This window comes from Pelobates fuscus, chromosome 1 (genome assembly GCF_036172605.1).
Source record: "Pelobates fuscus isolate aPelFus1 chromosome 1, aPelFus1.pri, whole genome shotgun sequence".
In the NCBI taxonomy this organism is placed as follows: Eukaryota; Metazoa; Chordata; class Amphibia; order Anura; family Pelobatidae; genus Pelobates; species Pelobates fuscus.
Window position 1 is genome coordinate 142,145,873 of NC_086317.1, and position 72,089 is coordinate 142,217,961.

General features: G+C 41.6%; 1 protein-coding gene across 1 annotated transcript; it reads right to left on the bottom strand.

Annotated features, from left to right (window-relative positions):
* Window positions 1–29,491: 29,491 nt before the first annotated feature.
* SLC16A1 (solute carrier family 16 member 1) lies at window positions 29,492–48,913 on the bottom strand. Its single transcript, XM_063444328.1, has 5 exons — window positions 48,800–48,913; window positions 36,508–36,755; window positions 32,205–32,348; window positions 30,752–31,609; window positions 29,492–30,374 (listed from the first exon to the last, which is right to left on the bottom strand). The coding sequence occupies exons 2-5, from the start codon at window positions 36,722–36,724 to the stop codon at window positions 30,127–30,129; spliced, it is 1,467 nt and encodes a 488-aa protein (XP_063300398.1). The 5' UTR covers window positions 36,725–36,755; window positions 48,800–48,913; the 3' UTR covers window positions 29,492–30,126.
* Window positions 48,914–72,089: the final 23,176 nt, after the last annotated feature.

Genomic DNA, 72,089 nt, shown 5'->3' on the forward strand with positions numbered 1-72,089 from the left:
TGCTGGCTTAGAGCGCACACATGCACTTTGAGCTGGCTAAACAGTCCATCCAAAGGCTTTTCTATGAGAACCTTTGATTGGCCATGTGACAGCAGGCATGACGGCAAGTGGGGAGAGTGTAAAGCTGGCTTTCAGGTGAGTAGCCTATAATTATTATTATTCTTTTTTTTAAACAAAACATTATAAGGCTTGGAGTACCCTTTAACTTTACCATATTGTACAACAAATTGTTTTAAAAAAAATAATTGTAGAAGATTTTAGGTTACAATACTTAAAATATTCCCACTACTATACAAACTTCAATTGAAAAAATAATGCAATATTAATGGTCCCGGGGAAATTGTTGAAGAACTATCAATATAGGCAATAAAAGGGACACCATCCTGAATATTGTAAAACTTATGTAATATTTGAGCTGTCATTTAGGAGAATATTGCAAAGTTGCAATAGTCAGAAGAAAATTTGCTTCAGAAGACTTGACGATACTAAGAGAGCTGTACTCTAGTCTAAAAAGTATTTGGAGCAGTAGAATTGAAAAGACAAATTTAGAATTTTTCAGAAGACAGCAATGACAGATACATAGCAAAAATGTCACAGAAAACATGAATAGCGATGATGAATCATGTTCTCCAGAAGTATACCAGTATAAGAGAATGCCTTAAAGGGACACCATAGTCACCAGAACAACTACAGATTATTGAATTTGTTCTGGTGAGTAGAATCATTACCTTCAGGCTTTTTGCTGTAAACACTGTCTTTTCAGAGAAAATGCAGTGTTTACATTACAGCCTAGTGATAACTTCACTGGCCATTCCTTAAATGGCTGTTAGAGATCCTCCGTGGGTCATGGCTGCCTAAAATGCATCCAAACATTCAGTAACTCCTCCCTCTGCATGCAGACACTGAACTTTCCTCATAGAGATTCATTGATTCAATTCATCTCTATGAGGAGATGCGGATTGGCCAGGGCTGTGTTTGAATCATGCTGGCTCTGTCCCTGATCTGCCTCTTTGTCAGTCTCAGCCAATTTTATGGGGAAGCATTGTGATTGGTTTTGGCCACCACTTCTGATGATGTCAGAGGTCAGAGGAAATTCACAGGCAGAGGCAGCAGCTTCAGACTTGAATACAAGTAAGATTGTACTATCTTTAGGGAGGCAAAGGGGGCCAAATAGTGGTTTTAACAGGAATAAATGTTTATGTTCCTGACCCTATAGTGCTCCTTTAATATAGAAGCCACAGAAAGAATGCTAGGGAACCATCTACATATCAAAACTACTTTTCTGCATGGCCATTATATGTAACAGCCACCAGGATTTGAAGATCCTGAAACAGAACCTTGTGTGCAAACTTGAAAAGAGCTAAAATCTTAAACAGGGTGAAAAAGCATCAAATGAAAAGATGAATGAAGTGCTCACAAATTAATCCCATTTACAGGAGTGAAGCATGTCTCAATCTATTGCCTATACTCAAGATGACAAGTGGAAATGTTCTAGTTTATGATCTACCAATCAACTTTAACCCCTTAAGGACACATGACATGTCTGACATGTCATGATTCCCTTTTATTCCAGAAGTTTGGTCCTTAAGGGGTTAATGAAGAGAACTATGTTGAAATAGTAAATTGAATTTTTAAAGAGCATGAATAAAATTAGAAACTGCCTTAGCATGTAATGGAGAGAGAATGTATTACTAGTTATCTACTCTGTCATGAAGAATGCTTTTGTATGCACAATGCAAAAATAAATATATATATATTTTTTTTTATTTTATTTGTTTAAACGTACGAAACCCAATCCAAAAGAAAGAACCTAGTATGTATACTGCAAGAAAATAGGAAACATATTATTTAAGCTTACTATACTAGATATTGTCTCAGCAGTTGGGATCCCTTTCCAGAAAGTTGCAGCATCTACAAAGCATAATGGAATCCTGTTAAAAGAACAATCGAAACTAAATGACCAACATCCAGGGACACTCCAGACCACTAAAGCAGTTTAGCTTGCTGAAATGCATTATGTCTGAAGAGTGTGTCCTCTTTTTTTCATTTTACAAAAAGTGCAGATTTCAAATGATATTGTATCATTTTGAGTATCATTTTGAGTTTCTCAAGATTCAAAATATAGTATTGATTGAAGTAATCGGTACACACTAGTCACGCAAACTTGTACAAGACACAAAAAAAAACTTAGAATATTGCGTACTTGGGAAACAATATATTTTTGACACTCAAGTCACAGCAGAAACCCTACACACAAACACACACACACACACACTTCACCATGTCAAAACTGCAGGTAGCTACTACCTTAAATGAGTATACATCTCCCTAGATATTACAGCTAAGAATTTTTGCTCCCCTATCCTGGATACACGTTAAATACTGTTGAGGTATCTTTAGTCTCCCCTCCTGCTACTCATATATTGGGTTTCCAGTTACTTACAACCGCCTAAGGTAATCAGGAACCTCATTCCCACTATGCGATCTAGGGTTTAGAAGAACAATATTGAGAGAGGGCACCCCTGCCGAGTGCCGAGTGACATCATAGGTCAGCCTACTCTAGGGATGTTGCCTCCCAGAAAAGCATTCCACTGGCAATAATAAAATAGATGTAAAAGGGGCAGAGTTGATCCACCAAGCTGAATGGTCACATTTACCAAGCGTTCTGTACAGCAGAGGCCTAACAAACCTCAAAAGCGAGAATACACAACTGGCGATAATACAGACATACCTTGGGTGCTGGGGAACTATTATAAGTCATAAAACAAAAAAAACAAAACCTGACAAGCCATGGATCGGCATGAATATTGGCAACCTCCTGAGGCAGGAAAATAGCGCAACTGGTACCAAGATAGCCGTCTGCCCTGAGGCCTACTCTGAATTCTTGGATGAAGTAGGGGATGGAGGAGTTACCTCATGTGCACCCCGCTCCACGGGCCCCAAAGGGTCCAGATGACTCATTGGTCACCACTGCGGTTCTTAAAGAACTTCTGGCAGATCTCCTGAAGAACATACTTGCCGATATCCACACTGACCAACAAGGCTTGAAAGACGGATCAAACCTGGAGACTTGGAGACTACTTCTAATACCTGTACCCTGCAAATCGCCACGCTACAACAGGCTGTAAAGGAACTGCAAAAACAACGCAAGACAAACAAACAAGGCTTTGCACAGAAGACTTACCTACAGCAGAGCTACCACACATGTTACAACGCCTCCTGCTGGTGCTTCTACCCCCGAAGCACGCAAAAGCAGTGGGGATAGATTGCTGCTTCAAAATTCCTAAGTCACCCAGAGCTTCAGTACAGAGGGACCTAGTGGTCCATTTTCAAACCTGTAGAGATAGGGTGGCGATACAGACCGTAATAAAGGAGCAAACTCCTTACGTTTTGAAACTATGTCTCTCATATTTTATGCCGACTAGACATGTGCAATTCGTTTCGTTCTGAATGTACATTCGTATGAATTTCATGTCATTCGGACGCTTAAGAATGTCCGAAGTGCCGAAGCGATACGGATTTCTGAAAAGTGGCAAAACAAGAGAGAGGGAGGGAAAATTACGTGAATGATGACAGAAATCTTGACCAATAAGCTAATTCCTTTGTGCAATGTAATGCTTGCTTGCCCTATCTGGTTTTAATATTCCCTGTCCAATAAAGTGAGCAAATTTTTGTGATTGATGTTAGAGTACAGCCAATTAATGGTGATTTTGTCACGGACACTTGGCCAATGAAGGCACACAGAGTCATTGAGGTGGGATAGTATATAAATCAGGCTGTCAGGGAGTTGGCTTGCATTCATGTGACCAGTAGACATGTGCAATTTGATCTTTCCAAATGTACATTCGTACAAATTTCATGCCATTCAGATATTCAGATGCTTACGAATGTCAAAGTGCTGACCTTACAAAGCCCCGAAGTAACCATGTTCGGCAGTTCCAAAGTGCCGAACAGGACCAAATGCCATTGGTCCAAATTGCCGAAGCAGTCAATTTTTTTTTACTTACCCTAATTTCCGAACCAAACCAAATTTTTTGCCCATGCCCATCCCTAATGCCGACGTGCCCTCCAACCATTTACCGCTCTCCTCTGGAAACAGTATCCAATACAGATGGCGACTGGCGCACACACTTCAAGTTACTAAAGGCGAAGACAAGCACACTGTCACAGATCTAATGGGGGCAATATCTCTGCTGCCTGCCCTGGGACTTTCTCAGAACTCAATGGCACAACCCAAACAACGGCTTGGGCCGCCCTGAGATGGAACCCAGAGATGGTGACGGAGTTCATTCCAAGGCAAAATGCACAGGCCACTTATGCAATGATTACCACCTGAACAATCTATGCAGATAGTTTGTCTAGTTTGTCTTGTTTATGTTTAACCGTTATGCTTCCTTGCTATGATGACATGTATAGTGATCATTCATTACACAATGCCCTCCCAGCTTGGATGGTCCATAGACCACATTTATGCTCCTGTCCCCCACCTCCTAGATGTAAATGAGGTTAATGTTTAAGGCTCTAGTGAGGCGTTAACTCTACCACAGCTGCACAATACCTAGTTCAGTCCGGATGACAAGATTGCGTAGTTAAAGCATAGGGATTGCCAAACCAAGTTAAGAGGACTTTATTTACAACAAAAATCAATTCACTGTGTGAGATACATCAGTGATGCAATCATTCAATTTATGCTTATATGTCTTTGTACAGTCTCTTAGATATATTGTATTATCATAAACCAGTGCGTTGATCGAAAATAAAGAATATACAGGTGGAAATTTCCACGAGCATAGATTTGGGGAAATAGGGATACAGCTGCACAAATAACAACATTTAAAAAGTCACACAATGCTAAGTTGCACTCACAAAATCTGAGGTACATAATCACCTTAATGGTGCCTCCCCTGGTGATGATGTGGGCCCAAGAGACCTTTCTGCCTCCTACTGGATGCTGTCTCCAGGAACTGAAGAAGTCAGGAATCCAGGTAAATATAACACTATTTATTTTAATCAGAAAAAAAAAAAAACATATAATAAAAAAAAACAATAAAAAATGTAAAAAAATAAAAACACAATAACAGGCCTGGCCCTACTGCTTACAGGTCTATAGTATTGAAAGTCAACCCATCCGGGTCCGGTGCTTTCCTCGTCTGGGAGCGCTTCCAATTCCTCCTCCAAGAATCCGACTTCCTCAGCGGAGAGTTTGCCAGAAACATACTGTGAAGAACTGGCCTTTTGAACTTTCCAGTTTTTTTCTGAACCTAATTTGTTTCCCCTTAATTCAATACTTCTAAACTACCGAACACCTGCCTGGCTTATTAACTTCAAAGAAACCACAAACTTAAGTGTGCTCTCTGGGTGGCCACCATTCGTGTGACTGAACACACGTGCTCTATTAAATGGTGGCCATTTTGTCTACTGAACGCAGGCAGCGGTACTTGGTCGTCGAGTGTAGAAATCTATTTTGTATGCTTTGCCTCATGAATCCCTGGAAAATCATACCGTTCTCTTTTCATTTCCGAGCATTTTTCGGGGAGACCTTTCGCTCCCTACGAGCTTTGTTTATATTCATATAGGAACTACCGAAAGTTGACCAGCCGCTACCTTTTTTCCTCTGGAACTAGTTTGGGCAGCAGCCACATATGCGGTCAGTCAAAACTTTACTTGTACTGTACCTCGAGTGCCTGGGAGATAATTAGTTTAAAGGGATACTCCAGGTGATATGGATTCTTTTAAGCAAACAAATAAGTTTGAATGACTATCTGTTCCTGTCCAAATTAGAGATGATTAAATTGCGTATACGCAGAAGTAAATTCACACTGACACACGGAGTTCAGGTTAAAAGAACTTCGAGAAAATTTAATGGCATCTGGTTAAAAAGCGGGTATGCAGACCCTTTTAAAGGCAATATTACATCATCATAGAATATCAAGATAACAACAAATAAACATCATTAATTGGATTAGGTGTTAAGTGGTAAGTTAAATGCCCTCCCATCTATATTATTAATTGGCTTAGGGGTTAAGTGGTCAGTTGGGCATCCTCCCATCATGGGATGTCGTCATCTTTGACACGGGAGTGGACATAAGATTCAAGCGCCATTGTTGTTTAGCACGAGGCTTGCTCGATGGGAGGGGGGATCTGGCAGCCAGCCATTTTGAGTACTTGGCACCATTTAGCTTCAAGGTTAGTTTCTCAGGCTTAGTGAATACACATTTCATTAGTACAGTTCTCATGATCTAACTATGGCACACAATGTTTCATATTACAGGAACTTGACAATTCCGGTGTTACTCATGTCCTTCTAGAAAATACATTCTCTTTCTAATATTCTAAATGCTGTTAGGAAAATCTGTCATATAATGAAGTTAGTGGAGTTAATGGGAAATTTAATAAGGGTTTTAATAATTCTATAACAGAGGCACCCAGACCACTTCTGCCCATTGGAGTGGTCTGGGTGCCAACTCCCACTACCCTTAACCCTGCAAGTGTAATTATTGCAGTTTTCATAAACTGCAATATTTACCTTGCAGTGTTAACTCCTCCTCTAGTGGCTGTCTATCAGACAGCCACTAGAGGGACTTCCGCCTTCTTAAAACACAAAAAGTGTTTTAAGCAACGCTGGACGTCCTCACGCTACGTGAGGACCTCCAGCGTCGCCGAAATCCCCATAGGAAAGCATTGAATAATGCTTTCCTATGGTGAGATCTAATGTGCGCATGCGCATTAGGTCTCCCCCGCCTGCTGACATTGGCAGGAGAGGGGAGTAGGCGGAGCCTGACCAGCGCTGAGGGACAATTGCCCTGGACTCCGGTAAGTCACTGAAGGGGTTTTAACCACTTCAGCAACTTGGGATGGGGGGTGGGAGGGAGAAGGGCACTACAGGGTCCTGCAGTGCCAGGAAAACAAATGTTTTCCTGGCACTGGAGAATCCCTTTAAGTAAAAGCAAACTCACTTATCTCCCAGACATAGAGACACCTGGACGGGCTTACCTATATGTTTGCTGAAGACCCCATGTGGTTGGTCTGTGTATACAGTGAGGGAAAAAAGTATTTAATCGCCTGCTGATTTTGAACATTTGCCCACTGACAAAGAAACAATCAGTCTATAAGTGTACTGGTAGGTGTATTTTAACAGTGAGAGACAGAATAACAAAAAAAAAAATCCAGAAAAACGCATGTCAAAAAAGTTGTAAATTGATTTGCATGTCAGTGAAATAATTATTTGACCCCTTTGACTTCGTACTTGGTGGCAAAACCCTTGTTGGCAATCACAGAGGTCAGACATTTCTTGTAGTTGGCCACCAGGTTTGCACACATCTCAGGACATTTTTTTCCCACTTTTCTTTGCAGATGCTCTCCAAGTCATTAAGGTTTCAAGGCAGACGTTTGGCAATTCAAACCTTTAGCAACCTCCGCAGAGTTTCTATGGTATTACGGTCTGGAGACTGGCTAGGCCAGTCCAGGACCTTAATGTGCTTCTTCTTCCTACTCCTTTGTTGTCTTGGCTATGTGTTTTGTGTCAGTGTCATGCTGGAATACCCATCCACAACCCATTTTCAATGCCCTGGCTGAGGAAAGAATGTTCTCACGCAAGATTTGATGGTACATGGCCCCATCCATCATCCTTTTGACGTGGTGCAGTTGTCCTGTCCCTTAGCAGAAAAAACACCCTCAAAGCATAATGTTTCCACATCCATGTTTGACGGTGGGTATGGTGTTCTTGGGGTTATAGGCAGCATTCTTCTTCCTCCAAATACGGCGAGTTGAGTTGATGCCAAAGAGCTCGATTTTGGTCTCATCTGACCACAACACTTTCACCCAATTCTCCTCTGAATCATTCAGATGTTCATTGGCAAGCGTCAGACGGCCTGTACATGTACTTTCTTGAGCAGGGGAAGCTTGCAGGCTCTCCAGGATTTCAGTCCCTCACGGCATAGTGTGTTACCAATTTTTTTCTTGTTGACTATGGTCCCAGCTGCCTTGAGATCATTAACAAGATCCTCCCGTGTAGTTCTGAGCTGATTCCTCACCGTTCTCATGATCATTGAAACTCCACGAGGTGAGATCTTGCATGGAGCACCAGGCCAAGGGAGACTGGCAATTATTTTGTGTTTCTTCCATTTTCGAATCATCACACCAACTGTTGTCACCTTCTCACCAAGCTGCTTGGTAATGGTATTGTAGCCCATTCCAGCCTTGTGTAGGTCTACAATCTTGACATCATTGAACAGCTCTTTGGTCTTGACCATGGTGGAGAGTTTGAAATCTGATTGATTGCTTCTGTGGACAGGTGTATTTTATACATGTAACAAGCGGAGGCTAGGAGCACACCCTTTAAGAGAGTGCTGCTAATCTCAGCTCATTACCTGTATAAAAGACTGTGTGAAAACAAAAAGAGTGCACACTCTTACAGCAAGGTGATATCAGGCTCTACACTTAAGTGGAGGATTCCCTTAACCTTCACAAATAATCACATACAGAGTAATAAAATATAAGTGGAGCACTGAAATACCTGTACAAATGTATATACGATATATGTAGATGGAACCGTAATTACAATGTCCTGTAAATGATAAACAACCAAATCATAGTGCAGACATATGTAAAAATATAAAATAGAGCAAAAGCACTATAAATTTTAAACTCACAAATATAGAGCCAAGAGGTCACCTGGCTCTAGTGGTAAACGCCTTGGGATCTTTAAGAGGGGATCCACTACCCTTTCTTTATCTCTTCCTGATTTCCTCCACTCCCAATGGTTAGGTAGAGATGCAGACAGGAAGATATCCAAATAATCAGGAAGTAATTTATTAAATAAAATGAAAATAATAATGAAAATAGCTTAAAAGATTCCACTGAATCAAAATAGCATAAAGTAAGTCCTTCAAATAAATCCAAAATACGTTTCACCAATGACTGGCTTCCTCAGTTGGTGTAAATGTTCGAATGCAGCGTTCTCCTCTTTTATATGACTATAATTCTTTAATTGCCAGCATCTGTGAGGACGGACATCTAATTTGTGGAACGCATACATGACACGCACGTCCTCGCTGACATGTATATACCCGGAAGTCCGGTCCATGGAACGCACACGTGATCGTTCGTGAAGCGCACACGTGACCAGATGACGCGTGCGTCCGTATTCCATGATTGTCTTCCTGTTACATCTTCGTGGAATGCATATATGCGTGCCACTTCGTCCATACATAATAAAGTCCACATTTCTTTATTAAACCCAAATCTCGCATTGGTACATATTCGGAGGGAAAAAAGAAGACAAAGGGGAAGGAACGGAGAGATAATAAAAACGGATTGTGCATAAATAATAATATACTTAAAAATATATAATGAATCACATAATAATACAGAAAAATAAATAGAGATCTAAAACAAAATACTTAATGTGTAACACTGAAAGACTGTAAGATAAAAATCTTATGAAAAGAGAGACTAATATCACTAAAATAGTAAAATTGTACAAACAGTAATATATATAAAGTGCACATAGTGAGCATGAGAAAGAATTAATACATTACAAATTGATACACTTTAAAATATTAAATGGAGGAAATGGAAGTTCTAGTGGGGAGGTGGAGATAGAATCTATATCTATAGGAAATTTTTATAGAAAATGGCATAACTCAAAATCCGTTTGGATTAAATTTAGATTTTGAGTTATGCCATTTTCTATAAAATCCACTTTTTTTTCTATACTATCGATATTATTTTGTGATATATTTAAATATAACGCTGTAGATTTTTCATTATTTATCTTATAATTAGAGAAGTTGCTAGAATTTCTAATGGTATCAACCACTTGGTTAATGGAATCCTCAGGTTTCTGGATTGTTATCAGTACATCATCCGTATATAATTTGATTTTTTGGTAATTACGTTCTCCAAGTCCTTTTATTCCATGATTAGATCTTATATCTACTGCCAGGGGTTCAATCAATAATATATACAGTAATGGTGATAAGGGACATCCCTGGCGTGTACCATTGGAAATTCAGAACCATTTAGACTTAATTCCAGTTCTACCTTGGGGATCACTGTATAGGGCCATTATAGCCCTAAGAATCTCACCCGAGAACCCGAATGATACTAGGGACTCTCTGACAAAAGCCCAGCTGACCCTGTTGAATGCTTTTTCTGCATGGGTATACATTCCTCTCTTTTTACGTTGTTCCAGTATCCCTATCATATTTCTTATATGATTAGTAGAGAGTCGTCCCGGGACAAATCCCACCTGGTCTCTATGTATATGAGTGACTACTTGTTTGACTCTATCAGCCAGTATTCCCGCATATACCTTGATGCCTGTATTTAAGAGAGAGATCAGCCGATAGCTCTCTACAATCTCTGGGTTCTTATCAGGTTTTAATATTGGGACAATATTGCCCTTGAGCATTTCCTGTGGTATTTTAGGTTTTAATATAAATTCGTTGAAAGTAGTCTCTAAATATGGGGATATTTCTTTTTAAATAATCTATAGAAGGTCCCTGTAAATCCATCTGGACCTGGTGATTTATTTGGCTTCAAAGTCTCTATGCGATTATATATTTCATGTAAAGAGATTGGGCAATAAGTTTTTCAATTGGGAGTCTGAGATCTTTGGTAAAATCTTATCTTTAACCCCTTAAGGACACATTACATGTGTGACATGTCATGATTCCCTTTTATTCCAGAAGTTTGGTCCTTAAGGGGTTAAAGTAATCTTCTGAGTCAAATTGATTGTGTGGTAAATTATATAATGAATGGTAGTAATCATTGAAGGCCTTTCCTATTTTCTCTGGGGTAGGTCTCACCTCTGTATATAATTTTAGAGATTTTTTTTTTTCAGTGCATATGGATTAACAAGCGTGCACGGTGTACCCCAAAGGCAATCCTCATGCTGTGTAAACAGTATTAACAATGGAGTATATATTTGTCGTTGCACAATTTTTAGTTAGGAGTTGGAGTCGTATTTAACATAGATTGGTAACAGGTAATAACGGTTAGTCGCAGCTTATATCAAGGCATTCACATTCAGACATGCATAGATTCGTGTGCTGAGTGGTTGACAGCTAATTGCAGGTTCTACACAGGCTAATCCAGCTGCGAGGGGTTAATACAACTATCGTGGGTTAGAGTGCTGCAAGACTAGGTAGTGTGCGTTAAAACCACAGTAAAGATTTGTGATATGCAATACACGCTCAGTTAAGTGGTCTAATACTCTACTATGCTCCCTGCATTTTCCTGTCTCTTAATTGGTCTGAACCGGCTTCTCGTGGGCTTACATTTCACTATGGTCTGGAGCTGCAGGGAGATCGCCATAATATAGCAGTGCTGGAACATTAGAACAGTGTATGAAAATAACAGTTAAACATAGAACATATTGCTGGCCTGTCAACATTAACCCCCTAGGAGGCCTCTTTGGAGTGGTAAGGAAAGGCATTATTAATCGAGGGCCGAAAATTAGTATATCGGTTATCAGGGCTGCTGGGATCATCATATGAAAGAAAAAAATAATGTGAAAGGAAAAAATAGTAAGCAATCATAGCTCATAAGGAAATCACTATTTGGTCATTAGTCCCAGAGAGTCCCACTTGTCAGCTCAGTTTATCCTATGCCCTCAAGGGGCAGAGCACAGTCCAGCCCAAGGGAGAGATGACTTGTGTTTCCAGGCTTCAAAGTGGGTTGTAGGGCAAGGCCACTCACCGGGATTGATATCTCCACTGTTACCTCATTTGTGTCAGCAGACTTAAGTTTCGACAGTGCCCGCTCGCTCGGTGCCCGTAGCTGGTGTGATGTATGTCGCTTTACGCGCCGCCATGTTGGGGCCTTCTTCTTTGCCACGGGCTGCTGCTGCAGAGTTGTAATCCACCTGGGAGTGAGGTGTTTTGTCGGCTGTTTTGGGGCCTTTCGTTGCGGTTGTCGAGGCTGTTGTCTTTCCGCCCAGAGGGGCTGCGTGCGCGCGGTTTGGATGCTAGGTGGGCTGTTGTGCCCGATGTGACCCCACGCACCCCTTCTCCCGCTCGCCTTAGTTGGCTTCTATGTACCCCAGTCACTTCTGCTGCACATGTTTCTAACTGCTCCCAGAATCGGGCGAAGATCTCGTCGAGGTGTAGCAGCATGCGATCAAGTGCGGCGCACCCGTCTGGCGTGGCCTGCCTTGTGTCGCTCGTATAGGTTGTTTCCGCCATTTTGAGGAGGATTGCCGTGTATCAGTTTCTCGCTGTCTCCGTCACCCGCTTTCCGCAAGGTAAGTGCCTTTCCTTTATGTGGACCGGGATGACACCGGCCGGTCCGGGGGGGGGGGGGAGGGGGAGGATTTTCAGGGTGCCCACCTTCTGCTTGATATCCCAGAGAGCAGCCGCCTCTCCCGGACTCAGACCTTTGTAGGCCGCAGGCCTCGTTTGGTCGGTCCAATATCGTAGAAGTTCGGGAGAGGTACCGTCTGGTGCAGCAGCCTCTCCCGGGTTTGATTAGTAGAAGCTGCGGTCTAAAGCGGTCTATTTCTGGGTGAAATACCCCATTTTTCGTCCCCAGACGTGGGAGCTCGTGCTGAACACGTCTGGGCTGCTTGGCTGCTAGGCTCCGCCCCCTAGAGATTTTTTTTTTGTTTAATTTCTTTCTTGAGTCTGTTGGTTAATAATCTATCTGCTCTATTGCCTCTATAATAAAAAGTTGCTTTTAATCTTTCAAGTGTTTTACTAACCATTATTAATAATTCATTGATCCTATCTTGTAGAGTAGAAATTCTATTCGACAGCTGCTCATTAGGGGCTGTTTTAATATCTCTTGAGAGATTATACAATTGAATTTGTAGGTTAGTTAGATCTCTTTCCCTATAGTCTCTTTTCTCAGAGGCTTATTTAATTAAAGTGCCCCTAATCACCGCTTTATATGAGCACCATATTCCTGAAGGGGAGATTTGTTCTGATTGATTCTCTTTAACCCCTTAAGGACCAAACTTCTGGAATAAAAGGGAATCATGACATGTCACACATGTCATGTGTCCTTAAGGGGTTAAAATAATAATCTGTCGGGGGCGGGGCCTGACCTTGAAGCAGAGCAGTCGCACGATACTGAAGCTCCTGCTCCTGGCGGCGATATTTATCGATTTAACACCCACACCAAGCGACTACTGACCCGCTACCAGTTGCTGGAGGCAGGGGGAAAGCAAGCCCTACTTATGGATACCACACATGCACCCCCTCGAGCAGAAATCACCCAAGCGACCTCTGCGGCCTACAAGCATGGCCGGGGCGGGGGAGACGGCCGCTCTCCCGCCGCGAAATAGAGCGAAGCTTTCTAGCAGAGATACCCGTCCCCCCCCCAGTGGACCGGCGGGGGTTATCCCGGTCCCCATCGACAAGCAACAAGCTCTCGTCTACAATTTCACTTGGCATGAAAAATCGGGACGACACAAGACAGCCTCGTGCACAGGCCGCAACACAAACGGCGCCTACACATGCGAACCCCGGCGGAGACATGATTGAGCGCACCATCCGAAGTATAGACAAGGCCTTCCAGCGCTTCTGGGAGAGACTGGAACGGCGCATGGCAATACAGTCTCCAAAGTATATGCGGGAGGCCAAGGAGAAAGGGCCGAGCGCGCCCCGCTCGGGCGGATCCAGACCTGGAGCACAAGCCACCCAGGCTCCCTGCCATCCTGGGCCGAAGGCCAAATGGGGTATAACCCCGCAGCATCGCCCACAACGCCGGAGGACCACCCGCCGCTGGCGGCGCCTGACCACCGGGGCCCTCCGCAGCACCCGAGTCTGTGGCACACAGATGCGGACCTTCCAAAAGGCCTGGGGCTGGAGCGGGGTCCGCTACGGCCCACGCAACACTGCCACCATCAGCAGAGCCGCAGGGGCCTCTGGGCTCCCCTCCGTCCGGGACACACAGCCACAACTCTCCTCAAGTTTGAGCGGACCACAGGTTCACCAAGCGATTGCACCAGGGCTGCCAACCACGGGAATTGGATGATCCAGGAACAACTCCGGTGCCCTGGGGTCAGCTCAGCAGGCGACAGCGGACACACACCCGCACCCCACGGAACAGCCAGTTAAGAACTCGCCTCAAGTTCCCATTGGACTCTAATCGCCGGTTTCCAAATTACGGGTTTACGCTAAATCCGAGTCTACTCCATCTGCTAGCCGTAAATATAAAAAAAAACGCTGCAACCTCTATATTCTATATACCTGGCAAGCTATGCAAGCGAGGAACTCTATATTCCCACTCGACAGAAATGTATGATCTGCCTAATGTGTAAGATAAATATTAACTAGTTATGCATTGCTGGTTCACCCTAGACCGTATATCGAATTAACCTGGCTTACCACACTGCCTACTCGTATACCGTTATGCTATTATCTTACTCTAATCTCTCGTAAAATATTCTCAATTGTTTTTCCTACTGTTGAATACACAGACAGCTTGTAAGAATCTAGAATTTTCAGCCTGACACCTTAAACCTCTAATACGTGTCTATGATGTTACATAGCCTACCAACTCTCTATCTTAACAATTCACCTAGATAGGCTCTGAATTTGGCTATAATAGGTTTATGCTACCCCACAAGCCAATGGAAAAATGCTTTAACATAGAATGTGGCGTCTTATAGATGGTTAGAGATCTCTGGCATGTACCTGTACATACGTATTACTGTTGAAACGCCTTGGTGAGATATATGGGGCCGTAAAAGCAACAATGCCTGATCCTTAGTGTTACAAAGCGACTTTTAAATGAAGCGGAAATGTGTAGATGAGAAAGAGATGACTCCTGTCAACTAAAAATGTAGGGAAACCTACAGCGACTGTCACTACTCACTTACGCAATTTATTATGATAGCTGTAGTCATAGCGAGTACTTAGCCTGTAAAGTTAAACATACCGTTAGCGATGTTTAGCCTATTTAACATGATTCACGTAACCGTTGTCTTAGGACGCATCTTAACACAACTTGTTTAATATACGCTTATGTTAAAAGACCTATAAAAATAAAAAATGAGGCACGTTTTATGTCGGAAATGTAAATAGCATTGTTACAGCTGTAATAACCCTTATCTTTTGTGGAATACCCTTGCATTTCCCTATCTCTCTTCTGTACCCTCCACATATGCCTCAATAAAATAAAGATTGACCAAAAAAAAAAAAATAATAATCTGTCTGTTTCTTAATAAATTCTATGTTCTTTTTATTTGACAGAATATTATTATTGAACCTCCATTCCGGTCTTGGAATTTCGAAGGTGTCTTTAACGTCCAGAATCACTGCATTGTGGTCGGACCATGTGATCTCATTTATTATAATTGTTTCAGTTTATTGTGCTAGTTTGATATCCCCCATCAAAAAAATCTATACGGGAATATGCATAATAAGATTTTGAAAAACAAGTAAAATCTGAGTCTATTGGGTGAAAAATACGCCAAATATCTAATAATGAGTGATCTTGAATTCATTGTCTGAATTTTTCAGAGCGTTTGTAAAGTCCTCTGTCTGTTATCTGTCCTGCAAATTTTTTTTGTCTAGTAATGGATCACATACTAAATTAAAATCCCCCAGAATCATCAGGATTCCTTGCTTGACCATTTCCATTCTATAAATGGTAGTGATGAATGGTTTGGTGCATAGAAATGGACTATTGTATATATAATGCTATCAATTTCACAGACTACTATAATAAATCTCCCCTCGGTATCTTGTTCTGTATAGATACTTCTGAAATTCAAATTTCTAGATATCAATATAGCAACCCCTCATTTTTTTTATTGTGTTCTAGAGACGCAGAAAGGACCGTCATATAGATTTTAGATCTTAAATTTACATTATCCTTCTTCCTCCAGTGTGTCTCCTGGACACCACAAACATCAATTTTCTGTTTCTTCATATACTTTACTAAAATTGATCTTTTAAATGGGAAATTAAGACCCTGGGTAATCGTAACAAATCTAACCATAGTTTCTAACTATTTCCTTCTCCAAATCATTAAGACCCGAGCCCATAGTACAAACCAAAACACATATAACATAAAAAAAAAAAAAATATTGGAGTACCAAAGTGTCCCTGTGGGTACCATACCCAGAACCAGGGGCACCTTAATAATTGCCATTAACAAATGGCAACCCGAGCGGAGGGCTGCTTGAGGAGCAAATTACTCTCTTTATTCCTACATTTGTTAGATCTTTTATACAGTCCTCATCTCTCTTCCTCCACAACTACCTGATAATATTTTTCCCTTCCTCTCTCTTCTCCTCAGCGTCTCTAACTTCTACAAGTAAAGCCAGTGTATGATATTCTCTTTCTATTCTTTATTAAGTCAGGTCGCTCCACCCTCTCTGGGGCTTTGCTCTTTGGCATCGTTCAAGTCTTCCCTCAGGTGTGTTAATCAGAGTTTGAGGCAGCCTTGTTCAGGCTTGCGTTTGCATTTGCGTTTTTTGGGGGGCACTGAGGGTGGTGGAACTAGTTAGCCCCAGCAAATGGATCCCTGAGGGTATCCTGGCGGGGGATGTCATGTGCCATGGTGGGGAGGTACAAATTCTGCTGCGTACGTCCAAGACGGATATGGGTGGCATGGGTAACCTTGAAGGAGGTACCAGGTTCGGTGGTGTGTTTGTTGTCCAGTTTACTGCAGGACAGCGCCTTGCATCCACCTAGGGAGGGCCCCTTGTTGGACCATCATGACGGGGGACACTTGTCCCAATTTCAATTCATTTTTCACAAGGTACTTGAGGCTTTGGGCATCATGAGCAGTGAATTTGGGGGCCACTCATTTCGTATCGGGGGGGGGGGGGGGGGGGGGTGGCGCGGCGACTAAAGCGGCCAGATTGGTATTCTCGGAGATGGCTGTTTGGAGGATCAGTAGGTGGGAATAAGGAAAGTTTCGGCCCTACATTTGCCCCTCGGACTGATTTTCTACGTAGGTCCGGTGATGCAAGTGTGGGTGATCGGGCACATATATATGCATATATATATATATATATATATATATATATACTGGACCATGCAGCGGGTCAGTATTCGTCCCCGGGGCTTCTTCTCAGACAGTCACCTTTGGCAGTGGAAGTTTGATAGTTTGGGTCCAGGGGGATTTGCTGGGTACGTTTATGCCGTGTACTGGGAGTGCCGGATGTCCTGGTGATTCATCTTGACTGTAAAGAATTGGGGCGGACCCGGTTGGGGGACATGATGCACAGGGACCTGGTGCAACTTATGATTTTGCTCCCGGACGACTACTTGATATGATCCGAGGTGGTTTCACGGAACTACTGGAGGTGCGCAAAGGACCAGCGGGCAATGGAGCGCACTAGTGTGAAGTTCAATAACAGGGCATCGAAATTTGTGTGTGGTATTGGGGGTTGTACAGTGCGGCACATTTTCTAACAAAATGCAGCCATGTATTTTTGCAGTGATGGGGACATGGGGCTGGATCTTTTCAACCTGGTGCTGCCAGCCGCTTTGGAGGAGGCCCTAACAGTGCGGCCCCGCTGATTTTAGGGGTAAAACAGCAGGGGCTTGTGGCTGATGAAGGTCCTTGCCAGTCAGGGTTGAACCAACGATCCAGTGCTGATCCTTCCCCTAGCCTCAGGATTACGTTATGATGCACGTGCCCACTGAGCCAAAGTCAGTGGTTAGCATTAGAAGGGTAATAGTGGTGAATGGATGGGGGGTGTTAAATAACCCAGGTTATTTAAATGGTTGGCAAGGATCTGGTAATGGAAATTGTAGCAAATGAATGTCATGTTAATGTGTTGTTAATAAAGGTATGGTTTAAAATAAAACTGTGGCATGTTCTGGGTAAGTTGATATAAATAGGTTTCCTCCTACACGATCTCAACTACCTTCACACATGTTCCCAGGTGAAGTTTTAGCACTCTAGTTAAAGGTTTGCCATCACCGTCCTCAAATGCTTCTTTTGTGGACATTTAATAAAAAAAAAAAAATTTGAGAGAGAAGTTTATTTTATTCATTTTCCACAGCATCTTCACATTTTGTCTCTTCATTAATTCAGGTATGGGCTGAAATACCTTTGTTATGTGTCCCTTTCCTAAAGTAGAGCAGTTGTATAAATCCATTTTAAACAAAGAGGCAGTAGTTTTTTTGCAATATGTTCCTAAAAGTGTGGGAATGTGTGCAAGATGGGTAACATTTAGTTTACACATCAAAACATCTTCATTTTCTACAACATAAAGTTGGGAAAGGGGAGATTTTTTTTTTATGCTACTTTATAGCATTGCTGTGCTTAGACAGCCCTCTTTCCAAAGTTCTGACTTTAATTAAAAAGAAATTCACTGTCACTTTTCTTTCCGATTTTGAAGTGTGGTTTTACAACAAAATTAACCTTTTGACCAGGTCTACATTATGTAGTTTCAGCCATATGATGGCAGATTAACAATTCTCTATTAAGACTTCCAAGTGTCTAGTCTGAACTGGCAATACAGAACCCTTTCGTGAAGGCCCAATCGTTATTCAGCGTTTTCTTATTGTGAGCAATTCTTCCGCTACTGGTAGTTTAAGATAAATGCACAAGTCGTCACCTATATAAAATGCTCAAGTATTACAAACATTATAATGTTAAAATCCATATTATTATATTAGGGGGGCGTGGCCTGACCGCTGGAGGAGACGGACGTGTAGGCGATCAGCTCCCGGAGAGAGCCCGCGTAACATAGCTATTTGACGAGCAAACATCGAAATTTACCCATCAAACACATTGCTAGATATCACGGAGAGGAAGATGGCACAACGCTCAGCAAAAAGAACGAAGCTGAAACAAGCAGAACTACAAGTCACGGCCTTATCGCCGCCAACACGCCGCGCACAAGATGGCGCTGGTAGGCCCACTTCACCGGCCTCGAGTTCTGGGAGAAGTGATGAAACCACTATTTCGCTCAAGACAGCACCGGCTACAGACTCCTCAATTAAGAAAATGCTTGCAGAATTGCAAGCCTCTCTACGTTCCGATTTTGCGAATTTGGCCAAAGAGATCAGAATGGAAGTGAAAGCCCTCGGCGAACGCACAGAGTGTTTGGAATCGAAAACAGAGGAGATAATTACTGCACACAATAACGTGGCCTCCGCCTGTGAAACACTAGAAAATAAACTGACCTCGGTGCTGGTGAAATTGGCTGACCACGAAGACAGAGACCGACGGAATAATGTTCGAATTCGCGGTATCCCTGAGGAGATCGCCCCTGCGGATTTGGGGAAATACACGACAGAACTCTTTCAGGAACTTCTCCCGGAGGTCCCGATATCTGAACTATTACTGGACAGGATTCATAGACTGCCTAAGCCTAAGCATCTCCCAGTATCCATCCCACGAGACGTTATCACTAGGCTTCATTACTATACGACGAAGGAAAATCTCATGCAAACAGCGAAGAAAATGCAAACGCTACCTGGGATATATAGCAAGCTCCAAATATTCACGGATCTATCGGCGGCTACTTTGGCTACACGGAGATCCTTCAGTCGTATTACTAAGGCACTACGAGCTGCGGACATTCCGTATAAGTGGGGTTTCCCCACGAAGCTTATCATCCGACGAAACGGCACAGAACACCACTTACTCTCACCAGAAGACGGGGACAAGCTACTGTCCGGATGGGGCCTACCCGTGGAAATGAATAACAGCGATCCGACCTCCCAACGCAACTTTACCAGATCACCGATGAAACTGACCCAGAACTGGCAAACTGTCGCCACAGCTAAGTGACTGCCATACTTACCCTCTCTAGGTTTCTTTTAACCTGGCTATAGTCAGGGTATACTGGTAACCTGCCTGGAACTGATTTTCAAATTCCACCCAATACCTAATTATGCCTACTGATGACAGGGCTGTTATATTTATGGTGGACAGGCGGGTTGGCTTGCTGAGGGGGCTCCTAATATCGGGCCCCACCATCAAGTCACGAGTCTCACAACCCCCATAGTATGGACGAATGCAAATGTCTTTCTAATGCCATAAAAGCAAAGTATATGTACCTCTCGATATCACTCCCTAGAGGTTGAGCACGGGCTCTCTCCCCCCCCAAATGGGCTTTATTCTTTGCCTATTAACCAAGTCATGGTTAAGTCTCAATTTGGAGACACTTCTCTTGTATATATTTGGTTGTTTAATTTTTGTTTCCCCCTGTTACTTAACCCCCCCCTGGTGCTTTTAAAGGAACGCAACAAGAGTGCGTATTCTAGCTTTAATACTGATCTGGAGTCAAATGCTCATACTAATTACTTCGCAGTGCCGTTTTTACAAACTATTTCCTGCAAAATACAGTACCATCCATGTAAATGTCCACTTAGTTACCAACACTTAAGCAACCTCTATCCTTATGTTATGAATCTGGGTATTTTACAATTTGGTAAAAGTCTTAGGAATCTTTTGTATAAATCTGATGTCTATTAAAATTTTTTCCTTAAATACCAAAGGCCTAAACTCACCTCACAAACGTAGAATGGCACTCCTAGAAGCAAAAAAACATAACGCACATATAGCGTTTTATCAAGAAACTCACTTCCAAAGAAATAATCAACCCAAATTTTTCTCTAAACACTTCCCAGTGGGCTTCCACAGTACCTATAAATCAAAGAAGAGAGGAGTGACAATCTTGATAAACAAGGACTTATCCTTCCAATTAGTAAAGAAAATAGGTGATAGGGAAGGGAGGTTTCTCTTATTACAATGTGTCATTAATAACGCACAATTCACCCTGGTTAATATATATGGTCCTCACACAGACCAACGGGTCTTCTTAGAGAAGATTCTCACTTTATCCACTGCACATAAATTTGGAGAGCTTATCATAGGAGGGGATACAAACTTTCTCCTTGACCCAGCCTTAGACACCACTTCTACTGACAAAGTCAAAAACTCTACAGCCACACAAAGGGTACGCTCTGCAAAAATTATAGGAGGTACGCTTTTGGAACATGGGTTCCTGGACATATGGAGGGCACTCAACCCATTAGATAAGGACTTTACATACCACTCTCTTAGCCATGCCTCATACTCGCGTATAGACCGATTTTTAATCCCCAAATCACAGACTCTACAAATAACGAAAGTGGGCATAGGAGACATTACGTGGTCAGATCATGCCCCAATTTTGATGACGACCAAGATGCAACACCCGGTAACTGGCAAACGCACTTGGAGACTCAATGATACCCTTTTGACAGACCATACTCTAATACCACAACTCACGGCAGAATTGGAAACGTATTTCTCTCTCAATAATACAGGGGAGGTGGGAATAGAAACCCTATGGCAAGCTCACAAGGCAGTACTACGAGGCCAACTCATAAAACACGCTAGTTATAACAAAAAGCAACGCCTTGCCACATACACTAAGACTCTGACTGACTTAGCCACGCTCACGCACGCTAACAAGAGATCTCCCTCACATGACACCACAACGAAAATACTCCAACTCCAGTCCCGTTTGAAAGATATGGACTTGGCTAAGACTACCTATTTCCTTACCAGAATGAAACATAAATTTTTCAAAGATGGGAACAGAGCTGGCAAAATCTTGGCATCCCAACTCAAAGCTCGGACGTCAACGTCTAGGATTGCCTTTCTCCAGTCAGAAAAGGGACACAAAATTACTAACCCGCAGGAAATAGTGGAAGAGTTAGGCACATATTATAGCACACTATACAACTTAGCTGCGGATGGGGACCTCCACACACCACAACAAACTGACATTGATGACTTTTTACGAGATGTTCAGTTACCGACCCTTACGCTGACAGAAAGACAACAACTGATTGAACCTTTCACGATGCCAGAGGTTTTACAAACTATAACACAATTACCGAAGCATAAATCACCCGGTCCAGACGGGTTCACTAACCTTTATTACTACACGTTCCGACATACACTGGCCCCGTATTTGACAGACTTATTCAATCACTGCTTTAGTACAGGCAATATGCCCAAAGATATGTTGAAAGCTCACATTTCTACATTACCGAAGCCAGGCAAACCCCCCACACGCTGCCCCAATTTTAGGCCCATATCTCTCCTGAATTGCGATACCAAGCTATATGCCAAACTTATAGCGAATAGGCTAGCAAAGATAATACCTCGTATTGTGCATAATGATCAGTCAGGTTTTGTCCAAGGCCGACAGGGCTGTGATAACACTAGAAAGACCCTAAACATACTATCCCATATAGAAAAACACGGTACAGAGAGTCTGTTTTTGGCTTTAGATGCTGAAAAAGCCTTTGATCGACTCAACTGGACCTACATGTCGACAGTTCTCTCCAAGTACGGCTTTCCACCTGAATTAATACATGGCATCTTTGCGCTATATGGTAATCCAGTTGCGCAAGTCTCTAACTCAGGCTTTATCTCCCATCCTTTTAATCTTACCAATGGAACGCGGCAAGGTTGCCCGTTATCCCCGCTCTTATTCATACTCTCCTTAGAACCTCTTGCCCATAAAATAAGGCATGATCCCTTGATCACAGGTATAAAGATCCACTCAAAAGAGTACCGACTAGCGATGTTCGCAGATGACATCTTGTTATCACTTAGCAACCCAGAGAAGTCACTGCCGGCACTTTTAAACATCCTAGACTCATATGGGCGAGTATCTTATTACAGACTCAATAAAACTAAAACGCAAGCGCTTGCACTCAACATTCCGACACACAGAGTTCAAACGCTGCGAACCTCTTATCAGTTTGACTGGAGGCAACACTACATTACATATCTGGGAGTAAAGCTAGCTCTACACAAACAAAGAATGATATCTCTTAACTATGCCAACTTACCGAACGTATGCAATTCCATCTTCCAGAAATGGCGAGAGGTGCGCTTGTCTTGGTTAGGGAGATTGAATACGATCAAAATGGTAGTATTACCAAAACTGCTATATGTCTTCAGGATGCTACATTTACAAGTTCCCTTACTATTGCTCAAAACCATACAATCCAAACTAAACAAATTCGTATGGGGCGGCATGAAACCAAGATTGCCAATATCACTCCTACATTTACCCACGGCTGAAGGAGGATTAGGTTTTCCGAAAGTGCTGTCTTACTACAAAGCAGCTATCCTGGAGTCAGCCATCAGACTACATGCCCCGACAAACACCTTTCAGTGGGTGGATATGGAGCAAACCGTTACACACCCACATAGTCTAACAACTATTTTGTGGTCACCAAAAATATATAGACCAAACACAAATATATTATACCCTACTTCTGCACTTACCTTGAAAATATGGGATACCACCCGATCCAGTCGGGTATTAGAGAATACCTTTTGTGCCCAAGCCCCTCTGGACACCTTAGAAATTATATCTCCATGGCTCTCTTTAAAATCATGGACTGCTTTGGGAGTACGAAAGATTAACGACCTCTGCTCCCGATCAAAGATCCTACAATTCCCAGATGTACAACAGAAATACAACCTACCCAATTCATTTGTGTTTCCATATCTCCAATTGAAGAGCATTATACAAACCAAAGTCACGTTCCCGTCAGATGAACGTACACCAGGGAAAGACCCAGTCGTATTACTCCAAAACAGGTGCCTCTCGGCCCCGACTAAACCCAAGGCCTTATCCCTTTGTTACCAGACCCTCTTAAACAAAGCTCCACCTAGCTCGTTTAACTATGTAACACAGTGGGAGAAGGAAGGAATCCCCACGCTCACTGACGATCAATGGCTCACAGCATTAACTGCGCTAAGAGGCACTACGTCTTGCTTCTCCCATGTGGAGGCCCACAAGAAAGTAATCTTTCGATGGTATCTCACACCACACAAGTTACATAAAATGTACCCAAATGTAGACCCCAAATGCTGGAGATGTGGCACTGCGGAGGGAAATATGACCCACATCTGGTGGGAATGTGAAGGGATTAGACCCCTTTGGTTACAAGTGCAAACGTTTTTGCAAGAAGAAACTGAGACGACCCACCCTTTAACACTGATGATGGGCATCTTTCTGATATTCCCTTTCTCATGGGAAAAGGGTCTTAAGAAACTCGCTACTCTGATAATATTAGCAGCCAGAAATCTTTTAACGGTACACTGGAAGTCCACATATTGTCCGTCTAAAAAAGAACTTACTGACAAGATATACCAATACTACAGGTATGAAGCTCTCTCTTCAGACTCTCCTGACCAGTCACAAACGATAAAAACCCTTTGGACCCCATGGTTGAAGAGACACTACCCCAACAAATATCTTGGAAACGAAAGACTGACGAATAGGGGTAATGAGATTAATACGTAGTGAACTTACCTACGCTACAGTTCGATTCTAACCTCCCAGATGTCACACTCTCATCAGCATAAAAAGGGTCCATTGACAGCGCAAATTCGCTTAGAGCAATATTTTATGGGACAGATATATATGGCTTACGCACATAGATCAGACTTGATTCGATACATATACAGTTGGAAGGCACTCTTACCGTTCAGTTTAGCACAACATCCTTGTTCCCCCCTCCTCCCAGTTCTATACTCTCCCCTGCCTCGTTCCTTAAAACATAGCATTGGCTGGGCTATCTAGACCGACACCTTAGATTAAGGCGACCACCAATCACCTTACAAAGTCTGTCAACCGAACCACCACTAGTGAATTTCACAAATCAGATAACACCGATAGATGTGTGTATCCCCCTTCATATATATATATAAAACGCTAGAAAATGGTAGAAAAAGCGAAGCACAAGACATACAGGGGTTGCCACGGTTTTGTGGTGAGACACGGCTCATGACCAACTCAGACCACTCATGCTATCGGTCTAATAATTGAAGATGTTACACTTGAGAAAGGGTAGGAAGAAGCCGAATAACAATGTATAGTAAAACGTGTATTACATCGCTGATATTACGATGGTTCCATGTGTATTGATTCGTGTTTATTCATGTTGATGTATATGTACTTACATACTTCTAGATAGTCAGAACATTGCCAAACAATCTGACATGACTGTATACCCTCTCCCTTTTTCCTTTCTGTATCCCCAAGTATCTTTTGTGAAAAAAAAAATAAAAACCTTTATATTTTAAAAAAAAATCCATATTATTTTGAAGCCCTTGTAACTTGTGCTCTGAAAATGGATACAAAATTATGCATTTTTTTTTTTAAATACTAAATTTTTTTACTCAATCCAAAAAATACCATAAAACCGTAGAAACTTTGTAGTGTGCTAAATCTGAGGGTTTAAAAAATAAAAAGCCATCAACCAACCTACTACTTTTGCCCAATCCCAGCAGCCATCACAATTTACAGCTTTAGAATTCAGACAGCTCCTGGAGAATCCTCCTTTGATTTCCTTGTTTAGCACTGACCATGTTCCTAGCAGATGAAGTGAGGCACTGAAGAGGGATGCAAAGAAGGTGTAGCCATTAGGGAGAGCTTCAGTATTACTACCTTCCACTGCATCATGTAGCCAAGAGACCATCATCAGATTTGCCTTTTCAGGGGGTCTTTCCAAAAGATGCCAAAAGTGATATATCCACTCAGTATCTTACAATTGTATTAATAGTTTTTATTTTAAGCAAAAAAGATACACTATTTAAAGGAATACGTATACACCATAACCACAACACTGTTTAGTTGTATCTCAAAAGTCCCATGTAGCTCTCACTGTGTGTATGAACTACCTTGATTAAATAAATCAGAAGCTTATCCATTGACAGTGGCCAGGTAGCTCCTTGAACCATAACCAACACAAGGCACAGTGGTGCATAGTGTTGTGTTATTGCTCAAAATGATTCCTTAAAAATAGAAATCCAGCGCACTCACTTAGCATCAAAGTAGCCGTTTAGGTGTTTTAATAAAACTAGTTAAATCTGTCATCAACTAATCTAGGCAAAAAATAATGGGTTTAGTTACACTTTATGATCATACATAGCATAAGCCTGCCACAAACATCAATGTACCCCATCTTTGGCAGGTCCTACTCTCACTGCTAACAGAGTAGGACCTGCCAAAGATGGGGTACATTGACGTTTGTGGCAGGCTTATGCAATGTATGATCATAAAGTGTAACTAAACCCATTATTTTTTTGCCTAGATTAGGTGTTAATAAAAAAGTTAAATCTGTCAGCATCAAAGTAGCTGTTTAGTTGATAAGTGTGCGCTGGATTTCTATTTTTACTGTACTTATTGGCCCCCAGCAGCACCACATTTAAGCATGTTTAGGTGAGTGCAGCCAGCCCCTTGTTTTCTCAAAATGATTCCTTGCCATTATTTTGAGGTTTTAAGATGCATATTCATCGTGATGCAGGATTCCTTGCTGGTGAAGTGTATGGAGTATCCCACTATTAGTCTTTTTTCTTTATCCACCAGATGGCAAGATATGAGCAGGATGGAGTAAGGTGTGGGAGAAATAGAAAACCATAAAGATGGACATTACAGTATGTGACGGAACGCTGGCACGCCAATCGATGCTTCTAGTGCTCGCTGAGGACTCCAAATTGACATCAGCACTGCAGACCCCACTTCCAGCGATACAGCTGCGCCGGGGTCTCGCCGTCTCCACCCACCCTGGATCCACAACCAGGATCCAGCCCTCAGTGGGTGACCCTCTCCTAAATTCAGAGAGCGTAGCAGGAACAAATCAAGCTCTTGCAAGAGCTGACTCTGGGGAGTATGTGATTATAGCAATCCCCAGAGTGTAGTTATCCCATCCCCCAAGCATGAGCCAAGGCTTCAAGAAAGGTTCAAGATTATCTGACTTTAATTAACACAGACAGACTTTTATGCAAGTCCCCATGAAATGGGACATCCCACAGGGAGGGACAACATGTAACCAATCCCGTACAGTAAAACAGAAGGCACACCCAGCACAAACAAAATCCTCCCCTCTGCCTGTGATATAATTACTGAACACAATGGGTTAATGTAATTTATCACAGGCAGGAAAAATATACTTTTTACAGCATATTCATAACTTCTAAAATATACATCACATTCACGTAAAAATTATATATATTCACAATCAATCCATTCAGGGGAACAACATATAAAAAAAATATCATGAATCAGACCAGGGGTTCAGAAGTTAGTAAAGTATCTTTTGGGGCCTGGCTGGCAGCATGGCTATCTGGCCCAAACCAGTTTTACAGAGCCCTCTATCCTAGAGACAATGGGGAAAATAATCCAATTATATCCAGGGATAGAGGCAGACTCCATTGAGCACATGTTACCAGTAAAACACAAAAGGATACAAAAAAAACAAACATATCATACTGAATTGAACAGGCCAAATCTCCCAGGGTCCAGTCACAGGGCAAGAGGCGGGCAAGCAGTCCTCTCCAGGTCCAAGTGGCGAAGGCCACTTCGTCACACAGTACATTCATAAACTGATCTTTTTTTATACTTTAAGCATGCAAGCATCAACTTTACCTGAATTTTAAAGATGTTCTCATGTAGGTTTTCAGAATCAGAGTCAGAAAAGCCATTTGTAAAAAGGTTATTTTATTTGATTTCACCAAAACAAGACTAAAAAGTTTCCAACATTTCAAAATCAGCAACAGCCAGTAAAGATAAAATAAAAAAAAAAATCAAACCTTCATGTGCAAAAAGGGGTTCCTCTAAGATTCTCATATCTGACCTTTTCTCTCACCAAAAAGTAATACTTAGACGTATCTATACATGAGCACTCAAGTGTTGCTCTAGGCTTCCTCATGGAATTATATTAGGAATAGGTGGAAAAGGAGAAAAAAAAAAATTAAGCGTGATTTAATTTAAAGTACAACAGGCAGACCAACAAACAAACATTTAGACCAATTTTGCCATTCAAGGCTTGCAGCACATGGCTCAGAGCTGAAGACCTCTGACAAAGTATTAAAAATGTTTGATCAAAAGTTTCAATTTTAGCCAGCTCTCGATTTGGACACCAAATGATAAATGTGTATCAGATAACTTTTCCATCTGTTAAAGGTAGCCAATGCAAACAGTAGGTGCACATAACAAGGCTTCTGGAATTTTAAGTCAATTACCTGGCTCTAACTGGAATGTTTAGGAGGGAGTGGCAACAAATTAACTTTAACTAGGGCACCTAGGCATTCCAGTTTTACATAGCCATTTGATGGTATGCCATTTAAGTCTAATTGATACAGAATGATGGATTTTAATAGTTGGTTGAAGTCACAAGTCCTATAACTACATGCAATGTTTGGCCTTGTTCATTCACCAGGCCCCAGAAACCATGTACTATTGGCCTTAGTGTTCTGGACCCAAAAAAAAAATTTAAAAAGTGTAGGTCAAAGATTAGAGATGGCTCTTCATAACTGAGGTAGTTTGCTTATTTGAACATAACAAGGCTTTGATCATTTTTTAACAAATGTATGGCTTAGAACATTGCTAAAGAGGACTTCCGGTTATGACATTTTTGAAGTGACTTGCTGTTGCATCCACATACGTCCAGTTTGTCAAAATAAAGAATAAACATAATTTAAAAAAAAAAAAAATCAATACCTCAATTTAAAACACTTTCAAAGTGATTCAATATTGTTAAAATTTAGTAACAATCTTATCTACAATAATTCCAGTAGGCATTATGATTTCTGCAGACCGATCATTTGGAAAGCACATTAAATAGAGGCCAAAAAAATAAAATAAAAATGAACAAAGTTAATTTTAAAGCTTCCATCAGCGTTCAATACATTGGCTATTTAATTTGTTTCCAGACCATATTTGTTAAGCTTTAGCTGGAAGTCAGATGCAAAGCAAAATGGCTTCCTGATTTTAATTGAAACCAGAGATTAAGTAACAAGGAGGCCTTTAACTGGCTTTTTCCTGGGAAAGCCTAAAATTAAAATAAGGGTTCTGCTGCCAAATATTGCAGTTTCTTATATACAGGTCACACATCTGATGGATTTTGTCTTAGTTGTTTTTCATCAAACACTTGACCACATTACAATTTACAAACTAAATGTGTTTGAATTGTCAGTTCTCAGTTGTCAAAGTGTACAGTATTGGTCACGGGTAAAAGGGATTTCGACATTTGTTTATTACATTTCCTCTAAGTATCCAAAAGGGGAGCCAAGCTTCCAATCAGTGTCATTTATTTTTCTTAAAACTTTTACTGAATCTATACTACTGATGCTTTAGAAGTCATTTTGTTCATGTATCTACAACATTAGCAAGGCAAACCTTAGTTACCACCACAAACATTTCTATTTTAAACTTAATTTGCTACAATCCAGTTTCACTCTTATTAGCTCAATAAACCAAAGACCTAGAATTTTGTTCAGTGCAACATCTAGGAGTTTGAAATGATACACTGCACAGCATCAAACCTATTTTGAAGTTGGAAAAAAATATTTACACACTTTTTTTTATAAAAAAATGTAGATTTCAACATTAATAAAATACTAGCCTCACATACCATATTGCACATACAAAGTAGCTTTCAGTCTGAATTGACCAGCAAAAAAATTGGGACATTTAAAATTACTAAATCTCAGTGAATAAAAAAAAAAAAAATAAAACAAACCAAATAAAAAATAAAGTTTGCATCACTAGAAAACTAAAGCTTTCCAAGCAAATCTAGCAGGAAGAGTGAATCTTAGAAGTTCACATTTGCAAACCACATCTTCACATTAAAATTACCTCACATACCGCATTGATACTACAGAAAGCATTTGCCTTGAGAATCATTTGACATTCTAGAATCTACCCCACCCATGCAGACCCAAGACCAGAGCATTGACTACTGCAGGGAATGGAGCACATTATTCCTGGTACAATGTTCTGTAACAGCAGCGGATGCTCATCCGTTAGAAGTTTTGGAAGACAACCCAATTTGTCTGGTTAATATTTTGCTTGCTTATTCCTTTCATAACAGTTCCAAAGGGTAGCAAAGGCCATTATGAACTTTTTTTAGGCAGGGTTTAAAGCAAAAGTCACAAAAAAATAAAAAAAATTCTACCTAGGCAGCATGTGTAAGGCACATATTAAAATTCCTAACAAAAAAAAAATTAAAAAGTAATATCTGCAACATTTAGCATCTGATGAAATCTTTTAACTATTTAAAATAATTCAGGAGTTAAAAATAAAATTACACCCTTTCAAGGGACTAATGTGTGACATAAGCATCATCTGTTGAATGTAGTCAGAGTTCTAGTTTAAAAAAATAAAAATACATCAAAACAGTCTCAAATATTACTTTCATCTTCTTTCACGACATCAGAATTCTGTGGAAGGACAGAAAGTTCATTATTTGCTTTCTGCTCAGGCCCAGCAGCATTTACTTCTTGGCTTTTCTTCTCTGCCTTCTTCTCGCGTGCCAATAGCCTGTAGTGGATGGTCATTCCAATGATGAGGTAGACTGAGGCCACAATCAGTATAACTCCACAAGCTTGATAGGTGTACTTGTAGTCTCCATGTATGTCATTTAATTTACCTACAAAGTGCAGAAAGAAAGAAAGATTAGCTTTAAGACTGCAACTCAGGTTTTCGTTAAATCAGAAGATCTTTGAATATTTACTCATATTGGGGACTCACTATGATCAGTGTCAACATTGATTTGTTATATTTCAAGACAGGTGTAATCTACAAAATATTGACAAGGTTCAGACATTAACTAGCATAGTGTAGCCTTAAAATTCATTTAAATAAGGTCATTGAGAAAGAAGTATGCCACTTTACACATGTGACGTGGATAGAAACATCTAGAATTACTGCAGTTTAAAACCTTGCTCGTTTTTACACAATAAATATTAGACTGGGAGTAATTCTATAAAGAAAGCAATAGCTTGGAGAAGAAAGGGTCTGTTTTACCTAAAAGAGGTGGTCCAAGAAGAACAGGACAGCATTCCACAATGGTCACCAATCCAACAGCACTGGAGAACCTCTGTGCACCGACCAAGTCCATCAAGGTTTCAAAGAGCACTGAGCTTAGCCAACCAAATGCAAAGCCAAAGAAACCAGCATAGATTGAAAAGCCAACATAAGAAGTGTTCAGTGGAGCACACAGATGGCACACTCCATTGATACACACTGCTACAGCAAAAAAATACTGAATCTTCGGCCTGACCAATTTTGTGTTTGCTACAAGACCCATAGATGGTCTTGCAACCATGTCAACAAACGCAAGTATAGATAGCAAGAATGCAGCCGACTCATTTGAAATTCCTTTGCTCTTTGCATAGTTGCTGAGAAAAACTAAAGGAGCAAAAAGTCCAAAGAACATTATCATGTGTCCAGATAAGTAGATCAAGAAGCCTCTATGCGTGAAGAGTGAAAAATCTAAAAATTTGTTGATTGTCTGGAAAAATGTTGGCTTTGTTTTTGCCTTGCCATCAATAAGATCTTTGTTTGCATCCCCATCTTCTTTTGAGGTACATTTTCCAGCTTCTTCCAGTACCTCTTTAGTTACTTTCTTGTTCGAGTCTGGTTTTGGACCAATAGGGCGCATCAAGGAGCCAGCAACACAACAGTTCAGCAGAAGGCCACCAAGTATCAAGAAGCTCCCTCTCCAGCCAAATATGCTGTAGAAGTACTGATTCAATGGAGCCAAAGTGGACAAAAATACAGGGCTTCCTGCCATAGCCAATCCGTTTGCAATAGGCCTCTTTTTAAAGAAATATTTTCCAATCATGGTTAAGGCTGGATTTAAGTTGAAAGCAAGACCAAAGCCTGTTAAAATATAAATGGAGAAAAAAAAAAAAAAGTTATAGAATATTCTATATCACAAAGTGAACATTTACATTTTTAAAATTAGGATATTTTAATCTAATTTTTTTTAGAAAAGAGATTTAGGTTAAATTACAGTGCTCAGAATATTGGGGTTTTAAAGTTTTAAATCCAGTTCTGCTATTAAGACGGCTCACAAACCGTGAAGATGAACATGTCAGTTTAGAATCCATTAAATTACATGGACAAGTGTATACACACACAAGGTAAAATGGATGCTGGCCCAGCCTCTTTTGTTGTATTGCTGTCAGCACAAATCTATTTTGAAGACACGACCTAATGTCATACCCTGCAGAAGAGGGTACTCTGGGGTGCATAAAAAGCAGGAACGGAAGCTTAAGGACCAGTTTTTCGAGATTCAGAGCAGGATTTTACATATTGTAGAGGTTTTAAGTGTATATTAATATAACATTACACTAAACACTTTAGTCTCAGCATTAAAGTTTAGTAAATTCTTCAACTAATTATTCAAGCATGTTCATACTTTTTGGTTTTATATGACCATTTTAAAGAGTTCAATATTCATTTAAAATATTACCTCCAATAACACCAATGCAGAAGTATAGCTCTGTCACAGTATTGCAGAATGAGGCTGCAATTAATCCAGTTCCAGCTAAACAGCCACCACCTATCATAATAGGACGACTTCCATACCGGTTTACCAAGACACTGCTTATTGGACCTAGGAGAATGGATATGCTTCATTAATGAGCAATCATTTTAAATAAAAATATATAATAAAAAAAAAAAATCCACCACAACCCACTAGAAACAATTAGCCATCATAAACAAAACAGCCAATTTAGATATGCTCTCCGCACCAATCAGTGGTATAAGCTTGTCACAGGAAGTAGAAAGAAAGCATAAAGCATGTGTTCTATTGACAGAACAGGAGTATTAATGTTGAGTTGTACTTTCACATTTTCCCTTACAAAATAACGAATTGCTTCCAGTTTCACTACCGCCTCAATCATGTCAATTACCCAACCTCAAATTATATTTTGGATACATTTGTCTGCAATAGAAATATGAAAAAAAAAAAAAAAAATCTCTGCTCATACAGGTCAGTCCAAATCCTTAGCTACATAGGAATAAAAATGCAGCAGAACATTGTGACGTCACACCAGTGCCCTGAAATATTGATTGAAACGAACGATGTTCTCCCGGGGGTCAAGGGATCAGATTTTATTTCCTCCCGACAATCTAAATATAGGTTTGCTACAAAATTGGCAAGAACAAGTGTATAAGTCACATTTTACAGTATACACTGTTAAGTGATTTAGATAAACCCAAATACAGATTACCATAAAATTCTAATACCCGCTATTAAGTGCTCCATACTATAACCCTTGCAATATTTGCTTGGCTGTCAAGTTAATGTTAGACTTTAGGGTCACAATCACTTATTACAAAGACCATTACTATGCTCTGGAAAACAATAAAAGTAATGAGAAGTTGTGTTGTGGGTTAGTTACAGGTCAATGGATATAGTGTGCATTACATAAAGTTACTGTGTAACCCAAAAATGACCAACCCCATGAAGCATTTGTACACAGCAGTTAACTAATACAGCATAACCAACGCTAACTTTAGATAGAAAAATTAAACTGAATCATCTCCTTCCCTCAGTCACCCATTAGCTCAGGCCAATTTGCTTGAGTCAGAATGCCAGAACCTCTACCAGACCAAAGAGGAATGTCCAACCTTTTTATAAATAGGATAGTGGTGAGGGCTATACACCAAGTAACCCATGGTCAGGAGCAAGGAGTGGACATTAGACCCTCCTGTGTTATTTTATTTAGCCACCACCTGGTGGGTACTTGGGCCCAGTCACTATGTTTAGACATTTAGCAGACATACCCACAATACCACATGGCAGGTGGGGGCACATGGAGGTAAAATACCTTTTTTTTTAAAGCCCTTGCTAGCCAAGTGCCAGGTTGCACCGCAAGAATACAATAAAATACAGCCATTAATCTAATGAAATAGTCCAGCATGAAAAGGAATGCCCCTGTAAATGCAATGTAAGTTCTTGGGTAGATTGTAGATTCTACCGGAAAGAAATTTCCTTGGTAAAATCCTCCTAGATGTGCAAAAAATTTTTTTTTTTAAAGTGATAATCCAATAAATCAATACAAGCATGGTGTATATAATAAAACTGTGGTATCTTACATTTAATGGAGCTATGACCAGCTCCAGTTGTAGTAGCATACAGTGGTATAATCCCACTTCAGGGATGTGGATAAGTGTCCGAAGGAGAGGTAGTTTAGCTGAACCCAAAATTACAATGTAAAATGCAGATAATATAGCTCTGTTGAATATAAAAAGGCAGATAATGGTGCTCTTTATTGCGTCATTTTGGGTTCAACAAATGGACCTCTCCTTCAGACAATCAATATATCTGGCAAGTGAAGGTTATACCACTGTACGCTACTACAACTGGAGCTGGCCAGAGCTCCATTAAATGTAAGATACCGCTGTTTTATTATATACACCATGCGTATATCGATTTATTGCACTATTGGATTTCCTTTTCTGTTTTACATATCTATACAGATCTTACCACGGAACCTACTTCCCAGTAAAATAATCTACCCAAGAACATAGAGCATTTATAAAAAAAATAAAGTGTATTCCTTTTTATTCTGGACCATTTCATTTGATTACGGACTACAGTATTTTATTGTATTCTTGTAGCGCAACCGCTTCGTTTATTTCTGTTGATTCTGAAGAAAAAAAAAAAAAAGGGGTTGGAGGGATCCTTTTTTGGTTTGCTGCCCTGCCTGATTAGCACTAAACCTGCTTTCTTTTGTAAATCACCTTGCAACTGGAAGCCATTCAGCCTGGCATACATGAGTGAATGAAAGATTATGCCCTTTTAACACCAGTGAGGAGAGATGAGCAAAAAAAAAAAAAAAAAAAAGTCACAACCCACTTGTCAAAAATAGCAAGTGTGCCCATTATTTGTCCGCACTTTATGAAATCTATATTGTACATGTCACATGTTTCAAATACAAATTGAGTGTACAATTTACACCAATTGCTTTGTTCTACAAGAAACATTGATTTTTAAAAAACTGTTTTAGAGAGTACCTGCTGATTTATTTTTAATTGTAATCAATGACCACCAGTTCATCTAATTAGCACTCAGGGAGAACATAATGCTTTTATTTGTTGAAGTTCTGCCCAGCTGGAAAGCAACAGTCTGACGTGCTCAGCTAAACCAGCACAGTTTAATCTGAGGCAACTCAGGTCAGACAGATAAATTGGAGTTTGAAGTTTATTTTAAACCAATAATTTTCCATATGACCGGAGTTGTCTGGCTAAATCGAGTGTATGTAAAGCTCTGCTTTTGGTCCAAAACATTCACACAGCTTGTCATGATAAATTATCTGTATGCATGCTTTTCTTAATGCAATGATCTTGTATCTGGTACTCCGATAGAGTTACAAACTGAAAATAAAACCGCAAGCATACATATAGCTTTGGATGTCCAACTCAGCTTTAATCTGGCACCATTACAAGGTTTCTGATGAAGTGCTTTATGGGTGACAAGTATCCCATAAAAATGAGTTTATAAACCCTGCCCTTTCTGCGAAAAGGCAGTGTTTTACATATAAAAATGCAGAGAAATATTATAGTCACCAGAACCACTACATTTCTTAATATAAAGCTAATTGCTTTATAGTAGACAGTGATTTTTGTCAAGGTAATTCCTTGCTTGGATCCTCAATGAAGGTGTAAGCAGAAGTCAATAAGAGCACACTTTAGATTTCATTGTTAAGTGGGAAATCTGTTGGCTTTATGGTATGTCAATAAAATGTATCTGTTCCCAATCTGTCAAAGTGTTGGGGATTTCTAACATGTTGAGAAGCAAGTCTGGATTCCCAAACAGAGGCATGCAGGAAAATGTGTGTCTTACGTGAAAAACCATGTAATCTCAGAAGGAACAGGGGTAAAGGAAATAAGATTTTAATATTAAGGAAAGAAACACATGCATGAGTGAAGTCAGATTCTTCTCAAACTACAAACTTCTGTAATGACAGGTTCACTTTAAATGAAAGAAAAATAAACTGCCTATCTACTATTTTGAGTCAGTCATAAGAACTCTTCTAGCTCATGCCTGCTACACCTTTAATTTTACAGTAGTCACTGCATCAACCACCATTAAACATGTATTTTACTTGGCTAGTATTTAGCTTTCCCCGCCTTTAATGCCAGCACCATATTTGGGACAGTGGATTTAAAGGACATATAGTGCCCTGAGGGTGCCCCCACCCTCAGGGACCCCCTCCCACCAGGCTGGGTGGAGAGGAAGTGGTTAAAGTTACATCTTTCTCCAGCGCCGGGTGGGGAGCTCTCCTCTTCGGCTGAATGTGCGGCAAGAGCATTTACAATGCTTTCCTATGGACGCTGGCGTCTTCTCACTGATTTTCACAGTGAGAAGCACGCAAGCTCTCTAGCGGCTGTCAATGAGACAGCCACTAGAGGCTGGATTAACCCATTTATAAACATAGTTTCTATGAAACTGCTATGTTTAGATAAAAAAAAGGGTTAACCCTAGCTGGACCAGGCACCCAGGCCTCTGCATTAAGCTGAAGTGGTCTGGGTGCCTATAGTGGTCCTTTAACCCCTTAAGGACACATGACATGTGTGACATGTCATGAATCCCTTTTATTCCAGAAGTTTGGTCCTTAAGGGGTTAAAGGTCTATATTGCCAGTAGCAAGTCATTTGTACACAAGTACACCCATATGGATATGCATCTGCTTCAACTGCAAAATTATGGTTTTGTAAGAGGTGCAGTGTGAGTGTGCACCTGTGATTGACAGTAGGCCTTACCTCCAGCATACATCACGGCCAGCATGATTGAGGAGATCCATGACACTTCGCTACTTGTGGCTCCAAAGATAACTTCAATCTCTTTGAAGAATACAGTAATGGATTTTGGGAAAGCATAAGAAAAGCCAATGGATACAAATGCTCCTACAACAACTGCCCAGCCCCAGCCCCCTTCAGGTGGGGTGTAACCCACTGGGCCTCCAACTGCTGGTGCCATTTTTGAGAGTTGAAGCCTTTTCTTCAAAATCCTGAGGAAAAAAAAAATAAAAAATTAAATAAATATATAACTGCATTTTAAGATTTATGGTTTTGGTTTATTAGGATGAGATTTGATAATACATGTGATACTAGAACATTAAGCAACAGAAATTAGCTAATCAAAATAAATAGTAAAAAAAAAAAAATTAGAGCTTATAATCAATTAACTATTTAAGGCTTGGCCAAGAGGCGGCCTTTATACAACTCACAATATTTGCCCCTTTTAACATTACAACCACTCCAATTCAACACCATCCCATCTAGTTATGGCTCACCCCCTATTTTCTCATTTTATACAGCAATAAGATCGTTCTATTGGAACACCAAGTTTATTTGCTGTAAAGTTTTTGAGGAATCTAAATTGCAGCAGGTTCAATAAGCCATTTAAACTGAAAAACTTTAGATGCAATAAAAAAAAAGTTTACATTTCCAATGGAGAATTATTTTGAGAAAGGACATTGTACTTTGAAGTTCAAATTCAAGGTTGATTTCAACACGGGAAAGGCAAGACAAAATAGTGTGTTAACTAGTCCTCCCATGGATCACATTACAAAGTCATGTGCTTTAAATGAGACAGCATTTATCTCAGTGGTATTCAAGACTCATTGGAAATATTAGATTGGGTCATGCCCTTGCTCTGCTCATTTTGACAAGGCACTAGAATTGTCAGTGCTTTCTAGTGCAATAGATTGTTTTAAGTGGCAGTGGCAGCTTATGGCAGAGCCAGAACAGCTATAACCTTGTCTGCTAGACAAATGTCCCAATGCAATATGCTTACCTAAGGCAGAACTCGAAGCCCTATAAAAAAAAAACAAAAAAAACACACCTCTCTCAAAGACACTGCAGGTCTGTTGTGACAAAACATTTTAGTGCCCGATGGAATATTGAGTAAGAGTAGTGGGTGAGCACAATTCTTACTGTATGGAAAGAGCATTTAGACATTAACAGCAAGTTAGTCAGATCCTATGAAATGCCTGCTAATAAGAGGGAAACTTGTCACCAGAACTACAGCTTATGGTATTTGTTCTGGTGAGCAGAATCATTCCTTTCAGGCTTTTCGAGTTAGTCTTTTCAAAAGCTTTTTTTTTTTTCTTCTTTCTTCGGATTGTGCTGGATCTGCCTGCTTAACAGTCTCAGCCAATCCTATGCTTTCCTACAGGAAGGCATTTGATAACCACAAATCACCTTCTGATAAAGTCAGCCAAGGAGGCAGCCGACTGGAATAAAGGCAAGATTTTACTATATTTTGTGATAAAGGAGGGGGGCTAGATTGCGTCTTTATATTGCAGGCTAAAAGGAACACTATAGGGTCAGGAACATGTAAAGCATTGCCACTAAACACACTTCCTCTTCCACACAGTAATAGAGGTACTTAAATGCTCCTCACAGCAGTATTTGATTGAAGGCATGCAGCATTTGGCTGTGCATGTATGAGAAGCAATGGATTTGAGGAGATTGCAAAGATGTATATCAACAGGCGTGCGGTCATCTGAAGGCAGAGCAGGCTGCTGCAGAAGTCCTGGCACAGGAAACGAAGCAAGGATACACACATTTTAGGGATGCACCGAAATGAAAATTCAGGATACCCTTGGATGAAAATGACTGAAAACTAAATTGTATTATTAGACTTAATGAATCTAATATGAAAGACTACAAGCAAATAAAATAACCACACTTATTGAAAGGAACACCAAAATTGGACAAAAAAAAAAAATATATATATATATATATATATATATATATATATATATATGTGTGTTATAAAGGACTAAAGAATATATTGTTGGTTAGTTTAATATCAATATACATTCTTCATTAAGTTCTATGCAACAGAATCAGATTGAACTGATTTAAAATAAAGAAAATTCTGTGTATTGCAGTCAGTTTATAATAGATATGTGGGTGTAGAATATACAGTCTGTCTGTAATGACCCTTTCCAGTCTCACTCACTCAGTCCAGGTGTTACAAAGCATTGACACTGCAGCTTTCTTTAACCAACACTGCCAAACAGATCTCACACTCTGCCATCTGTAGAGTTTAACATTATTCCTACCCTCATCCAAAATGGCCACTCTAACACCCACTTCCGGTGACATCAGTGTTCTGTAATAGTGAAGGAGTCCACATCTGCAGTGAGTGCAGGCATTGTGCTCCAGAGACAAACCCGAAGTGGCTTCACTGAGGACACTGGAGAAAGGAGAGTGAGTGGATAAAAGGCTAAAACACCCAGTGAGGTGGGTATTATAATATTCATATTAACAGTGTTTATACATTATTTTTTTAATATAGCGCCATACAATGGGTGGACTAACAGACATGCAACTGTAACCAGACAACTGTACATACAGGAACAGAGGTGGAGGGCCCTGCTCAATGAGCTTACATTCTAGAGGGAGTGGGGTATAGTGACACAAAGTGTAAAAGTAGGGGTACGAAGTAGGTTGTTGGAAAAGTATTCACTGATTGCTTAGTAGGTAATTTTTGACAGTTGCAGGACAGGAGTCATGGGGGGATAAAAACCCTGCTAACCGTTTAATTGATCTGCTTTCATGAAGAAGTGAGTTTTCAATGTTTTTTTTTTTTAAAGAGTGGAGACTGGGTGAAAGTCTTACAGAGATGGAAAGGGAGTTCCACAGAAGAGGTGCAGCCCTAGAGAAATCTTGGAGGTGAGCATTAGATGTGGGAGTGCAGACAGAGGACTTTGGCAGAGCATAGTGGCCTCGAAGGGACATACTTGTCTATTAAGCAGGACAGGTAGGAGCAGCACTATGTAGGGACTTGTAAGCAAGCACCAGAATTTTAAATTGAGCCCTATATCTAAATGGAAGTCAATGCAAGGACTGAGAGCGGGGAGGCGTGAGTGGACAGGAAAATGAGCCTTGCCGCCGCATTTATTATTGCAATCTGGGAACACGTAAGACCACTGAGAAGGTTATTACAGTAGTCAAGGCGAGAGAGAACAACAGCATGGAACACCAACTTAGCCACATCAGTGGTTAAATAGGGGCGGATGCACGCCATGTTTTTGAGATGGAAGCAACAGGATTTGGCGATTGGACATGAGGGGTGAAGGAGGTTGTAGTCGAAAACACCCAGGCAGTGAGCCTGCAAGGTAGAGGTGATTGTAGCACAGTTGAATTGGACAGAGACAGTAGCAACACTTAAGGAAGGAAAGACCAGAAGTTGCTTTAAGGAAGTAAGCAGCCATCCAGTTGGAAATCGCAGAGAGGCAGTCAGAGACACTGGTCAAGATGGGTGGAGAGAGAGATCAGGAGAGGACAGGATAGAGAGATAGCGGAAGGGTGCTATCGCGGTACTGCATGCAGGGGAAGGTGTAATTTTGGCAGATTTAACCCATTTTCGTCCGAAATAAGAACCCCATTTTCAGCTGAAATTTCGGTGCATCCTTAGCACATTTTTAAATGCAAAGAGGTGGAAAGAAGAAAACCTAGTCTTAAAATAACAATGGTTATTTCTAGAAATATAGGCACCATTTAATGTAGTAGTTCTGTGGCCTATAGCTTGTCCCTGCAGGCTCAGCAATGTAAATTCTGCTGTTACGTCCACCTGTCCAAAGCATTTAGTGTCTCTGCATAGTAATGTAGGTCTATGATGAGATGCATCATTTGTCCACAAGAAGCACTTTAGTCTCCCAATAGTAAAGCATTGGATTCGAAAAGATGATCAAAATGGTCTGTCAGGGCGACTGTATAGATGACAACATGGCAATGTAAGCTCATAGGCCGTCTAGCCAAGCACTTTGTATAAAAGAGCTCCAATGGCTAGATATCAGCTTACGGGCAGGGCGCTCTACCTCTTGTATTTGTCTGTGTATATTTCTCCACTAATTGTACATCGCTGCGGAATCTGTTGGCGCTTTATAAATAGTAATTTTTTTATTTTTTTTAAAGTAAATCTGCTTTGTTTCACAAGGGGGCTCATCTAAATATTAGTATTTGGAATACAGGTTTGTATCCAAAACATTATGATGTTCTATAGTGCTCTTTTATAGTAATTATTTCTAAAGAATACTCATCGTATGGCAGATTTAAAAAAAAAAAAAAAAAAAAATAATCAGTGGACCCAGAACTTTGAGGGAAAGGCAAGGGCGTTATTGGTTTCTATATAGATCACTGTGGTTGTGCCTATTTTTTCCTAACCATTCCAGTGTTTGAAAAAAAAAAAAAAAAAACACAAAGAAAAGTAGGGACTACTCTTCCTTATTTATAGAAGTCCAGTTGACAAGACATGAATGAAGCTTAAAAGAAGGTTCTGATTCAACTGCTAATCAGATTTTACTCCCAATTCAATACAATCCTACAGAAGAGCAAACAGCAGACATCATCCAGCACAAGGAAACAAAGCTGGAAATATAAATAAAAAGGAAGTGTCAAGGGGGAGACCAATTGAGAAACAGGGGCATAAAGAGATTACGTAAGTGAAAAAAAAAATGCCATAGAAAAGATTAAAGCACACTTCAGTCACACTGCTGGAGTCAGACAAAGATTACTTAGGGAGCACAATCACTGAAAATTTAGGAAGACAACAGAAAATTGACCATAACCAGGTCACCGGCAGTATAAAAATAGAATTGAGGGTGTGTGAGGAGTTAACCAGAACAGCATTTATCCCCTGAGATTTCTCAATGAACTGGAAATTTGCTTTGTGGGTTTAGCCATAGAACTAATATTTGTGATGTTACTAGACACTGGTGTGTGTTCCACATTAGTACGTGTCAGACGTGCCTAAGAGCAACCCCCGCCCATTCAGTTTAGGAACTCGTGTCTTTTTGCATATTTATGATGCAGTCAGGAAGAGATGAACTCAGCAAAGCGCTTTCCTAGTGATGCCAATCTGACTCATTTAGCTTTCGTCACCATTTGTCTGCTGTAATATACTGGTAACTACCAACACGTCCCAATGTAATGTTTCTGTATAATCACTTGTAATCTGCATTAAACAGTGGCAATAATTCACACTATACCAGAAGAGGGAAATGAAAAACAAATAACACCATAGTCAAGTAACTGGGGCAGGGGCGGTGGTTTTGTTTTACTAGCATTAAAAAAAAAAATGAAAAGCTGGATTTTTTCCTTCTTGCTGAGAGGCAGAATTCATGGGGGGGGGGGGGGGGGTTGTGGGTGTTTTTTTTTTTTGTTTTTTTTAAAGGGGGGGTGCGACAAACAACAAACATAACGTGCGGTAAACACATGGCCATTTGAAGTATTTCATAAAAAAACTAACCTTTATTCTACAGGACACAGAATGCAAATCTCACTTAATTTTGGCAGAGTGCATTAAAGAGCTCCAAAATACTGCTATTCTTTGGTTTTATACAGATTTGTTCTGAATATGTTCCAATTGTGTCATTCTCCTGCCTTTGCTACATAATGTAATATGTAGCAATCTCAGTTTCCAAGTGGACTTTTGGTAATTGCTGTAGGTAGCATTTTGTTTAGCACTGGTCATTGTGGTTTGACAAAACAGAGTTTGCGTTTCTAAGATTCTTTTAAGATTTAAGAAACCTTGGTCAAGAACGCATCAGTGAAGTCTTCCATAGCAAATATTAGCATCACACTGCAGCAAGATTAAACACACTTGACGACTGCAAATGAGAAGTCAAACAAACAAAAACATTTTACTACTTATACTAGGGTGGAAGGGGGAGCGTAACAAGGGCAATCCTGGCACCATACCCACTACAGAAAACTGTAGTGGAAATGACACTGGGTTTTCATTTAATGTGGCAAACCACCATTTTGATCAGTCACCTTTAGTATATACACACCAATAATTGAAGAGACCTTGTAGTTAAAGTATGGTAGAGTGACACATAAGGCACCGGGATTACGTGTCCCAGCTGCCCTCAGTATTGTAATGTAAAAAAAAATGAAAATTTTAAATAAACGAGTGGTAAGATTGCCTCTAACCAAACCAGCCACCTGAGGCACTTACTGTATTTTCATGGAGTTCAACGGAGTGAAAATACCAACGTCACGCTTTGCACAAGGACGTTCAGCATCTTCTAGAACCCCATTGAGGTGTTTGAGGCATCATGTAAAGTCATTTTAGTCCTGACATAACTAAACAGCTCTGCAGTGAGGAAGGAGATTCAATCAGTCCCACACAAGTGAGGGGACCAACAACAGCTCTCATAAAAGCTAGAACAAGATTACATTTGTAAGAATGTCGGTCAGTGAAAGTTTTTTTTAAACTGTTGACCAATGACAATGTGTAGGTCTAAGTGTGAGTGTGAAATTGAAAGTGTCAATTACTGCATGACAGTTCGTGAGTATGTCAAGGTAAGTTCACAAATTAGCATTACGAGAGCCCCTTACTTGATTCTTGCCCCAGGACCCTGTTATTTCTAGTTATGCCCCTGGGTACAGCTTCTCCGCCTGGTTGACTAACACATAAACCCAAGAAAGCAGAATTAAGACTGGCTGAAGTTTACGGTACAAAACATGAAGCTGACTGAGTGTGGCAAGTAGCAGAATCAGGACTCCTGCAACCAACACACAGTGTTACCATCCCTTGTCAGCTACATCATATTCACCTCAGTCTGCTTGATGGAGTCTCCTGTGAACGTCAGCAAATACCTGCAGGATTCAGGCTGCCAGCCGCACTACATCACTTGCTCCCTCTAAGGCGGTTCCCACATGTGGACCTTATGACAGGGAGGTGAGAAGAAGTCCTGCAGTTGCTCGTGGCATTAGATCATGCCGCCCCCCCCCCCCCCCCCCGTCATCACACACTTGTAGTGGTATCTGTATCCCAAAGTGTGTATGTCATGTGGGGGCACTGTCACTGGCTATTAGCATATTCACTCAATGTGCTTTTCCCACCCAGTTATGCAGTGTCTCAGCAAAGTGTTACCAGTCCTATGCAGATTAGCTTTTATTGGTGCTCTAGCTAGCACATCTATAAGTGTATACTAGGACTAGTTTTCTTTAAATATTGCTACACAAAACCTCATTCAAAAGGAGGTGTCAGTGTAGACTGGCTCACATGGATGCCCACACTGCAAAATGGGTAATGGATTTTACCATGTGACATGCCTATGCACTGGACAGAGGATTTAGAGATACCTTTGCACATTTGTGTTTGTCTCCACTAGCAGCTAGACAACTCTGACAAAAGAAAAAAAGATGATATTCATATGACAAGCCTCTAAACCTAGCTAAAGTGAGCGCTTCATTGCTAAATCTTATTGGCTGATCAATTTCTAGGGCAGCAACTCAAGAAATGTTTGTGTAATACCTTCATTTCTTGCACATCAAATTTACACAGTATGGCAACACTAAGGGGGATTTTTCTCAGAACAGCAAGTTGTGGATCAATGACAAATTAAAGGAGCATATAGGGTTAGGAACACAAACATGTGTTCCTGACCATATAGTGTAAAAACCATGATCTAGCCCCCTTGGGCTACCTAAAGATCGTAAAAAAAAAAAAATCTTACTTTTATTCAAGTCTGAAGCTGCTGCCTCTGAACTTCCTCTGACATCAGAAGTGGTGGCCTGATTTAATCGCAATGCTTTCCCATAGGATAGGCTGAGATTGACAAGGAGGCAGGGGCAGAGCCAGCACAATTCAAACACAGCCCCAGCCAATCAGCATCTCTTCATAGAGATGAATTAAAGCGATGAATCTGAGGAAAGTTCAGCGTCTGCATGCAGAGGGAGGAGATACTGAATGTTTGGATGCATTTAGGCAGCCATGACCCAGGAAGGATCTCTAATAGACATCTAAGGAGTGGCCAGTGAAGTTATCACTAGGCTGTAATGTAAACACTGCAATTTCTCTGAAAAGATAGTGTTTACAGCAAAAAGCCTGAAGGTAATGATTCTACTCACCAGAACAAATTCAATAAGCTGTAGTGTCCCTTCAACTGTAAGCTAGAGGCCTATAAACGTTCTCCCAACTCTGCAATTTTGGTCTACAATTTCAAAGTTCCAATTCTTTAAAATGCCTGGTTTAGTGCATAATACAAGCATTTGTGTTTTACAGAGAGCCTGCAGGCTTTCACCTTCACTTACAGTAGCGTTATGGTGCATCACCAAAGCTTAGTGGCCTTCCAAATGAGGTTTCCTTAACAGCACTTGTTAGACCAAGAGCTGGGGAATCATTTGCTATCTTTTTCAATTATCGCTAGCCTTTAGAAAGAGTTTCCTTATGATACTAATGCAGCCAGACTAGTTAAATTGCTAAAGGTCATTTGTTGAACTATCTACAGACAAGATCCTAATTGGTCATACTGGATGGTGCTGCAGTTTTATAGTCACCAATTTAAAAAAATAAAAAGTTGAAGTGCCTTGAAATTTTTTTTTCTGATTTATACCTCAGTCCACAAACAGATGACCGCAAGAACACCTCACTTTTCTAGAGAAGAGACAACCCTGTTTTGCCATATGATTTTACATGTAAAACTATTGTTTTATTTTTATGTAAATTCTGAGCAAATACTGATTAGTTTAACGTTATTTATTAATATGCATGCTTATATGGTTTGTAGAGTTTTGTTCTTTTTTGAAGACCACACAGAAGAGATTACTCAATCCAAACTAAATATTTTATAGCTGGCTTTAAATTAAATCAAATTATACCTTTCTGGTAATGTATTTTATATGTACTCCCAGTAGATGGCCATTAAGTCTAAATAAGCATTTGTTCCAGAGTTTCTGGGGACCAGTACTGATCTGGTTCCCAGCTCCTCTTTACATGTTAGAAGCAACTGCGATGGTAAGACTACTTTTGATCTGTAGTGGAAGCCATTTTTTTCTAACGAACATGGATGGCCTTTCGGAGGAGTTTTTAAAAGTTGAACACCAATTTAACACATTCATGTAACCTACATGTCTATTACCATAAAGCTTAAATCAAATACCACTTCCATTGGTTTATTTCATTTATATTAAAAAGTACCTTAATGTTGTGCTCATATCAGTGAAACTTTAGATTTGTGTTGGGACACAGGCTCTATGACTGTCAAAGGTTTTTCATCTTACTGAAGCTACCAATCGGAATGACATGCCTTCCAACATTTTAATGAGAGGCACGTCAAGTTTAGGGGTGTGACTTATTACAAATAATTGGTGGCTTACCAATAGCACAACATAATTTATTCTAGAACAAGGATATATTTACAGATTGATTTCCAAAATGTATTGTAGTTAAGACATGCATGTGAGAGGGGGGAACAAAATTAAAAATCAGGCCAGAAACATAGATAATGGGACATGGATTTGGGCCCAAGGTAGGGACAAGCATGGTGTCTCAAACTGTCCCCAACCCTGTTTCACTCACTGTCCCAGCCCCATAGGCCTCTACAAGAAATAAAATTCCTGCCCCTCTCCGGTACTACCAAGTGGAGATATCCACCAGAGAGACGCAAGCCCGGGCAGACACATTGGAGCTATGAGTCGGCTTCACAGTCGCAGAGTCCTGCGCCAACCAATAGGAGAAAGATACCATTCAAACTGGTTTGCGCCCTCTCTCCTCAAAGGCCACCATGAGTTAAAGGTATTAGCTTGGAACTCCTCCCCTCTTTGAGTGTTGATTGGCTGCCGCGTGGTTTAGGAGCAACATTTGAATCTACCAGCCTATACCAAGTGATTCTGTGGAACTATTTTCGGATGTACAGAGCTTCATGCCCAGACTAGACTGCGATTTCTCGAACTCTGTATATCCGATTGCTTAAGTTGAGGAGTCTCTGGAAGCACTTTAAGCTGTAACTACCAAGTTAGCATGTTAATAAAAATGTGTGCAGTGCCACCCATGATGGGGCACTGTGACAGGCTTAACACAATATGGCCATATGATGTAACTGGAGCCCCATATTGGTTTAAAAAAAAATAAAAAAATCATATATTTAGTAATTTAGGTTGAAATAAGACTGTCCATCAAGGTCAACATTTTTATGCATTTTTAGTTCTTGCCTTGAAAGGGAAATTGTAAGAGTAAGCCACACTTCTCAGTTAAACAAATTGTATTTTTAAATGTTTTGCATGGGACTTATATCCAATAGTGGACAGGAGGTTAAGCACAGGTCACAGGAAAGAACAGCAACAAAAAAAAAATAAAACTCATTGCACAACAAAAAGATAGTAGATTTAAAAAAAAAAAAAAAAAAAAAAGTCACTGTTGGCTACACTAGAGGCCGCTAAGAGTTAAACAACTGCAGCCAGTCCCCAGTATTAGCAGAATTCTAGTAGCACACACGGCCTGTTGCCAAGTTACCAAGACGCTTTTCCATAACCCAGTGATGCAGCAGCACGCACACACCTTCTATGGAACAGTTAAACCAAATGCAGAATAAACAAAACTAACTGAGCTATGGGGTGATTTTACATACCTTTTTCTCAAAATTATAATTATATAGAATCTTACACAGCCACATTCAAGTTTTCGATAGGAAATATAACTAAGGAAAGAGGGACATTCTTAGCCATTTTCTGATCCCCAGAGTACCAAATACAAAGTCTTGACACACGTTATATAGAAAGAGCTAAATATTGCTTTCTGGTGACATTTTCAATGGTTAATTACTTTTAAGCAATAAAGTGGAACACCATTAAGTAATTTAAACAAGTAATGGTTGTACGTTTTAGTGGTTTTGGGGATTAGTTCGGTGATGGCACCTTGAATGGGTCCTCTCAACTGCCAGGTCTTAAGATTTCAAGGTCACTTTACCATTGGACAAATTGAGAGGAGAATAGGGGGCATACTGCAACATCAGCAATTAACACATTGTGTGAACTGGCAATGCCTTGTCACACCGTTGTGAGAACTTTCCACTTTAACCCTCACATTATCAGACAAAAGATCAGTCTGCTTGTTGCACTTCAGAACATTACAATATAACAATGATCAAGTAGATATAAACTTATGTGGAACACAAAACAACTGAAAGTTAGCGGGAAGTCAGAAACCCTTCGTAATGGGTGTGTGGAGAGTAGTGCAATAGAATCGAAAATCTTTGTTCATTAACACTTTTCTCAACTACAATTAAACATAAAAAAAAAAAAAAAAAGAAAAAAAAAAACCAAAAAAAAAACACACACACACCTCTAAATTAATTTTGATTTGAAGATGGGGTCACCGGGAGAATGCTGTGCGCATAATTTGGTTAAAAAGTTAACATTACACTGAAGAATGTTTTAAATTGTATGCACTTCCAAGAGTAAAATTTATATAACTTCATGGTCAAAAAATACAAATTTAGATTAGCATGCACACTATATTACAAGTTCCCAAAAATAAAAAAGGTGCATTTAAATAATCAGAATACATTTACGCTGCCCCTGTCCACCATTAGTCCTCTGATAACCTCTCTCCCCCCTCCATACATTCTGGTGAGAGAATTAGAAAGCCAATAATCATATGCAGGCAGTTTATAGCAATTGAGCAAGAGTGGTAGGCACGTGTGACCAGGTTGGCGACAGCTGCTGTACTCCATGGGAAATTTAACCACATACACAGAATATACATCACGAAGATCTCACGATTATGTAGCCAGATAACTAAGCAATATGGATTCAGATAACTAAGCAATATTACAAGAAAAGCAGAAGCCTACAATTCAATACATGACTACCAAGACACGAATGCTTTAAACTAAATAAAATACACAGGGTGTGGGAGAGAGAAGGGTAACGCGCATGGCCCACTACAACTATATAGGAAGACAATCCCCAGCTACGATGATCTAGACTAGAGTCGACCCACATACTGAGCCTTATCTCCGTTACACAAACACACACCTTGGATGGGGTGAGGAGTTAAAGAAAACTCTCGGGGTGAATGTTACAGCATTCGTCTTATCACAATGAAACGTGGGGGCTCACATCACACGTGCTTCACATCCCCCAACGTTCTCCTATAGAGAGACTGCCATATGTCCTCTAGGTAGATCACACGGCAAGGGATACAACGGAACCCAGTGAGCACAGACCCCCACGTGGGACCAGGCAGTAGAATCTGCCGGCCGCCCATAGAACGCCCCGGACTGGAAGCTCAGTGTTTGGAACTCACCTCTGGTTACAATGTATCCCGGTCCACTCACACGCAGGAGGCGGAGAAAGCAGCTGCAGTGTCGGCGCACTCAGAGCGCTGGAACTCTGACTAATCAGCACTGCTAACCAGACCCCGCCGCCTACAGGGTTTATAACAAGCATGCAGTGCGCCTGCGCAATCCCGCCCCTCTGAGTATTAATGCAGACCTGATCATTCATTATTTAGTGCAGGAAGACTGGTGGGAGTGTGGGTTGACTGCATTGAATGAATTTTCTTTTATTTTTTCCCATATATACATATTTATGATTGAGATGTATATACAATGCAGCTTTAGTTGATAAAATAATATACATAGTAGTGTACGTTGCAAGTTGTATATCTCGGTAGATCGATTTTACAGTGAGACATTCGAAGAAAAATAGACATCTCTATTAATGACATGCCAGATCAGTTGTCCATTTATTGTCAGGGACCCAACATTCATTGCATGACATTAGCCTACCCAGTTTTAATTAGCGTAATTACCATTTTAGGGCTGTAATACTAAATATAGCAAATGTAATTTTGCAGAACACCAATATCAGATTCTTACCAGCATTATGACTTTATTGCACTGTGGTAGACAGTGCTGGTGCAGCAGACAATTTTTTTATGGGCTATTGTAAATAATATGGTGTACCATTCAACCATTTGGGGAATCTTGGGGACCCACTGAAATAGCATGCACACTGAACAATATAATATACCTCCTATTTAGGAGGGGCAGTACCTATTGTGGGTACAAATATCTGTCCCTCTTTTCTATCCTAATGTCCCTCTTTTCTAGGAGCTCCATATTGTTAGTGACTGAGTGTATAGCAGAGCTTCACTGCAAAGTAATGTGTCTTTAAACTACAATAAATGTGTTTAGAAATCAGTCTGTGTAAGTAAGGTCATATAAAACTAGACTCAGGGCCAGTGTAACAATAGGGTGGCAGAGGTGGTCACCTTGGGGTGCATCGCCACGGAGGGCACAATATCCGGGCCCTGGGTGACTAGCAGAAGGGTAGTGCACAACACTCCCCCTCCTGCCAGTCACTACATGTAGCATGGCCAGGAGGATACAGAAGATCCTCTACCGTGGTCTGCATGGCCACGCAATTGGGGAAATGGGTAAAGAGAGAAAGAGAAACACAAAAGGGCCCAGGAAAGGGGACAATGACACACACAAAGGAGCTGGGGAAAGGGACACAGAGACATACAAAGGGCCTGGGGAAAGGGACAATGACAAACAAAGAGGGAAAGGGGACACAGTAACCCTCTAGGGGCTGGGAAAGGTTACACAGATGGATTGGAAAGGGGACAATGACACACACAGATGGGCTGAGGAAGGTGAGAAAGAGACAGCAAAGGACTGGGTGAGAAAGAGACACAAAGGTGCTGGGGGAGAGAGACACACAGAGGGACTGGGGGAGGCACACAGTGGGTCTGAGGAAGGGAGAAAGAGACACATATAGGGGCTGGGGTAAAGAAACAAACAATGGTGCTGGATGAGTAAAAGACATTCAAAAGGGATGGGGGAAGGAATAGACACGCAAAAAGCCTGGGGAAAGGGGTTCGGCCCCCCATTATCAATATTAGAGCCCTCACCAACCACCCTTGGGTGAGGGATGTGAGGACACTAGGTCCAATACTGTTAGCAATTTTAGAGTCCCCCCCCCCCACTGCCCATTGGTGGGGGCTGGGGGAACATTAGGACCCCCAGGTTTATTAATTAAAGCACACACAATGCCTCTTGGTAGGGGCATGGGGAGGTGTACGTTAGCAACTGGGCTGTCGCTAGTCATTTGTTACAGTTTAGCAGAAATGCTCCCACTCCCAGCTTGGCAAGGTATAAAACTTCTAGCAAGCGCTGGCCAGCCATGACATGATTAACCCTGCCTCGTGCCATGGAGGTGCCAGATGAGGTGATTTTTGTTTTGTTGACCGAATTGTGGTGCAACCAAGACATTATGTTGCCAAACCTCAGAGAACCAAATTTTTAATTCGAATAATTTTGTTCAGAAGAACCAAAAATTCTCACCATACACAAGTCTAGTTTATTTATTGTGGAATCTCCAGAGCCGCGGTTACTATCCATATTAAACATCGGTTTCTTCTGTGAGTTAGTATGTCTCAGAAGGATTATTTAAAGTCATTTTTACGGAGGATGAAATGCATCATATTGCAAATTGCACATTTCTCCCAAGTTTTTTGTAAAACATAAATTGAGTTGAGAAGTTGATATGGATTATGGAGATAGCAAATAAGTAAGTTTGCATGTGTTTTGGACTGCCAGTTCTGCACAATGGGGTTTTTCATGATTTATTAATTACCGACAACCATTGCATGACATGTGTCCTAAATCAGGACTGTCCATTAAGAATTGATTGGTGTAAGTCACGCAGTAATCTGTATCACATTGTGCTAATCACTTTTTTATTGCTTTCAGTAGAATTAAGCTGTTTGTACCTGGCAATTACCTTGTGATAGCTTCATTAATACTTTTTATGAATAAAGTCAATTACCCACTCCAGACTTAGGAGACTGCAGAGGCCCCAATTAATTCCACACCACTCAGTGGCAACAATTTTAACAGGGCATATAGCTCCAGAGAACTTTCAGTTGGACAGCCTATCATTATATCCACAATAAAATGAGTACACCACTGCATGGTTTACTCATAGAAATTAAAACTTTTTTTTTTTTTTTTGCAGGACATAAAGCACAGCAAAGAGTTGGATATCTGATGAGGTCTTAGATTAAATACAAACTGCAAAAGTTATGCTTTGCTTCCACGCAAATTGAGCAGCAGGAGCCTTGTGTGTGATTAAAGTTCAATTAACAGAGTAGTAGATGTAAACACGCTGAGAGTTATACAGTCCTAGTCACACCTCCTTCATTGCACATTCTGTTTAATTTAGAATTTCTTGTCACCTGCTCTGTTAATAGCCCTCTAGACCCCGCAGGAGACAAAAACTTGTCAAGTAAGTTAATATTTAAATGATAAAGAAACCAATATTTAATGCAGGCTGTTTGAGACACACCCAGAGGAGGTGTGGCTCGGACTGCATGGACAGAAACAAAAGTGATTCGACTCCTAAATGGCAGAGAATAGAGCAGTGAGATGCAAGGCATGATCTATACACAAAAACTGCTTCATTAAACTAAAGCAGTTTGGATGCATATATTATCCCTTTAATTACCAAACAAGTCAGAAAATTGATAAGCAAATGAATAGTCAGGAAACAAGACGGAAGAGAAGACCAGCAGGAAACAGTCTAAAACCGATAACAGGCAAAAACAATCATCCTACAAAAATATCAGGAATCACTATTGCTTACAGCTAACATCTCCAAAGGATAAACTATAACTAAGCTTAAAATGCTTTTATATAAAACGCAAAGATTACAAACAATGTCATCTGCTTACCAGGAAAGCATTTGGATAAGTTGAATTAACTACGTTTAGAGGATTAATCTGACAATATAAAACTAGATTAGAGTTCCTCTTTGATGGCTCTTCCCTGGATACAATGACAGTAAATGCCAATGGATTTTCTGCATGTCTGCATACTCCGTGCTGCTATGGGCTTGTAGTTGGTTCACGAAAGTTGCACTAGCTTTAAAGCAGCACAGTCATGGCGCATCAAATTTTTTTTTAACCCCATCCCCGACTCCACTACATTTTATTGTCCTCCTAATCAACCCCAAATGCGTTTACGTCCCCCATTTCACCTCTTTTGAAATTTCTTTTCCGCATCTATCTCCTAGGCGCCGCCATCTTAGTGTTCCTAGAAGAAGGCCCTGCTAGACACGTCATCTGCCCAAACTAACTATAAAATTCCCTTGCATGGCCAGTTGCAGACTTTGGTATTTGCTTTTGTCTAAAATTTGGACAGGAATTTTCGCTATTCAGTCATTCGTCAGAAAGACAAATTTATGAATAGAAACTACAAAGAACAAACAAAGACCAAATTTTAATTGTCTTCTTCGTTTGCTTATTACAAGGAGGGAACTACCGGCTTGCGACTCCCTCCTTGTAATTTGTAAAACAAGAAACGCCAGGAAGCTGTGCTCCTACCACTTCTTAAATCCCTTCATGCCCACCTCCACACTCTTAATATACGGTAGATTTTATCTTCTGCTGTGTAAATTAAACTTTAATTACATACAGGAAGTTCCTGCAGAGTGTAGCAAGCTACTAACATAGGAGGAGATAAGACATTTTAAATTAATTTGCAATAAAGGAAGTATAAGCATTAGATGACTCTTCTCAGGAAGTGTTTAGGAAGACTGTGTAAGTCACATTTAGGGAGGTGTGCTGTAGGGAGGTGTGCCTGGGGCTGCATAAACAAAGTGATTTAAAGGCCCCATCCGTTTTTTTTAACCCCCTTCCCACTACATTTCATAGTCCCCCTAGCAATCCCCAAATGCCACTATGTCCCCGATTTTTTTTTTTTTTTTTTACCTGTTTATTTCTTGTCCGGATATGGGTCCTAGGTGCTGCCATCATTTCAATTCAGTCTTCGTTTATTCATGTAGTTTATTACAAGGATGTAGCTACTGTCTATTACAAGGCTCTGTTTATTAGAAGGCTTGTCGCTCCCTCCTTGTAATATGTAGAAGTAGAAGTCGCCACCACTTCCTTAACACTCCCATGATACCTTTACTCTATGGGGGTCAATATGAAACCATATTAGCAGTTGCTAACTGTTGTAAAAAAAGACCCCCACAAATTCAATAAAGGAGGCCTTAGCACAGGATCATGCCCCCGTGGCAGGGCACCTGTTATAATATTTAACAATGGGGGGCATAATGTCTCCTGCAAGGCTCAAGATTTACCTTTCAAATTGTCAAATTGCACAACGTGGGAAAGCTTTTCCCCACCTTGCAAAGCTGAGTCTGCGCGAAGCCCTCGCCGGGTGAAAATAGATTTTTTTTTTCTATCGATGAGATTTATTTTTTTGCGATCTGATATTTTTAAATTTATTAATTCAACTGACTTTATAGATTTTTTTTTTTTTTAAATTCTTTATTTTTGAAGTGCAGATAATTACATACAACTTGTCACGCCCCAACAGCTTGTGACAGGAGACAAAATTCACAGCTTGTAAGCAGTAAGGCAATGAGAAAATATGCACAATTTTTAAAAGTTACAAAGACAAGAGTAGGTACATGCTTGGTATCACTATTATAGAGTTAGATCATAACGTAGGTTCTTAGGGTATTCTAATCTATCTAGACTCAATAGCAATTGTAAATTATTATTTATAGCTTTCTTCAACACATTATAGGACCACTGGGGGGGACGCACTTTCAGGCTATCTTTGGTAGAAGGTGGTATTGCATCGCTGGCAGCTAGATGCTAAATTAGGATATGAACTGCCGCTGGTGGCTATGCCAGGAGTGGTAGGTATGCGTCAGGCAGTGTTGTCTTAGAGGGTAATGAGAGACAAGATGAGCTCTACGCTTGGGGACAGTGACCCAGTAACATGCCCTGAGGCTATTTCTCCCTTAGATTAAGCTATTCGAATGAACACAACACTGAGAGACATCATCTGCGGTAGTCAGGGTGGTAAAGACTGTTATGTGTTACTGGTTTGGCTGAGACATTACTAACGGTTATGTCTGTGAAGCAGTGAGTGCAGCCAGAGTGTCCTTTGGCGAGGCTGTCAGCGGTGAGTTCCGCGGTTTGTGCCTTCCATGTCTTTCTTCGTAGGGAGGTAGGACAGCCGTCGTTACTGGCGTCGTGCATGCTGTTGGTAAGTATCCTTTTCACAGGTATGGGGATATATCCCGCTGGCACTCAAAGTCCACTAGTTTCCGACGGCCCGCCACGGGGCATAGTATCTGAGGGTCGCTATGGTCGTGTTACCCAGTCGTGGAGTGAGTATAGGTGTTGCGTTGTGTGCAGACCACAGCGTCCAGGTGCGGGTAGCTGTGCAGCAGAGCTGTCGCAAGGGGATGGCTTTTCCTCCAGTGGTGGCCCACGATCTTGGTGGTAGGAGGTTGATTCGAGGTGCTCTCGCTTGGGGCTTGCACTAAGCTTGTACTGTGAATAGGCAGTAGCATTGTAGGCTGCCCTCTCCTTTCCATCACATTTGCAGTCCAGGGTTGTTCATGGGTTCGGCTATGTGGTGTGTAGGGTCTGCAGCAGTGCGGCCTGTGGGGTAGTTGCATCACGTTCGGCCATTTTGTTGAGGCCGCGTGGAAGTCATTAGCGGTCGGCGCTGAGTCGCCTAGGGTCGCCTTAAGGGTGTTTGCCTGCCCAGTGGGGACCGGGATAACCCCCACCGGTCCAAAGGGGGGGTGTAACGGGGCCAGGAGGGCTCCAGTCGCGTTGTGGTTCACTGCAGCCGGGATGGAGAGTGAGGCAGCAGCCGTCTACTCCACTCCCCTCCCGAGTAGGCCTCAGTCCCCAATCCCCCGAGCATCTCACCAGGACCCAGATCCACTCGATTTCAGGTGCCCTAGCTGCACTGGGACACTACAGGAACTTGTGCCATGGTTTACCAGGGTGTTTCAGGCTGAGGTTAGTGGGTATTTGCCCAATATTGGCTGAATTCTCCAGGAGCCGTGGTGACTTGCAGCCTGCTAGCATGGCCGCCTGGCCCCGCCCCGACTTTATGGATTTTTATTCAGTCTTTTTTGGGGATGAAAAAATACATGTTAGAAAAATCTAATGGTAAGTATTAACGTTTTAATTTTTCAGGTATTTTGTTTATTGCCCCACTATTATTATGGTGAGGGGGAGGGAGGAAGTTAGGGTATTTATTTATTTAGGGAGCTTTAGTGCATGTTTTAATATAATTACATTTTTGGGGGTAATTTCAAGCATTACAACTAAAAAATCCTGAGTAGTGATTGCATTTTGTGCTGGGTCCACATTCCCTCATTCATTCTTTGTGCTGTGATTTGCTATTTGCTGGCCACTGTCCTGATGTGGCTATTTCTGTACTCAAAAACATTGTTCACATCAGTTATCCTGGTGTACTAAAGTGTCATTTTTGCAATTACACAGGAGTAGGGAGGGATTTGGATTTATAAAATCTCCATTTTATGCACGTAACTGTTGGATGTGCAAGCCTGTGTCACTTTTTCCACAAAATCCTTGCAGAGTTTCTTATACTGAAATCATTCATTTAAAGTTTTGGTTCTGTTTTTTTATTTTTTTTATTTTACCAACATTTATCTTCTTTACTTTACATTTATTTCCAGTCTTATGCTGCCCATTAAGACCCTGTGCAAGCTTTATGACTAACCTGCTTTCTGTTTTCCTCTTAACTCTGATGATCTAGTTTTTAACTACTCTTAATCCCTGCATTACCAAGCACTTTTTTGATTGGAAAAATATTATCAGAACTGTAACGAACCCTGAAGTGGTAGCTAGGGGTTCGTGTGAACAAAACTACCGAACAGCGCTCTCCTAGCTATTTGTGAAAAGGAAGCAGGCGTTCGTCAGTTTGACCGGTGAGTCGGGAAGTCAAGTGTCCAATTTTAGTTCCAGACACTCAACGACCAAGTCCCGCTGCCTCTTTTCGTGCAAACAAGATGGCCACCATTTTCCCTGCCACGTGGCGTTCGGCCACACATAGAGAGCGCTTAATTGAACGTTTCCTTATTCCATAATGAGCCAGAGGGGTGGTTGGCCGTTCGGTAGTTTCAAACTACCGAACAAATAAACAAAAGGTGAAAAAAAATATCCGAAATGTCATACGAATGGAGATAGTGAAAGCTGGTTTTCTCACAATAATATTTACACGAAGCAAGGGATGCATAGCTAACGTACAAACATATTATAACACAGCAATAATATGTATAAATTGCTTTGCAGACAAACGTAAAAATGTTAAATATGTACAATTATACATTTGTATTGTTCACTTATTTGTTCATCCTTTAAAAAAACTATGTGGGAAATAAAAATCTTTCTACAGTATAATATTTCTGTAAATAAAAATGGTCAAAAACCTTGCCTATAGGTATTTGTAAAGTGTCAGCATTACAATTGATCCAACATGTAGTATTAGTATCACACTTAGGAATAAGGATAATGTCTAACCGGACCTTAGAATGGCCGGACTTAAAGGGACACTATAGTCACCTGAACAACTTCAGCTTAATGAGGTTGTTCAGGTGAGAACTATAGCTCCCTGCAGCCTCTCTCATGTAAACACTGTATTTTCTGAGAAAAAAATGTGTTTACATTGAAAGCTAGGAACACCTCCAGTTGCAGTCACTCAGACTGCCACCAGAGGGACTTCCGAGTTAATTGAGGCATAAAACTCCTCAATCCACTCAGATCTGCTGTCAGCAGAGCACAGGGCAGCACTGTGTCTCCTCCCTCTGCATGCAGACACTGAACTTTCCAATTCATCTCTATGAGGAGATGTAGAGATTCAATTCATCTCTATGAGGAGATGTTGATTGGCCAGGGCTGTGTTTGAATCATGCTGGCTCTGCCCCTGATCTGCCTCTTTGTTAGTCTCAGCCAATCCTATGGGGAAGCACTGTGATTGGATCAGGCTACCACTTCTGATGATGTCAGCAGACTGTTGTTTGTTTGTTTTTTAGGCAAACAGCATGCAGAGTTACAGCTTCTGGCTTGAATACAGTAAGATTTTTACATTTTTATGGAGGCATGAGGGGCCCAGGGGGGCTAGATGGTGCTGTTAACACTATAGGGCCAGGAATACATGTTTGTGTTCCTGACCCTATAGTGTTCCTTTAACGTACCAGAGAATGGTCGAAATACTAGCCCAGGTCAGGTACACAGAACGAAACACAGTTGTAAGGAATAGTCAATAGTCAGGGATACCAGAATTCAAGGAAGTCAGAGCGAAGCCAAAGTCAATAACCAAAGAAACACGATCAGGAACACACTCTCGGATAACCAGCAAAGGGAAACCACAACAGGGCAATGATTAGAATAAATTAGTGAGTTTAAATATCCCTCTTGTGAATCCGATTGGCCGTATTCGGCCTTTGACCCCAAAACGTGCGCGTGCGTCCTCTGCGTGACGTAATCCCGGTCTTATGGCATAGGATCGCCGAGCAGCACTTTTCCTGGAAAGGTGATTTATGTTGTGCATTGCATTTGGAGAGTATGTAAACGTGACATAAAGTCCCTAAAGCAGTGATAGCGAACATTTTTGAGCCCGAGTGTCCAAACAGCAATACATACCAACTTTTTCTCCTCAAAGTACCAACGGGGCAATTGAAACTGAATACTGAGGTTTAAGTTTAGAAAAAACAACTTATACATTTGACCGAACTAATAAACATCTTTTTTTGTATTTTTTTATTTCCTAATTTCTTTTATTTTGCGTAGTAATAAACATACACATAACAGTGTTGAACAGCAATCATCAGAAAATCGCCAGCCATTATAAACTGCCATCTTTGTATTTGTCATCTTTGCGACAGACAGGCCCCGCCGCTTAGCGCATGTGAGCAATAAGTAGGGGTATACACATACCAATGCATTCTGGAAACCTTTGTTGTAACATGGGCAATCCCTAGAGTTGTAAGTGTGGCTTATGTTGGAACTGGTAGGATACCAGGATTGAAACACGTAGGTATATATATATGTGTGTATTGTGTTCTGGTCCATAGGTACTGTCATCCTTTCGCAAAGAGCAAAGTAGCGAAGTAGCATCTACCGCTGGACCTTCTAACTTATTGATATGGAGGAGTAGAGCAGTAGGAAAGACAGAAAAGTCGGAAAAGGGGGTAGTAGGTAGGGTAAAAAAATGGAGGATATTTTGCCTTGCCGCCTTTTTGTCAGAGGTGGTTGCTGCCTTGTTGTGGGGTATCTCGGTCCCCATTACGGGGTTGTATTAAAGGAGAAGAGGTAGACTCCCAGTGTGTCCCTTACCAGTGTAACGTGTAGGGTTTTTTATTTTTATTTTTTATTTGAAGTTAGAACTTCAGAACTTGGGGGTTTTTCACACCCTGGTTTACATTCATCGAGTCGTCCCATAATTGCCATGCGGCCCCTATGTCTCGGTTTCTGGTGTACCCTGTTTAAGGTGTCTGGTAACATAAACAACAGGAAAACCTCAACTTTCATGGGCATTGTGACCTGTATTGTCCGACGCCATGTCGGTTACCATTTGCCAATAGATGTTTATACCCGGGCATTTCCACCATAAGTATCATGGTCCTTTTGGCACTATTACATCTCCAACACCTGTCTGATGTGTTTCTAAACATGCGAGCCAGGCAAGCCGGCACCAGGTACCATCTAGTCGCTATCTTCCTCATCAATTCTAGATGCGAACTACAGCGGGTATACTTTTTGTGTATCGAAAAGGCCTTTACCCAATTCTGTTAAAAGAGGTCGTGCCCCAAATATTTCTTCTGCAAAAGATTTAATTCCTCTGTCAGCCCATGTATGGTGCATGTGTCTTCCCATCCTCTGCTATCGAAAGTGGCGATTATGTGTTTAATGCAGTTCAGTGGGAGTGCAAGTGAAACTGGGCTCCATGTAGTGAGCTTCAGTTTGTATTTGTCCCATACCTGCATCATGAGCTTTGTGTGAGGGAGAATGGCTGGTGTGAGTGTTCTCAGGTGGTTTGGTACTCATGGCAAAGGTTGGACTCCCAAGGGTGATGTCCAAATAGATTCTATTTCCACCCATTGTGGCTGGGTTTCGGTATCTGTGGCCGAAATCGCGTTGGTCAGTATCGTGCGTTGTAATAGAGTCTTAAGTCTGGGTTCCCAGTCCCACATCCTGTAATTTCTGCGAGTTTGTGTTTCTAGGGGTTCTTACCTAACATCTCCTGTAAAATAGTCTACATATTTCTGTAGTATGGGTAGGAATGTGTGTGGGAGACTTATAGGGAGGAATTGAAACATAAATTGCAACTTTGGGAGCAGCCACATCTTAAATGCTGCAATTCTTCCTAGCCATGTAATATTTGTCTTGCCATTAGTCCATATCAGAACAAATGGAATTTACTAACTTACTATAGTTGGCCTCAAAGAGGTTGTGAGGGTTCTTCGTGAGTCGTATTCCAAGATACACTAGATGGTCATCTCTCCAGTCTGTGTCGTTTGTGTATCTAAGTGGATCGTCATTGCTTGGGTATTAGCCGTGTTAAGTTTGTAGTAGGAGTGTGTGCTATAGTCTTGCAATGTTGACATGAGTGTAGGGATTGATGTTAGTGATACTGTGACTGTCAGGAGAACATCGTTGGTGAATAGGCTCAATTTGTGTTCGGAATTACCAATGCAGACGTCTGAAATGCTCGAGTCTGCTCTTATCTTTATTGCCAGCGGCTCTAATGCTAGGACATATAGAAGGGGCGACAGGGGGCATCCTTGGCGAGTACCATTTGTAATGGTAAAAGGATCTGACATGAATCCACCATAGGACATCTGGGCCGTTGGGAGATTATAGAGAGCCGCCGCTAAGAATCCCAGAGGGAACTGGAACTTAAGTAGTACTGCCTCTAAAAAATTCCAGCTGAGGCGGTCAAAGGCCTTCTCCGCATCTAGGGAGATCAACACACCCTCCGTTTTGTTTTTATGCATGGAATACATAATATCCATTAATTTTCTCGTATTGTCTGTCCCCTGTCTCCCCCTCACAAACCCTGACTGGTCTGGGTGGACAATTCTCAGTAGGATTATTTTGAGCCTATTTCGCGAAATGTTTTGCGTCAGAGTTCAGTAAGGAGATGGGTCTAACATTTTTGCAACAGGTTGAGGGTTTCCCTGGTTTTGGAAAGGTATTTATGGTTGCCGTCAACGTATCTGTAGGTAGTTTGGCTTGTGTCACTGCCTCATTAAACATTCTGAGGAGATGTGGGAGGAGCGCTACTTTACATTTTTTGTAATATACATTGGACAGACTGTCTGGGCCCGGAGCTTTATTGGGGGGTAGACCATCTATTGCCTCTGAGATCTCTTCCTTGGTAAAGGGCGCGTTGTGACGAAGTGCCCTTCGCCACTTGTGCCTGGAGAGGAGTAATTTTCAGCCTCCTGCCTTGTGACCATGGCCCCTGGGAGATATTGCCAGTTAAAAACATTATTTGGGCATATTGGATTTTGAAACACTTTTTCTGCCCCTTTGATTCCATGGGAGAATGTGCCTCTTCCCCTCCCCGTTTTCCTGTCCCATTTTACTCCAGCAGGGCGTTGTCCCAGGGACACTGCCAGACCAGTTGAAACTGGCTGCTTTGTCCCTCCTCAATCTCTCATCAGCCCTTGCTAAACTTTTAAACCACTGGACCAATTTGTATGATTTTGACAAATGTTTGCATACTGCTTGTGCTGGTTCAGAATATGTGACTTTTATGTATGTTGCATGTATACTTTTCAAGTTATAAGAATTGTATAAAAACTGTATTTTCCTGCCTGTGATTATTACATTAGCCCATTGTGTACAGTAATTCTATCACAGGTAGAGGGGAGGATTTTGCTGGAATGAATGGGAGCGTTTGACTGTATTATCATGTGTTTGATTGGCTGTTCCACAAGACCACGTGGGTGGTAACCTTGTGGGAAAACCTGCATAAAAGAAAGTTATTTGGTGCTTATTAAACAGACCTGCTTGACCTTTTCTTGAAGCCTTGGCTCATGCTTGGGGGATGGCATAACTACACTCTGGGGATTGCTATAATAACACTATACTCCCCAGGGTAAACTCTTGTAAGAGCTGTTCTTGTTCCTGCTACGTTCTCTGGAGGAAGAGAGGTCTGCCCACTGGAAGCTGGATTCTGGCCTTGGGTCCAGGGTGGGTGAAGGACGGCGAGACCCCGGCACAGATGCATCGCTGGAAGTGGGATGTGCAGTGCTGATGGTGTCCGTTGGAGTGCTTGGAGTCCTCGGCAAGCACTAGGAGCATTGATTGGCGGAGGTACTCGGTCTGAGTGCCAGCGTTCCGTCACATTTGGTGGCAGCTGTGGGATGGCGTCCTAGTGCGAGGAGAAGCAGCTCGGAGACACCGGTAACTTGTGGAGTTACAAATTGAGGGCAACGCTAATATTCGTACAGCGTCCCTATCTACAAAAGGAACTAACTTTCGTCAGAGCAAGCATGGCGCCCAGCTACACTGAGGCGGAGTTTGACAGAGAGTTTAAGGGGATGCTGGCTTTCTTTGGACCTAACCCTCCTGAGAAATATGTACAGAGCACAAGGAAAAAAGTGGCAGAGTACCTGCAGCGCAAAGTGGAGTGGGCAAGTGAGTTGGCATTGTGTATCCTTGGGACAGTCGGTCCTACTCCCCAGCGGCAGTGCATCTCACAGGGAGAGGAGACAACCGGTCTCCCTACCCTGCGGCGGCCTGAGTTCCAGGAGGAGGTGATGGTCGATCCCTCCACCTTAGAGCAACCAGCGTCCTGGGGAGTGGAGGCAACCGGCCTGGTTTTTCAGCTCAACTACAGGGGGAAAGCAACCCAAACCCCACTGGCGCAGATGGGACCACGGTCTCTTTGCCAATCCTACAGGACATATTGAATGTTTGGATGCATTTTAGGCAGCCATGACCCAGAAAGGGTCTCTAACAGCCATCTGAGGAGTGGCCAGTGAAGTTATCACTAGGCTGTAATGTAAACACTGCATTTTCTCTGAAAAAAAAAAGCCTGAAGGTAATGATTCTACTCACCAGAACAAATTCAATAAGCTGTAGTTGTTCTGGTGACTATAGTGTCTCTTTAATCAGTAATCCCCTCAACACTGCTTTGTGTGCTTGCCAGACCGTGGCACTCTCAACGTTTGCTGTGTCATTAGTGGAGGAATATTGGGTTATTTCTTTTTGTAAAGTCATGGTAAAGTCTCTATCTTGGAGTAATGATTAGTTCAATTACCAATTTAGTTTGCCTTAAAAGGCAAAGGTGTCTGATATGTCTAATATGACAGGGGCATGGTCCGACCAGTCAATTTGTGCCATGCTACATTCCACTATCTGTGACAGTGACTGACCTTGGACATAGTATCTATCTATCAGTGTGTAGCAATTGTGTACTGTAGAGAAGAATGTATAGTCTTTAGTGGTGGGGTGGGCAGCCCTCCATACATCATATAACTTGTGTACTGCAAATAAAGAGAGTAGGTGCTGCGCCTCCTTATGAAGACGAGCTGCTCTGGTCTGTGATATTTGAAAGGAAGGCTAAATAATATGGAGACCCCTCTAGAATTGGTGTCAGTCGAAGCGTGGAATTGGTGGGGGAATTTTGTGGTCTGGTAACGACATGGGCCATGTTTCCTGAAGTGTGTTTCTTGCAAACATATGATGTCCCCCTTTAGACGGTCTATCTCAGTATATAATGCATGTCTCTTAAATGGGGCATTCAGCCCTCTAACATTGGGTGAGATTAATCTCATAACTTGCGTAATTTGTTGCTGTAACGTGCACCCCTCTGGGGTTCCCAGGCCCCACATTCGCCCCCTTCAAAATGCGTACTATGTGAGACAGCAAGTTAAGGAAAGGTAGAGAACGTGAAAGAAGAGAACAACAGTAGTGAAGGTTTCTGGTAATTTTGACCAGGTCGATCACAATCGGATTCGAGTCGGATTCGAGTGTGCCGAGTGAGGCCTCTCAGCGCTCTTGGGGGGTTCTTGGTGTATACCAAACATGCTAGTGCACTGACTTCTCACAGACGAATTAGCAAGGCATTTTATAACACAAATCCATAACATAAACAATTAAACATAACACGCGGTAATTTGTCTTAGATCAAGAACTAAATGAGATATTTTCCATGCTATTTACAATCAGTGTACCTGTATGTCACCGCTGCCATGTTGTTGGTGGCTGGATCCTCCCCTGGACCTTAACTACCTTCGAAATAGGGGTTAACCTCCCTTGTGGCTTTTAGGCGTATTCCCAGTATTATCCTTTTCTTTTTGTAGTATCTGAACGTTTTTCCTAGGGCAGTAACAGTGCATTAATCTGGGAACATTATTACATGGATATTAGGTTCTCAACTGGGCCCTCAGTATTGGACTTGTAACTTCCTACCTGAGTCCCATGACCTTGCCCACCCCACTGAAATAATCGGAGTAGGATAGGGGATGGCCCAGCAGTTTATTTGGTCATAATGTTAAATAGGTTACCAGAGTATGGGTAATCCTACTATGAGTGGTAAACATTGCACATTGAAACATGCTCATATACGAACTGCATAATTTGAATTTGGAGGGAATAGCGGCTTGTATCCGTTGACCAATAATGCATGCTGCTGGTAAAGGGGCATCTGGCTATCAACAATTTAAGGACACTGGGGATGAGGCCATGCTGGTGGTCTCGACACTATGCCTAACCCAACTTTCAGTGATATAGCTAAACTGCATACTGAGTATAAGAGAAGTTTCATAGTAAAACATGCTCCGAGTCCGAAGTTCTGCACAGATACTCAGATCGTTTTTGGTTTGTTCCTTTATTTCTGCCTGTTCTTATAGGGTGTGCGTTATGTCGAGAGTCACTTTTCCTTGGGTCTACTGTTCTTAGACTCCATATATTGATCTGGGGATAGGAAAAACAATATGCTCCATCCTTGCCGTGGAGAGTTTTAAGATCCATGAGTGTTACCATAGTGCCATGATCTTCGAGCCGGAGCTTCTCCTCTGCCGCCAATATATCCTCTAGCCAAATAGTATCGTGTGTCGACTGGTATTATTTGTAATCCACAGATGTCCAGATCTCCGAGATGTTTACAATGAGAGGCCATTCTTCCATTCCGCCGTTGCCTCATCTTAATGCATTTGTGTTCAATTCAGTTGTAGCGTGTATGGACTCACATGCTCCTGCAGTGTAGAGCGGTATAGCGTGGATTTTTAGCATGTAGGGTTCACGTTCCAGAGGAGATGTAAGTCCCATAGGTAGTGTGATGGAAGAACATTACTCTTCGCCCTTGCTAGAGAATCAGAGCGTTTTATGATGAAAGGAAGAGTTTTGGTAAAGTCTTAGTTGTGTCTACGGGGAAGGCCCTCCGCCTGACCAGTTGGGATCACGGGTCGGTAAGGTTAGCGGTACGCCGGGTGCCATTCAGCGGTCTGCTTGCGGTCGGTTCAGTGCGTGTATGTGATATGTCTCACATTCTCAAAAGTGAGAAGCCAAAAGTGAGAAGGGTGAGTATCTGGTTTGTTTGCCCATTTCGAGTCACCCCCATCTGTAGGCCACTTGATGTTTACGGAGGGCCATTGTTATCGGCGCAAAGCTCCTTCTGAGCACCAGTGTAGCAGGAGAGAAGTGTGCGAACACCTGTATCTTGGAATATTCGCCCAGCAATTCTTTAGCTGACCCGCAGGCACGCAGGACCGCTTCCTTGACATGGCGGTAATGGGCCTGGAGGAGGACGTCTTTCGGCGCGGAGGCTGGGACAGCCCTTGCTTTAGCCACTCTTTGAATCCTGTGAAGCAGGAACATGTCCTATGCTATGGCGAAGTCATCCATTTTAGACTCCAGATGTGAGGTATTGGATAAACGCTTGAAATTTAGAGATTAGTTGTTCAGATTGGGCGTTCAGCATCCGCTGGATAATTGAAGGTGTCAGTGAGACTTCCTTGTCTCTCATGTCTGACAAAGCTGGACTCAAGTCAGGTTTTCTTTATACTGGGTATTCTGGGTTCATTCCTTTATTCCGTTCCTGGAATTCCCAGTCTCCTGGATTCATTTAAACGTTTGTTTTTTTGTTGCCACTCCCCTTCCTTTGCCAAATAATCCTTTTTGTTTCAGTTTGTTCCTGCAGGCAGTGGTTTAATTTCCTCTGCTCCTTTCTTTGCAAGCATGTACTGTGTGTGTGTTTTATTGTTGTTTATTTAGTTGTGCATATCTAGGCAGTTAGGACCCACCGTAATGGAGTACTTTGGCACATGGGTGGGCAGCATACATCTTAGCCATTTATATATGTGTAAATCTCCAATGTTTATTACATATATAGTACTTAGTTATGTCTCCTCTTGTTTTGCCTTTTATATCTTGTCTCATTTTATTTTGTCTTGTATTCCCAGGTTTATGTCTTCCCTTACTCTCCAATGTGGCAGAATCCTTTGAGCACTCAGATGAGGTGATAGGACATCCCCTTCCAGAACTGCCATGTGCTGGTTCAAAGGAGTCTGTCAATGTGGTCCTATCACCTTAGATTTGCCATATAGCATTACAATGCCCTAGTGGGGATAAGGTTTTCCCCTGAAAAAGTACTATGTGTGCTTTGTCCAGTATTCCACAGTTTTATGGAGTATTCCAAGGTTGCCACTCCTCTTTCTTGATGATGCCGACTAACATCTCAATCTAAGAAAACATATGGTCAAACATGAAGAAGAAACATCAACTTTGTAGATGGATGACACCAGTATTCCATTGAAGATGTGATCCACCATTGGAACGTGAAAGGAAAGAATGCAAACCCGTGCCAAATACAGTTAGGAAGCTGAAAGGAACAACTGGTAAAATGTGTTTTGGATATTAAAATACATCTATAATGCATTAATAAATATAATAACATATCCAATATGAACAGAATAGTATCATAATAGAACCTTCAAATAGGTAAATATACAGCGACATCATAACAGACCATATAATAAACTCATGAGCACACCCATATAAGGGATGGCGCAACTTACCTGTATAAGGTGGGATATTACTCACCTCCGTGTCCTTAATAAAATCATGACTTTACGTCATGAAATTAGTAAAATCTGGTAATTTTATATAAGGACACGGAGGCTCATATTATGCTAGTTCAAAGCTGTGAAACTACCATGTCAGAAAAATGAGAAACTGGGCAAAAATAAAGTTCTCGAAAAGTAGATTCACGGGACCAGTCAGCAGCCCAGAGAGGGTCTTCTAATCTACATTGCCAGGAGAAAGCTTTAGACGCCATGGCACCCCTAACAGAGTGTGTCCCAAACGCTGACATGTCCCTGCCAACCAACTTCATAATCCATTTAGCCCACCAAGACAGTGTAACTGCAGAGACAGGGTGATGTGGGATTTGGAGTGCTAGAACCAAGTCTGGATGTGTTGGCTCATGAAGGGAAGTCCTAGATTTGTATTCTTTGAGACAGGCCACTGGAAATAAGTTAACATTCTGAAGAAAAGCTGGATAGAAGACAGAGGAGATTGACATTTTGGTACGTCTTGAGATATCGAACGAAACACCCTCAAGAGTAAACAAATGTGCAGAAAGGTCCAATGCACGCTCATCTGATACATGTTTACAGAAGATCAGGCAAAACAGCATCACCAGCTTCGCTGTGAGTTGTTTGAGTGAAATGTCTTCATTCCTTGGCCAGTTTTCAAAAAATTGGAGGACAAGGTCCACACGAAGAGTATTTAGGTTGAGGTGGGCATGCAAATCTGATGCCGCGAAGAAGACGGCACACCAAGAGATGTTTTCCTGCCGGTACCTGTCCAAGTCATTGTGGCCGCAGAGTTTTGAGTTCCCGTTGGGGTGCAGCAAGAGGTCTGGTGAAGTAGGGAGTAAACTCAAATAGTCTATGGACATTTCCATGAGTGTAGGGAACCATCGTTGAGCTGGCCAGAAGTGAGATATGAGGATCAAGGAGGTCCGGCAATGTCTGAGATGTAGTAGTGTCTGAGCTATCAGGGAGAATGGAGGAAAAACGTAATGACAAGTGTTGGCCACAGCTAAGGGAAAGCATTGAACGCCAGGGCTTCTGAGTCTGGTCTCCAACTGAACAACTTCGGTAGTTGGGAGTTCAACCGTGATGCAAAAAGGTCAATATTTAAAGGGCCCCAGAGTGAGTGCAAATGAAGGAAAACGGCATCCTGTAGATATCTGGAGTTCCAATCTGCTACTATGTTGGACATCCATATGTGTTCTGCTAGAACCGAGATATTGCAATACAGGCAGAATTGCTAGAATTCCTTGGCCAGTTCTGCCAAAACTAGGGACCTCATGCCTCTGATATGGTTTATGTAGCGAACTGCTGAAACGTTGTCCATATGTAAAAGGATGGTGCAGTTGGTCGACACCCCTAATAGACTCCGAGGTGCAAGCAAGCCTGCCAGTAGTTCGAGGCAACTGATTCCAACTGATTCCTCTGGTGGAAATAGGAATGTAGCACACACCCCAACCTGTTGTATACAACTCCACTACAAGATCTGGGACAGGCCCAAAGATTGCTTGTCCATTCCACGCCTCCATGTGCTGCAGCCACCAATTGAGTTCTTCTTTGGCTGAGCAGTCGAGAGGAACAGCGTCCGAATAAGAGTGCCCCAAATGAAGGTGTTTTGCTTTTAAGCCTTGAAGGGCTCTGTAAGGAAGCGGACCTGGAAAAAGGCATGGATTGAGTCTGAGAAAAGGCAGATGATCCTGGCTAGTGGCCTTAGTGTAAGGACAGGACGTGCCACTGTTCGGCGGATTTCCTTCTTTATGACTTTGACCTAGGTGGCAGCAGGAGAGCTCCCCCTACGGAATCGATGGTGAAACTGTGGAATTCCATGGACTGGGAGGGTTCGAGGACTGACTGACTTGTCTCAGTTGATAAGGAAGCCAAGATTGCATAGTAAAGGCAGTGTCCAAGCCAGGTTTTTGCGGATTATGTGAGGGTCCTGCACCATCACGAGTATATCGTGAGTATATAATCAGACAAACCCTTCTGCTTCGTAGGAGGGCAACCACTGGTTTCATTAGTTTTGTGAAGCACCAAGGGGCTGATGAAAGCCGAAGGGCAGGCAATTGAAATGCCACATGGTCCTCTCCCACTGGAATTGCAGGAACTGCTGGCAGTCCTTGGCCATTGGAACTGTGAGGTATGCGTCTTGCAGGTCGAGCTTGACCATCCAATCCCCCAGCCAGAGTAGGTCTTGGAGGAGTGAATACCTTCCATCTTGAAATGGTGTTATGCAACAAATGCATTTAGGGGGCGTAAATTGATGACCCGTCAGATGCCCCCACCTTTCTTGGGTACGATGTTTGCTTAGGAATCCGGGGAGTGTGAATGCTTTTTTTGAGATTGCGCCTTTTTTCGCGAGAGACTATACCTCCGCTGCAACTAACGACTGTTCATGTGAAGAAAAAACAATTTGAGGGTAGACACATATAAACAGGGTACTGTAGGAAATCTATGGAATAACCCAAAACAGTTTGTAGGACCCACAAGTCCTACGAAGTTAACATGTGCCAGGCAGTGGCGGCTCTAGACTTGGCGAGGCCTTAGGCGAAACTCATAGATGAGGCCCCCACTAACACCATTATTGGAAAAAAATAGAAATACAAAAAGAGAAGTCCTGCGCTTAAGCAGCAAGGACTACAACACACATCAGCCCCAATATATAGTAAAAACCAAAGAAAAGAAAATGTTACTTGCGCTTTTTCCTTAATCCCTATGTATATTTAGACAAATGGAGGTCATTTAGTTGCTCCAATGGCCATTGGAGGGATGCCCGCCTGCCAACGTCAAGGCAGACCCCCCCTAAGCGGGTCCTAACACTGACCCTTCAGCCTGCTTCCTTGAGCTTCTGGCAAAGATATCTCTAATGAGACAGAAAGGGGTATTTTTTATATACACCCCTTTACTTATTAACCCTTAATAGGGAACACATGGGATGGGTAGCAGCATTGTAACCAGGCTGTGTGATACAAAGTAAATACAAATACAAAAAGAGAAGTCCTGCGCTTAAGCAGCAAGGACTACAACACACATCAGCCCCAATATATAGTAAAAACCAAAGAAAAGAAAATGTTACTTGCGCTTTTTCCTTAATCCCTATGTATATTTAGACAAATGGAGGTCATTTAGTTGCTCCAATGGCCATTGGAGGGATGCCCGCCTGCCAACGTCAAGGCAGACCCCCCCTAAGCGGGTCCTAACACTGACCCTTCAGCCTGCTTCCTTGAGCTTCTGGCAAAGATATCTCTAATGAGACAGAAAGGGGTATTTTTTATATACACCCCTTTACTTATTAACCCTTAATAGGGAACACATGGGATGGGTAGCAGCATTGTAACCAGGCTGTGTGATACAAAGTAAATACAAATACAAAAAGAGAAGTCCTGCGCTTAAGCAGCAAGGACTACAACACACATCAGCCCCAATATATAGTAAAAACCAAAGAAAATAAAATGTTACTTGCGCTTTTTCCTTAATCCCCATGTATATTTAGACAAATGGAGGTCATTTAGTTGCTCCAATGGCCATTGGAGGGATGCCCGCCTGCCAACGTCAAGGCAGACCCCCCCTAAGCGGGTCCTAACACTGACCCTTCAGCCTGCTTCCTTGAGCTTCTGGCAAAGATATCTCTAATGAGACAGAAAGGGGTATTTTTTATATACACCCCTTTACTTATTAACCCTTAATAGGGAACACATGGGATGGGTAGCAGCATTGTAACCAGGCTGTGTGATACAAAGTAAATACAAATACAAAAAGAGAAGTCCTGCGCTTAAGCAGCAAGGACTACAACACACATCAGCCCCAATATATAGTAAAAACCAAAGAAAAGAAAATATGTTACTTGCGCTTTTTCCTTAATCCCTATGTATATTTAGACAAATGGAGGTCATTTAGTTGCTCCAATGGCCATTGGAGGGATGCCCGCCTGCCAACGTCAAGGCAGACCCCCCCTAAGCGGGTCCTAACACTGACCCTTCAGCCTGCTTCCTTGAGCTTCTGGCAAAGATATCTCTAATGAGACAGAAAGGGGTATTTTTTATATACACCCCTTTACTTATTAACCCTTAATAGGGAACACATGGGATGGGTAGCAGCATTGTAACCAGGCTGTGTGATACAAAGTAAATACAAATACAAAAAGAGAAGTCCTGCGCTTAAGCAGCAAGGACTACAACACACATCAGCCCCAATATATAGTAAAAACCAAAGAAAAGAAAATGTTACTTGCGCTTTTTCCTTAATCCCTATGTATATTTAGACAAATGGAGGTCATTTAGTTGCTCCAATGGCCATTGGAGGGATGCCCGCCTGCCAACGTCAAGGCAGACCCCCCCTAAGCGGGTCCTAACACTGACCCTTCAGCCTGCTTCCTTGAGCTTCTGGCAAAGATATCTCTAATGAGACAGAAAGGGGTATTTTTTATATACACCCCTTTACTTATTAACCCTTAATAGGGAACACATGGGATGGGTAGCAGCATTGTAACCAGGCTGTGTGATACAAAGTAAATACAAATACAAAAAGAGAAGTCCTGCGCTTAAGCAGCAAGGACTACAACACACATCAGCCCCAATATATAGTAAAAACCAAAGAAAATAAAATGTTACTTGCGCTTTTTCCTTAATCCCCATGTATATTTAGACAAATGGAGGTCATTTAGTTGCTCCAATGGCCATTGGAGGGATGCCCGCCTGCCAACGTCAAGGCAGACCCCCCCTAAGCGGGTCCTAACACTGACCCTTCAGCCTGCTTCCTTGAGCTTCTGGCAAAGATATCTCTAATGAGACAGAAAGGGGTATTTTTTATATACACCCCTTTACTTATTAACCCTTAATAGGGAACACATGGGATGGGTAGCAGCATTGTAACCAGGCTGTGTGATACAAAGTAAATACAAATACAAAAAGAGAAGTCCTGCGCTTAAGCAGCAAGGACTACAACACACATCAGCCCCAATATATAGTAAAAACCAAAGAAAAGAAAATGTTACTTGCGCTTTTTCCTTAATCCCTATGTATATTTAGACAAATGGAGGTCATTTAGTTGCTCCAATGGCCATTGGAGGGATGCCCGCCTGCCAACGTCAAGGCAGACCCCCCCTAAGCGGGTCCTAACACTGACCCTTCAGCCTGCTTCCTTGAGCTTCTGGCAAAGATATCTCTAATGAGACAGAAAGGGGTATTTTTTATATACACCCCTTTACTTATTAACCCTTAATAGGGAACACATGGGATGGGTAGCAGCATTGTAACCAGGCTGTGTGATACAAAGTAAATACAAATACAAAAAGAGAAGTCCTGCGCTTAAGCAGCAAGGACTACAACACACATCAGCCCCAATATATAGTAAAAACCAAAGAAAAGAAAATGTTACTTGCGCTTTTTCCTTAATCCCTATGTATATTTAGACAAATGGAGGTCATTTAGTTGCTCCAATGGCCATTGGAGGGATGCCCGCCTGCCAACGTCAAGGCAGACCCCCCCCTAAGCGGGTCCTAACACTGACCCTTCAGCCTGCTTCCTTGAGCTTCTGGCAAAGATATCTCTAATGAGACAGAAAGGGGTATTTTTTATATACACCCCTTTACTTATTAACCCTTAATAGGGAACACATGGGATGGGTAGCAGCATTGTAACCAGGCTGTGTGATACAAAGTAAATACAAATACAAAAAGAGAAGTCCTGCGCTTAAGCAGC

Bases quoted from the DNA above. Each gene is read 5' to 3' on its own strand.
- SLC16A1 (XM_063444328.1), bottom strand. From the start codon at position 36,724: ATGGCACCAGCAGTTGGAGGCCCAGTGGGTTACACCCCACCTGAAGGG. The intron at 32,349-36,507 runs GTAAGGCCTACT...CCATTCTCCTAG, and splicing joins GGCCGTGATGTATGCTGGAG to GTCCAATAAGCAGTGTCTTG. The intron at 30,375-30,751 runs GTAAAACAGACC...TGCACTTTGTAG, and splicing joins TCTTGGACCACCTCTTTTAG to GTAAATTAAATGACATACAT.